Below are 72089 nucleotides of genomic sequence, written 5' to 3' on the forward strand. Positions count from 1 at the left end.
TTAAATAACGTAAAGCGAAACGAGGCGATAGGGTCCAGAGCCGCGAAATGAAAAGTGCACTGAATCAGATGAGCGAGACACAAGGTATTTGTATATATTTTTTTATTTTTTGTAAATTTTTAGTAGCACATACGATTTTTTTATGAACGGGCAACGAATCATCCAAATGGGCTACTAGCGAAATTCATCACATCCAGATACACTCGCCTGCGAACCGGGGATAACCCTCACCTAGGGCCGAAGCCAGTGAACCCGCTCAGTTCAAGAATTGAACTAGCGATCACCGCTTCTCACCTAGTCTCTCATCATCACCAAGTGCCGCAGAAACTAAACGGTGGTAGGCAGGAATCGAACCTGGGCCACTTGGAACACCAAGTCTCTCCTTTACCACATACAAAGATTTAGATATAAAAACTCTACATACGAGATTATATATTGATTTCGTATACAAGTAACATATATATGTACAACCTAAAAATTTATATGTATAACATCATGAACAAAGTGAATGACATAATCAAACCCTAATCAGTAACAAAACAAGATCTACATTGCAATAATTACTATTTTCACAAAATTTAAAAGTATGAAAACCTAAAAAAACCCTAACAAATATAAAAAATACGTAGAAGATCGTCTGGGAGAACCAGACGGTGCCACCAAGAGTTTCGGTTTCGGTTTCGGTTTCGAATTCGGAGGACGACCGGTTTGGGGTTTGAGTTTACGAGAAAGCTCCAGAATGCCGAGTGCCTGCATCCGTTGAAGGTTCTGCTTGATTCGTTCCTCTCGAGATTGCTCATAATCTGCAACTCCACCTTCATTTTCCCCCTTTTGCTGCTCAATTCCGCCATTTTTATCTTTTCGTGTTCGAGTACTCACCATTTTTTGCTTGATGCTTGCAGCAATCAGGCGGTTTTAGAGGATTATATGCTCCTGCTCGGTGGAAATGAATTTGAATGATCCTCGATTTAGGTGCAGAATGTCTAGGGTTGGTGTTGTAATTGGCGGGAAAATGTTCTTTGTTTTATTGGGTCGGGTCGAATCCGACTAGTTGAACCGGATTTGAAAATTAAAAGCGGAACTTTGCCCATCTTGAATCAAAACGGAAAAACATTTCTAATCTTAAAGAGAGTAAAATGATGGATAGTCCCTGTGGTTTGGTGAAATTTCACCTTTAGTCTCCAACTTTTGAAAATTACATCCGTGCTCTTCATGGTTTGTCAAATTGTTACTTGGATAGTCCCTATAGTAGATGGAGGTTAGTTAGTCCAGTTAAGTTGTTGTAAATTGACCAAATTACCCTTCCTATTAAAAACAACTAAAACATTAAAAGAGTGAGACCCACCAACAACTTCATCTTCTCTACTATAAACAACCCCACATTTCTTCTCCATTTTCCAGCATCACCTCTCCATTTTTTGGCCACGTCTTCTACTTCTTCGGTGAGCCAATCACATAAGTCTCCATTTTTTCTTATCACAATCTACAAGCAGCGCCTAAAGGCATCATGCATGTGTGTGATAGCTTAAAAAAGTTAAATTGTGTGTGCGTTCCAAACATTTGGAGACGAGACGATGATAAACGATGGGCAGCAACACTTAAGTCACCGAAAAAAACAAGGTCGCGTCTCCTATGTCGTTACCCTTTGACCGGCGATATCACCACTCATCTTATTACCAACTATTTTATCATTTTACTATCTCTAGGTCACCTCCAACACCTCGATATCAACCATTTAAGCACCTGCAAATCAGATCTAAGACGATTTGTAAACAAATTGAAACCCCTTTGAAAACCACCTGCAAATCGGTCATGTGACCACCACCACCACACCACCGAACAATCGTTTTAGGGTAGATCCAAATAGAAAGGATTGGCTTGTGTAACTACCACTACCACACCGACGATAAATCATTTATGGCCGCCGGATAATGATGGTTGATCCAGAGAGAAAGAGGGTTTTGTGATCCCATCGTCGGAAAATCGATCACTGAACTCTAAGGCCATCAGAAGCTAATCAGATGGTGTGCATTTGTTTGGTTTAAGGAGTTGCTGGTGTGGATGTCGGCTATGTCGGAAAAGAACGAGATGGATTCAGAGAAGAAAGGGTTTTATTTCACAATTGGTCCCACATATATATAAATATTTATTTAATATTTAATTGTTATTATTAATAAAAGGGGTAATTTTGTAATTTCATACCCACTTAACCGCGAAAACTAACGGCCATCCACTCTAGGGACTATCTGAGTAACAACTTGACAAACCACGAGGAACACGAGTGTAATTTCCAAAAGTTGGGGACTAAAGGTGAAATTTCACCAAACCACAGGGACGACTATGCGGACATTTTACTCTTTTAAAGATTACCTTAATTACCTATTTAAGTTTATATGGTTTGGTTTAGGCTACAAACGAACTGAACAGTTCATTAATATTCAGCGTGAAGTTCATTTGTATTTGTTCGTTTAACAAATGAACGAACACGAACAAAAAAATTTGTTTTTTTAGTTTGATCAACGAACAAGAACAGAGGTGGTGTTTGTTTATTTATGTTGGTTAACGTTTGGTAATGTGTTCGGTAGTTCATTAGTGTTTTTAGTTTTTATATTTTATTCCAATATTTCAAAATTTTGACAAAAAAATATTTAATAAGTATTAATGCATTATATATAATGTTCACGGACGCTTGTTTGTGTTCGTTTGTTTGTTTCCATTTGTGAGTGTTTATGATCTTTCGTTTGCTTTTATTTCCTAAATTAACAAACGAACATGAACACTTTAATTTCCTTAATGAACGAACACGGACATAAAATCTCGTTAGATAAGTGTTCATGAACAGTTCGTGAATATATTTCTCTAACAAAGAACAAAAACAACGTCGTGTTCGTGTTCGTTTGCAGTCCTAGTTTGATTATTTTAACTACTTGAATTCATTTCTCAAACTCTTTAAATGTTGAATTTCTATAGTTTCCACCTTTACCAATTAAATCTATACAACTTAATAAAAGCCATAATTAGGGGACACATGTCCCCATCCTAGGGCCTCTAAACCTCTTTTTCCCGCCACGGGATCCAGCAAGCAATTCGGGTCCTCAATATTCGGTCCATATTTAAGAGAAGAAACCGATCAACTTTCCCATTCACCTTTCTTCTCTTATACTCTTTGGGATTTTAGGGTTTTTTTTTCCTTTCTATATTTCGATTCTTCATCACCTCTAATAACGATTCTTCAAACATCTACGGTATGTATGTTATTCCTCTATTACGTAATCTTTGAATCTGTTATTTTTTTGTTCTTATCACTGATTTTAGGGTTTTTTTTCCTTTCTATTGTTCGATTGTTCATCAGCTCTTATACCGATTCTTCGAACATCGACGGTATGTATTTGATTCCTCTATTACGTAATATTTGAATCTGTTATTTTTTTGTTCTTATCACTGAAGAATCAAACACACAGGGTACATGTTCAGAACCATTAATCATTATATTGTAAATGAATATCAATTTCTAATAATATTCTGAGAAGTTTTTCGATTTTCTTAATATATTATAACAACTCCATCAAATTGTTGTTATCTTTTTATTTTGAATTTTGAAATTTTGTAATATGTAATTTGATTCGTTTTTTTTTTTTTTTTTTTTTTTTTTGTAACCGTTGTTTGTAGGTTTTGAATATGACGGAAAGTTCATCAAGGTAATTTATGTTTATCTTCTTCATTATGTTTTGTACTATAACTTTTAATATTTGTGTTTGATATGTAGATCTGTAAAAAAATTTTGAAATTATGTATAATTTTTTTATTGTTATGATTTGTTAAGTATTTTTTCTGTTTAATATGTTTATTAGAATTTTGAAGAGGTATGGTCCCAATTCCCTGCCTACATGGCAGGGACCACACCACTTTTTGTGCACACAAGGCATCCATGTCACCAAGACCTTCTAGAAGCTCCCAGAAGATGTCTAGGCGGTCCACAGCTGGCATCAAAGATGCTTCGTCCAACATAAAGGACAACACGTGTCACCATTGAGAGAAGGCCACATAGGCCTGCGACAATCCAGGGAGCAAGTCTGACGCAACCAGTACGAGGTATCCAGCGTAAGCGAATAGAAGGACGCCACGTGTACCACTACACCCTTCGCGACAAAGCAGACCAAGAGGATATTCCCCTTGGTCGGACAGCTGGCGCACACCCACAGCTGGCACAGCTGCTTCCTCCTTCTTCACCATCCGGCTATAAATAGGACCCTTCATCATTCAGGTTAACGATCTGGTCTCTCTCTAATCACTCTATACACACACTGTTTTATTCATCTCAGAGCAGTACTTATTCTCACGCCGGAGCCTGGTTAAGAGGGAAAACCTCCCTTTCCCCTCTTAACGAGACTAACGGTGTTTACTGTTTTGCAGATCTCGGGCCTTTGATACGAGCAAGAGAAGAGGTTGAACCCCATAAGTGAAACGACCCCCTTGGTTATCCTTTGTGTTAACCATTGTTTCAACATTGGCGCCATCCGCTTTTTTGCAAGACCACTCTCACCTCTTTTTCTCTTTTAGAAAACACTCGTGAAAATGGCAGACCAGAATCATTCACACCCAGCTGACGGAGAAATCTCTTCTTTTGAACTCGTTTCGGACACGGCACACGTCCAACGCGGTCAAAGGAACGAGACCATCCAAGAAGGCCAGCTGAACAACGAGTTTCCGTCCATTTTTGGAAGTGCGTCCAGGGCTGCTAGCCAGACCACAACTGGACCCATTTTCCAAACACCAACAAGAATCATCACTCAAACCACAAACGGGGCTGCTCTCCAACCTCCAACGGGGATGTTACATCAAACCCCACCGCCGATGCAGACTGTAAGCCATGGACCAGGCCCTTCGGCACCATCGGAACAAGCACAACTCAACTATTCTGCACTTTTAGGGCTACCCGAAGGAAAAACTCTGGCTTCCTGGTATGCCGAACAGATGGCGTCTATAAACCTCGTTTATACGCAGCTCAGCGCACAACAAGCCTTGCTCCAAGCGCAGGCTAACCAATCAGCATTCGTAACTCCACAACCAAGGTCTCTAAGTACACACACGGCTCAGCAGACAAACGCGTGGAACTTACGACCAGAAAGAGAACCAGTGCAACAGGTCAGAAGACCCAGCATACAAGACACGCGCGATACCTATGCTGAAACAGAGAGCAACTTCGTCCAAACTTCCAATCAACAACGAAGGCCGATCCAAACCCGTTTGGGCGCACGCAACATGAATACAGAATGGGAAGAGGAGGAAGACGACCCAACGTACAAGGCAGAGTCCACAGTGTTTAGCAGACTTCCTCCAGAGCACGAGGCTTACAAACCAACCAAGCGCGCGGGGTACAACCCCAAAGCAGAACATGACTTCACTTTGAGCTATCGTCCTGAGGACATGGCTGAAAATTCAAAATTTATTCCAGAAATCGCGTGCGCGGCCATCGACAAAACAAAGTTACCGCACAACGTAGGTAAATACAATGGGTTGACGGACCCAGATGATCACCTCCAGGTGTTCAAAGGCGCAGGAGCAACAGGTGGTTGGAACCTACCAACATGGTGTCACTTGTTCGCTCAAACTTTCGTTGGTGCGGCACGCATCTGGTTCGACAATTTACCAGCTGGAAAAATCAAATCATGGGTCGACTTCCGAGAAAAATTCTTAGCACACTTTTCTCAACAGCGAAGACACGCCAGAGACCCAGGTGATTGTCTGAACATATACAGAAAAGACTACGAAAGCGTAGAAGATTTTATTACGAGGTACAACAAAGAATGTTTGGAAATTGGAGACATACCGGAAAAGATGATGCGCGCACACTTCATGCGAGCAGTCAAATGCGACGATCTGGTCAAAAGAATCAAAGGGCGCGACGGAGGACCCAAAGATTGGGAAACCTTCATTGAAGCAGCCAAAACCATTGCGCAAACAGATAGGCAACTGACCGGTGACGATCACCGTCAGCGCGCACACAACCATCACGATCGAAACAACCGAAGGGGTAGAAATCAACCCTGGAGGGCCTCTGGGAACAGAGAAAGAAGCCCCCCACGGGACGACGCACGCCATACGATCAATCAGATAGCCCATCGAAAAGAAGTAAAGCGCGAAAATAGAGAAAAGCAGTGGACTCCACTAACTAAAACACCTTCTGAAGTCTTAGCTACAGAGAACCATCAATTCAAACCACCTTTGCAGATGCGCAACAAAAGGGGTCAGGACCCAAATCTCTTCTGTGAATTCCACAAAGACACGGGTCACTTGACCGATGATTGCTTCAGCTTAAAACAAGAAATCGAAAGAGCTCTAAGAGACGGAAAGCTCGGTCACTTAGTCAAAGGAGGAAAGCGCGATTACCGCCAGATACAACGAAGAGATGAAGGTCCAGACAACAAGAAGCTCAGAAAGCTAGAAACTCATATGGTGCAAGGAGGACCACGGCGATCAAGAAAAAATTACAACAAACGTGCGCAGGATGATTCATGGCGCGAGAAGCAAGTAGTATTCCCAGTTGTCAGGGGAGGTCCAAGAGAAAAGCGGCCAATAGTCATTCCAGGGGTGATCGGCCACTACCAAACATATTACATCTTTATTGATCCCGGAAGCACCGCAGACATCATATATGAACAGTGCTTCAATCAATTCGACCAAGAGGATAAGGCGCGCCTGGAACCAGTTGACTACCCATTAACTGGATTCTGCAATGAGGCCGTCTTTCCCCTAGGACAAATATCTTTCCCAGTATTACTTTCTGATGGGAGAAATTCAAGAACTGAAGAAGTCACATTTATGGTGCTACCGGCACATTCAAGACATGACATCCTCTTAGGACGAGAATCCCAAGGAGATTTCAGCATGATCTGTTCCGCACCACATTCTGCCATAGGCTTTCCAACCGAAACAGGCGTTGCGTTGATATACGCAAGCAAGGAAGTGCTAGCAACAGACGAAATCAGGCCGGCAAAAGCAAGCAAGCCCGCACCGCGCAGAGAGGCAGAAAAATGGGTATTGAATAGCGCATACCCGGAACAAACGGTTACTCTGGGACCCGCAATGTCTGACCTAACGCGTGCGGCGCTAAAGAAATTACTGCATAACAACATGGACGTGTTCGCCTGGACTCCGGCCGATATGGTTGGTGTTCCACGGCATATTGCGGAACACCGGTTAAACGTCTCAGAGGATGCGAAGCCAGTAGTGCATGCCAAACGACACCTGGGGGACATCAAACATGATGCAATGAAGGAACAAGTGTTAGAACTGCTAAACGCAGGAATCATCAGGGAAGTCCGGTACCAAACGTGGGTGGCAAGCCCAGTCATGGTGAAGAAACCGAATGGTAGTTGGCGAATGTGCGTCGACTACAAGGATCTGAACAAAGCATGCCCCCGTGACTGCTATGCGTTGCCAGACATAGACGAGAAAATAGATTCTTTGGCAACGTTTCGGTGGAAATGTTTTCTGGATTGCTACAAGGGATACCACCAGGTCCAGATGGCTGTTCAAGACGAGGATAAAACCGCATTCCGCACGCCAACGGGGCTATACTGCTACACCAAGATGCCGTTCGGCTTAAAGAATGCTGGTGCTACGTATCAACGGTTGATGAACGAAACATTTAGTGACGCCATCGGTAAATACATCGAGGTATACATGGACGATCTGGTAATCATGAGCAGGGAGGAGAGCGCAATGCTGGTAAATATTCAGAAAACCTTCAACACGCTGCGCAGCGTGAGCATCAAACTGAATCCAGCAAAGTGCTCATTTGGAATGGAGGAAGGAAAGTTTCTGGGCTTCATAGTCACCAAAGATGGTTTTAAGGTGAACCCAGAAAAGGTCCAGGCCATAGAGAGGATGCCTTCACCAGCAAGCATCAAAGATATGCAAAAGCTCGCAGGACGATTGGCAGCCCTCAATCGATTCCTAGCAAACCACGCGGCAAAATCCTTACCATTCATCAAGACCTTACGAAACTGCATGAAGAAAACCCAATTCCAATGGACTCCGGAAGCAGAAAGTGCGTTTCGCGAGATGAAAGACTGTCTCATCAAGCTGCCAACTCTAACCGCACCAAACAAAGGAGAACCTTTGGTTTTGTACCTCTCAGCTTCCGACAGGGCCGTCGGTGCCGTATTGCTGGTTGATCGACAAGGTGTCCAAACACCTGTGTATTATGTGTCCAGAACCCTAACCGACCCAGAAACAAGATACGCAATCATGGAAAAGCTTGTCCTTGCACTGATTCACGCGTCGAGAAGGCTACGCCGATATTTCGCCAATCACGTCATCCACGTGTTAACAAATTACAATATTGGGAATATCCTAGCAAGGCCGGAAATATCAGGAAGGTTGGCCAAATGGGCGATAGAGCTAGGGGGACTCAACGTAGTCTTCAGACCACGACCGTCGATAAAAGGCCAAGTTTTGGCAGACTTCATGACGGAAGTCCCCGATGACAAAGACAGAGAGTGTAAGGCGATGGAGAAAGCAGAGAAAAAACAAATCGAAGAACCATGGATGCTGTATACTGACGGCGCGTCCAACGAAGATGGGGCAGGTGCGGGGCTGCGGCTAGTGAGCCCAGACAAAAACGAGTTCACCTACGCCATACGTCTAGACTTCAAGAGCACAAATAACGAGGCAGAGTATGAAGCCTTTTTGGCCGGCTTGCGCTTAGCAATCAAAATGGGAGTCCGACATATTGAGGCACATGTGGACTCCATGCTAGTGGCAGGCCAAATCAACGGTCAATACGAAGCCAAGGGCGACATAATGGCACTCTATCTCAACCAGGCAAAGACGTTGCTGCAAACTTTCTATTCTTACAAGGTGCACCACATAAACCGCAGCGAAAACAAGCCGGCAGACGCCTTAAGCAAGCTTGCGTCAACAAGTTTTCAGCACCTAGCCAAAGACGTACGAATAGAAGTTTTAAGCAACCCGTCTGTGCCACTCCGAGAAGTCAGCGTCATCCAAACAGGAACCACGTCATGGATGACACCCATCATCATGTACTTACAGTCCGGGATACTCCCAGAAAATAAAGCCGAGGCGCGGAAAATCCAGTATAAATCAGAACATTATCAAATGGCGGATGGGATATTGTACCGAAAGTCATATCTCGGCCCTCTGCTGAGATGTGTTGACGCCGACGACGCAAATTATCTGATCCGGGAAGTACATGAGGGCATCTGCGGCATCCACGCCGGGCCACGCATGGTAGTGGCTAAAGTAATGAACGCCGGGTACTACTGGCCCGGAATGCACCTCGATGCCGTGAAAGAACTAAGGAAATGCAGCGGCTGCCAACGGCATGCACCAAAAACCATGCGTCCAAAAAATGAGTTGGTGCCTGTAACAACCGCATGGCCCTTTCAGCAATGGGGCATAGACATGGTGGGCCCCTTCCCAGAAGCTCCGGGGGCAGTCAAGTTTATCATCGTCGCGGTCGATTACTTCACCAAGTGGGTAGAAGCAAAAGCACTTGCGTCAACCACGTCGGCAGTCGTTAAACGATTTATCTGGGAACAAATCATATGCCGTTTCGGCCTGCCACTCCGAATCATCACCGACAATGGTACAAACTTTGCAGCAGATGATCTCGAACGATGGTTCAAGGAACTAAACATCGAACATACCTTCTCGTCGGTCGCACATCCGCAAGGGAATGGTCAAGTTGAAGCGGTCAACAAGAGCATCGTCGATGGCATCAAAGCAAGGCTCGGTGAAAAAAGACGAGGGTGGGTCGACGAGCTACCAAGCATATTATGGGCCCATAGAACAATGCCCAAAACAAGCAATGGAGAAACACCCTTCAGCTTGGTCTATGGGTCCGAAGCTGTGATCCCAGCAGAAATCGGGCTTCCATCTCCAAGAATGCTCTCCATGAATCTGATCAATAACGAAGAAGAAAGGAGGATCGACCTGGACCTCCTAGAAGAACGAAGGGAGATGGCTGCAATCAATGAAGCCAAGTACAAATCAAAGCTTGAAAAGTATTACAACTCCCGAGTCCGGATCTGCACCTTCAACCCAGGCGATTATGTCTTAAGGGACAATGAAGCGTCCAACGCAGAAAAACCAGGGAAACTGGCTCCCAAATGGGAAGGCCCATACATCATTGATGCGGTCCTCGGCAAGGGAGCATACAAGCTACGCACCATGAACGACAAAGAGGTTCCACGAACCTGGAATGCCCAACAGTTACGAAAATGCTACATATAAACATGTAATCGTATAGGGCGAATCGCCGACACATTTACTTAATACAAGAAGTGTTTGGCTACCTTTATTTCATGCAAATATTTTGTCACAACTGCATTTATTACTTCGGGCGTACACGAAAACATCAATGGCTCGACCATAGGAAACGTTGTAGACCTCCAAGGCTCGTCACAACCAAGTGAACAGTCGGGTCAGAAACACAACCAAAGCCTACAAAACGCCAAAAAACATAACTTCGTGCCCACATAAACACGAAAACATCGATAGCAAGGCAACTAAACATTGTAATGCTCCCAAGGCTGCAATCCCAGCCGAGCTCACACAATAACCTGCAACTCGATCACTTCGTATATCACATGCAAGCGCGCATACTTAAACGACAGAATAAAAACGTTGTAGTAACACAACATCACCTGTCAGCGCCATCATTCATTCGTGACACCTAATCAAAGTAATTAAAACATGCACATATTATGACGATTTCAAAATTTGCATAAACATAATCAGAGTAACAAACATTCGTCAAAGTACACAACACTAGAAGTACAAAGTAAGAAATTGTCTTGAAACATCATTACAAGCCCATACAAGGCTGTACGCGGCGCACAGGCCGGAAATCCCAAATTAAGTGCGGCTGGAACCAGCACCACCCGCACCGCTAGCATCATCTTCTCCCAATGCCTTCTTTAACAAAGCAACCCCATCCGCTTTGAGGGCCAACTTACCAGCAGCCTTAACTACGGCAAAATCAAGCATTGCAAACTCTCGACGTTTCTTCGCATACGCATTATCGCAATCAGCCTTATACAACTCAAACTTGTAATCCTTCTCATTGTTTGCAGCAGCACACCTGCCTTCAGCATACCCATTCTTGCGGCCACTATTATAGCCTGCCCCACCCAACTCAAACATGTAGTGGGCAAGCTCAGGAGAATTCAAGATACGATCAGCAAGCTGCATGAAAAACAAGGTCGAATAAGATAGCAGAAATAACTACACAAAAGTAGAAATAAAGGAAGACAGAAATAGAACAGGCAAAGAACATTACCAATGGAACACCGCGAGATAGCAGCCACCTACTATCAGCTGAAGCTTCCTCAGCAAGGAGCTCAGACGCACGGCACTCAGCCGTCTTCTCATCAAGAAGACGCTGAGCAGCCTCACATTCCGAAGCCTTCTCTTGCACAAGAAGCTCCAGCTTATCTATCCGCGCAATATACTCCTTCTCCTTCTTCTCCGCAGCAAGACGCGCTTGATGAGCCTCTTCCGCAAGAGCCGTCTTCTCACCGGACAGCCGCACAATAGCATCACGCTGCGACTGCATCTCCGCGTTCGTACGAGCACATGCCGACTCCCAATCCTTTTGTTTTTGCTCGTTTAACTGTTTCTGCTCTTCAAATTTCCGCTCAGCCTCAGCAAACCCATGTACCGCCTCAGCAACACCACCAGGCACGGTACCTGCACGCGCGAAATGAGATATTAGATCTTCAACATCCTGGTCAGAACTTCCACTAGAAAGGATAACGATTTCCTCTCGACCAGAGTCGACCAAGTCGTCCTCATCATCCTCACCAAGAACTTCATTGGCGTATACACTCAAACTCGCATCGGTAGGATGAAGAAAACGGTCATGTATTTGCTCCAACCACGTTGGATTCCCATCAGCTTGGATAGCTTCAACCATGGCACCCGCTGATTTCGGGTCCAAGGCATTCAGCAAACTATAACCAACTGCAAAGTGGAAACAAAAATAAGGACACATAATAAGCATAAAGGGAAATAATCAAGTGATGAGACATGAAAGAACAATACATTTGCCCTTATGGCTATACGCAGGCTGACCCAGCGAATGTTTAGGAACCCACAACAAACTCATCCCTGCACCAACCAAGGCCATCTCATCCAGTTGAGAAATAGCCGTCGGCTTCGCAGTTATCTTCTTAAACCAGTCTTGATCACCATAGTTGGGAGGAACATCCACCCTGGGAACCCCTTGTTCCACATGCCTATACGACATATCCGTCGGAATCACACTGCGACGGATGTAGAAAAACTTTTGTTTCCAATCATGAATGCCCTTTATCGGCACCGAACACACCTGAGCAACCCCCATCCTAGCCTGGAAAGAGTAGAACCCACTGGAATACGAAACACTATAAAAAGTGTTGAACATTGGAAACGTCGGTTCAACTCGATAAGACCGGCAAACAAACTCGAAGTGAGTAATCCGGGGGAGCCCAATAGCATTTATCTGAGAAATATGAAGACCATAACCTCTCAGAACGTCAGCAACAAACTTAGTAACGGGCAACCTAAAATTGCCTTCCCAGAAAAAAGCAGCGTATAAAGTGATAAAACCAGGGGGGGCATCCAGTGCAGTAGATCCAGACGAAGGATATCGAGCCCCCCACTCTGGTCGAAAGTTATGTCCTCTAACGAGGTTCTGGAATTCATCCTCTTTCCAGTTAATCTGGGCCTGGTCAGGACCAGGAGGCGCTCTACTCTTATGTTTCCTCTTCTTTTGAGTAGGATTCTTATCGGCCATGATAAAAATCAAGAAGAAAACGACTTGAAAAAAGGTGAAAGATAGAGCAAAAGAGGAAGAAAAAGAGAGAATCACACTTAGAAATTTCGAAGATAAGGGGAAGTGAATAACCGCTCTGCTATTTATACTCATCGCATTAAATGCGAGAGATAGTGGAACGTCAGGAGGCAGGAAAAGTAACCAATAGATGGCCGACACGTCAGAGGAAAGAGAAGACGTCGCCTCATTTTTCGGGAAGCATGGGCAACAGGGTCTGCTGATGTGACAGAAAGTCACTGCAAAAGCAACTGTTCATCTCCGAAAAGACAGGGATGTCAGACGGTCACACCAAACGCTTCCCCATAACCACCAAACTTCCAACAGAAGAAAGCACAAAAGGGCCAAAACCCATGCGGCATGCGTCCATTTGGCTCACTTTTTTCAAAGGGCCAAAACCCATGCGGCATGCGTCCATGTGGCTCACTTTTGTCAAAGGGCCAAAACCCATGCGGCATGCGTCCATTTGGCTCACTTTTTTCAAAGGGCCAAAACCCATGCGGCATGCGTCCATTTGGCTCACTTTTTTCAAAGGGCCAAAACCCATGCGGCATGCGTCCATTTGGCTCACTTTTTTCAAAGGGCCAAAACCCATGCGGCATGCGTCCATTTGGCTCACTTTTGTCAAAGGGCCAAAACCCATGCGGCATGCGTCCATTTGGCTCACTTTTTTCAAAGGGCCAAAACCCATGCGGCATGCGTCCATGTGGCTCACTTTTGTCAAAGGGCCAAAACCCATGCGGCATGCGTCCATTTGGCTCACTTTTTTTCAAAGGGCCAAAACCCATGCGGCATGCGTCCATTTGGCTCACTTTTTTCAAAGGGCCAAAACCCATGCGGCATGCGTCCATTTGGCTCACTTTTTTCAAAGGGCCAAAACCCATGCGGCATGCGTCCATTTGGCTCACTTTTTTCAAAGGGCCAAAACCCATGCGGCATGCGTCCATTTAGCTCACTTTTTTCAAAGGCCAAGACCCATGCGGCATGCGTCCACTCGGCCCACTTTATATTCACCAACTCCAACGCGATGCATAGAAACCACAACTCTCATAAGTCCAGAATCCCTCCTAGACGATCAACTCAACTAGAAGGCACACTGGACTGGGGGGACTTGAAGAGGTATGGTCCCAATTCCCTGCCTACATGGCAGGGACCACACCACTTTTTGTGCACACAAGGCATCCATGTCACCAAGACCTTCTAGAAGCTCCCAGAAGATGTCTAGGCGGTCCACAGCTGGCATCAAAGATGCTTCGTCCAACATAAAGGACAACACGTGTCACCATTGAGAGAAGGCCACATAGGCCTGCGACAATCCAGGGAGCAAGTCTGACGCAACCAGTACGAGGTATCCAGCGTAAGCGAATAGAAGGACGCCACGTGTACCACTACACCCTTCGCGACAGAGCAGACCAAGAGGATATTCCCCTTGGTCGGACAGCCGGCGCACACCCACAGCTGGCACAGCTGCTTCCTCCTTCTTCACCATCCGGCTATAAATAGGACCCTTCATCATTCAGGTTAACGATCTGGTCTCTCTCTAATCACTCTATACACACACTGTTTTATTCATCTCAGAGCAGTACTTATTCTCACGCCGGAGCCTGGTTAAGAGGGAAAACCTCCCTTTCCCCTCTTAACGAGACTAACGGTGTTTACTGTTTTGCAGATCTCGGGCCTTTGATACGAGCAAGAGAAGAGGTTGAACCCCATAAGTGAAACGACCCCCTTGGTTATCCTTTGTGTTAACCATTGTTTCAACAAATTTCTTCATGTAAAATTTTAATTCTTTTTAGATGTTTATTTATTGTTATTATTATGTATAAAATCTGTTTTCTTATGTTTGTTGAATCTATTATTGTATATCATTTGTTTTGTTATTTTCATTTAATCTCTCTTTGTAAATGTTGTTTTTTTATTGTTTATGTTATCTGTCTGTTCTACATGATTGTTATTTTTTAAAATTGTTTATGTTTATTTTCAATTTTTTGTTTGTTATCTTAATTTTTAGTATTTATTTATTAGATTTCCTGTTATATATTTTATTTGTTTGCTACAAATTGTTTATCATATTTCCTATAAGTCATGTCTTTAGAATTTTATAAGATGATATGTTTATCATATTTGCTATAAGTCATGTCTTTAGAATTTTATAATCTGTATTCTATTCCTTCTGTTCATTTTATTGTTTGTTAATATCTTACTTTTCTAATCAGTATCAGGGATCCATCTTTCTGTAGGCATTTGAATAGAGCCGATGAATTTCTTATGGTAATTGATAACTTCTAACATCAATCATACATATCTTTTTTGTTTTCATTAAATTCAATTTATTATTATTGTGTTGTTTATATGTTATAATAATAATTATAATTATAATTTATTTTGAATTTTGAATTGTTTACTCTATAAGGCTCTTCCCTCTGACGCGACGGCTAAATTATGGAGTGTCTATAAAGCGCCTACTAATGTTCTGATAGAAACAGAGGACGAGCGAACATTTATTATTTTCATAAGTGAAGCAAAAGGAAATTTTTTTCTTTTCAATGGTTGGTCGGATGTCTTTACACATTTAGGACTTAAAACAGGCTATTTGGTAATGACTCCTTTAGATTCTACAAGATTCAAATTAACGTATTTTGTTAATGGTGTTAGTCCTACTTGTTTCTGGATATCCATGGTACCTACAGCTTCTCATTTTACTGTAAGATTAATTTTTAATTTATGTTTATTTTTCTTATTATATTTATACTTTTTCAGAACTGTTTACAAGTCTAATATTATTTTTTTTTGTTATCATTCCTATAGGTGATACCTGATTGTATCCTTCCAAAGTCGCATGATTATACATTTACTGATTTAATTTCAACTATCCATTTAGGCAATAAAAAGTTTCACATTAGGGTTGAAACTTTTAATGGCAAAGTCTGTTTTACAAATGGTATTGATGTAATTGTTACTCAATATCAATTGGAGGTTGGTTCTTATTTTTTATTTACAAAATGGTTTGGTCATTCTTTCCATTTAAGAATATTTGGTAAAAATGGTCTTGAAATGAATTTTGATGATGTACATGTCGACGATGTAAGTATAAATTTTGTTGATTCTTTATATTTAATACTATATATTTTTTTTAATAAATCTAATAAATTATATATGTAACTTTCAGGCTGATATTCCACCTATTGATTATGTTCAAGATGTGGCTCTGACTGCTGTTGCTGAACAAGCCAATGGACATATTATTCGGTTTGTTCGTATGGCTGCTGACTATTTTGTAAGTTCTAATATGTTTTTAGTAACTACTAAATATTAAATATTATATTATTTTTTTGACATAATACATAAATATTTTAAGATTGGTGTTCTTATTACTTTTATTGTTTAAAACAATACAGCGGCTGCCTGATGATGTTTCGAGGAAGGCTAAACTGGATTTCGGTTTAAAAAGTATCACAATCAGACTTCTGCATCTTAATCCTCATAAGGAGTTTCCTAACGGTACGAGACGTGAAAAGAGAGGCAAAGGTTATCGTTATGCATTAAAGAGGTGGTCGAGATTCATGAACATTGCTGGCATTAAGGTGGGTGACACAGTTTATTTTTGTTTTGATGAAACTAAACAAGTTTTGAGTGTTGAAAGGGTTGTTCCTCCCGTGAGCCGTAGTTAGTACTTATTTGACATTTTTTTTTTTTTTTTTTTGTTTGTTTTCATATGATATATATTAAGTTAGTTATGTTTATTATTTTTAACCAGAAAATTTATGGTTTTCAAGTTTAAGTTACCACAATTTATATTATCTTACATGTGGTCTCAACAACTATTCGACATATTATTTAATATATGATATCAAATATGCCATGTGTAAAAAGATATATATTTTTTAAAGTACTTTGTATTCCCATTATCGCATCGCCAATTATCGCAATATCAAAGTATATTAAAATTTGATTGTGTATGATTAGAATAAAATTACAATGTTAAAAAAGATAGCTCCAAATAAACCATATAGAAAAAAAATTTAAAATATTAAACCATATTACATATAGCAAATTAGGTGATAACTACATTTAACAATCATAGTTAGTAAGTATAAATTAACATATTATGATATATTACCATGTCTGTTTATATTATGCTTAAAAATATAATAATAATAATAATAATAATAATAATAATAATAGTCAATATAAAATTTTTATTGTTTAATTATTTGGTATTGTAGCAATTTTTAAAAACCTAAATCTTGATTATATTATATATATACAAAATAAAAATGTAAAACAGAAAACTGATTCATATATATGTGTTCTTGAAACTGTTCCTTGAAATCTATAAGCTCACCTAAAATAGGTTTATTTATTTTTAGAAATAATATGTAATTGGTTTGAAGTTTGGTTATTATATTTTTTAAATTTTATAACAACCGTAAATGATGTTGATGTTATTAATAATATGTAAAAGCTTAATCTATTTTTGGGAAGAATCTGCAAATTGATATTATCAAATTTTGAATTTCGAACTAAAAGATATACTAAAAATATGTTAATCTATTTTTTGAAAGAATATGCAAATTGATACTATCCATATTCATATGTTTTATTTTTGTTAACTGATTCTTGATTGTTCATTATTGAGTGTTGATAGGAGATTGTTGATTATTTTGATTATATTGATATATTCACATTGATCATGTTGATTATAATTATTGATGTTTTTCTTATATAGCTTTTCATATTGGTCCTATAAGTATTCTTTCAAAACTACATTCATTTCCGCATTGTGTCATTCATATTACTGCATTGTTTTGGTTACATGTTAAGCTTACATCTTACAATTCTTATATATGATAGTACTATATGATAACCTTCTTCGAATAAACACTACTTTTTTAAAATCTGTTTTCCGTCCAAAATGTTTCTGCATTTTGTTTGTTTTAATATTTTGCATTGGTCTTTGGTTTTCCTGATTCATATATTGAAATATGTTTTGCCATGTCATAGATATAATGGAGAACCATAACATCACTATGTTGAGAGCTGTTGATGCATTTCAAGAGCAGTTTTCTGTCAAGGTTAGGGTGATCAGGGTTTGGGAACACCCTAAAAGGAGGAATCCGAGTCAATTATACTCATTTGACATGATTCTAATTGATGAAGAGGTTTATTTAGTTTTTATCAATTTATCAATTTATATATATATATTTAAAATTTCTACTTTATTATACTATAATACTATTTGATTAATATTTATTTTATTATTTTGTTCATACGTTATACAAGGGACAAAGATGGAGGCAACATGCTTGAATAGAGTGTTACCACAATTTCGCCCGTCATTAGTGGAAAAGAAATGTTTGATTATCAGGAATCCAACTATAGGTTTTAATAACTCTACGTACAGGTATGTTGATAATCAAAACAGGCTATGTTTCCAGGGTACAACCCAAGTTATTCCATGTGAAGATATTGGTGGATCACCGTATGGCTTTGATTTCTTGAGTTTTGCGGACATCTTGAATAGTAATGCTATTTCAAACTCTACAGTCGATATGTATATGAAATATTGTTTTCAAAATATGTTATTTTCTTTTTCATTAATTTTTATTTTTGATTTACTAACCACATCTTATTGATCGATATTGTATTGTATTGTTGTAGATGTTATTGGTTATTTGACTAGATCATTTCCAAAAGAGACTGTAACTAAAAAGCAAGTGGAAAGCAATCTGTTAAAGTTACCGTAGAGATTTCTGATCTGGAGTAAGCATCCTAATGATCATCTTAGAATCCAGTATACATATTATTGTTACAACTGATAGGAAACTTATAGTAGTACTTTTTTTTACCATAATTATATAATGAAACTTATGCAACTTTATTTATACCAATTTTTGATGAATTACTCAAACGTTGGACAATATTTCTTACTCTGTGGGATCAATACTGTGATCAAGTTTTGTCGTTTTTTGAGAGTATCAAAGGGAAAAATGTTCATGCAATCATTATATTGCAGTTTGGCAAGGTCAAGTGGTGGAACGGTTTGTTTTCTTTCCTTAGTAATTTCTTTTTTCTATTGTTTCCCTTTAACAGAATTATTGGAGTGTACATTTTATATTTACATTTATTATATTTTTTTTCATTTCTAATTTCCCAATGTTTGTTACTAGGGGTTGCGTATGTTAACAATTCATACACGGTTAGTCGTCTTTTTTCCAATCATGATTGTCCTGAAGTCGATGAGTTTAGAAACAAGTATGAAAAAAAGATTGTACATATTATTTGTTATTTACCTTATCGTTTTTTCACTTTTATTTTTTATCAATATTATGATGAACGTATACCTTATTATAATATAAATTCATTTTTTTTTCTTCAACAGTTTGTTTGCAAATTCTATTAAGGTCAATGAATCCACGAACCTTGGTTCCATGGAAAAATCTGTTGAAGAGGAATTCTTGCAGAGCAAAGATTTTTTCAATATTTCTGATGTATTTTCGCTTACGGCGGTATACTTTTTTGTTAATGAAAAAATTGACACTACAAGTTAACTGTATAGATTTTTATCTTATCATATAAATATGCAGGTTTGCAAGGTCATTGTTCTGGGTAATATAATGGGTGCTTACAAAGATGAAGGATAGTTCTATGAGGGTTGAATAGATGTAACAAGAAGATCAACAAAGTTGTTAATCTGAGTGATGACACACAGGAATCAGATTCAGCTGTAACAAAGGAGGTTCTTACATGTCTGTCTGATCGTTGTGCTTTTAAAACTATAACGTCTTCGCTCAAGTAAGTCAATATACCTTGCGAACCTTTTTTTTTCATGCACGACCTTTATTTTTGTTTTATAATATGAACATTCCCACATTCACTAGGTTTAAGATTCAACTTAGAGTTCAAGACCCTTCTGCCTCTGTTACACTTACTTTGTTTGATCGTGAAGCACTGAAGTTGGTAGGAAAGTCTGTTGAAGATATTCTTACTGCCAACCCTGAATTTGTAAGTTTTCCTTTCGTACTCACATTGGTTGTGTATTATATTTACTTAAAAGTTAATATTTATTGATAGATGATAAATATTTTATTTTTTCAGCGTTCTGATTCATGAAGATTCCTGCTGAAGTAGATGCATTGATTTACCAGACTGCTGCTTTTAAAATAGATGTTACTAGCTATGTCTTGAATTATAACATCCATAAGTATGGTATAATCAAGCTGACTGTGGATCCTAACGTTATATCTGAACTTCAAGACAAGCAATCTTCTTCACAAATAAGTGTATGTTATATAAATTTTCTGACCTTATTGGTTTACGTTTTAAACATTTTACTTTCCTGAAGTTTAGATATCGTTTTTTAATGATTTCTTTTAAAAAAAATATGCAGTCTTCTCAGAATTTCTCTATGAATATTGGTGCTTCAGAATTTGATTCTCAGACATCTGATGGTTTGAAGGTATTCGTGTGAATTTGTGTTCTGTTAGTGTTTGTTTTATTTCATATATGTTCAAGTATGAGTTGCATTTGTAACCTGTTAAATTTGTCTTTTGTTAGGACTCTGGTGCCAAAGGAACCGAAAACACGACTCATGTATCTAACATGGCGAGCACCGTTTCACCTGTTGCTTTGGATGTCACTGATACTCCTGCTTCCATGTTAGCTAAGGATGAAGTGAAGCGAAACTTGGTTCAAGTCTATGATGTTGAAGAAGATTCTCACACATCTGTAACGAAGGTCCATAAGTCTGGCGAGGTTAAGGATGTCAATAGTGCAGAGAAGAGAAACCTCATAATTCCTAAAATTGAGAAATAGTTTTGAAGGTTTCATAACATTAAGTTATTGGTTGTTTCTTAAAAATTGGTTTCTGTTGGTGTCGTCTAAAACAATTCATGGTTTGAATGCGTGGTTTTCATTTATGGTTTTTATTGGTTTCGTCAGGACAATTCATGGTTTGAATTCCGAAACTTTTGATATTTGGTTTTGAATAATAAGCATTATTTTAAAGTAGCTGTTAATTTTAATTCCATTTTAATGTCTTTTGTTTACATTTCACTTAACTCCCAATAATAGTATATTTGTGTTTTGTATGTGTTTTGTATTATAACTATTCATGTAACTTGAACATCTATTATGATAAGATATATCGATTTTTTTCATTGTTAAAAAAATAAACAAAAGTTTGTTAACCATATTTTTTATAGAAATTAATATTGTCCACTATAGTTAATAACATATTGTATTTAAATTAGTTAAGGTGTAATAATTATAGAAAGCATACCTATCCGATATAGAATTTTTTGTCTTTCCATATATATTTTACGTGTCAAATAATAATTTAAAAAAAAACGTTTAATTACCTTAAATACAGATTTCATAAATTTAGGGAATAAAATAAGCCATTATTTGTTAATTGGTATCAATTAAATTTATATCCATAATTAAGGTTATTTCCTTTTCAGTTCTTTATTATACTCCCATATATCTATACTACTTTAATAAGCATATAGGAAGGGCAAGAATGGTCATTTGCCACTTTACAAGTCTTTAAAGCATATTGTACAACCAACTAAAGCACAAATGTTGAATCTCATAAATCAACCAAATTTTGGGCGGCCAAACAAAACACGCGTACATCAAAATTTTGGGCGGGCCAAATTTTGGCAGTTCAAAATTTTCATTCAAAATTCAGACTGTATTCACTTAAATCACGTGTATCTCTTTCTCTCTCCTTCATTCTCTCAAAACCCTAAAATCCATAGCCGCTCCCCTCCCCTCCCCTTTGCACACACAAGCCAGTACAAACACACACGTTTTTGTGGAAATTAGAAGCATGAAGCTTTGGTGTGGTTGCAATCGATGGGAAAAAGATCGAGGTAGGTTTATTTTTTTTCCTGCTGAATGTTTTCTATTGTTTGATGGAAAGGAATCCAACAAGGCATACTTAATCAAGGCTTATGCTTTTACATTTCTTAGGTGTAACCGCTGGATTTCATATAGATCTGGTGGCGATGACTAGATTGATGAGGTTTTGGTTGGAATTCGCGACTGGATGCTTAAGTTTAGGAAAACAAGGGTTTGGTAAGTAGAGATTCCGGCGATATATTGCATAAACATGCTTTCTATAACAACAAGGTAAGAACCAACACCAGTAAAATCATTTATTTTCTTCGATTTCAGGTATAATAGGGTTTTGGTTGCTGTTTTTCAGAAGTAAAAGGCGGAGGTGCTTCTAGGCCTCAACTGGTTAATATTTGATTAGTTTTTTTATGGGTGTCAAAAGCTTAATTGCTGACCATTTAAGTTTATATATATATATATATATTCGGTTTTGATTTCTAAAGGAATGTTTGGTTGGGACAGGGTCATGGGTTTCGAAGTGATCTATTTAAGATGGTTGCAGATATGAAGCCTGCATTTATTATATTTCCAGGTTTATCTATACTATATAAGAAGATGAAGAGAGAGGGGTTGAGATGGTTTCCGTGCTCTGGAACTTCAAAGAAGAAGAAGATGAAGATATGGGGATGGTTTCCATGCTCTGGAACCTCAAAGAAGATGAAGAGGTTTGCTGTGTAATTTGTTCCGAAAGCCTACTCGGTTTTTAGTTTTTTGTTCTTTAAGTTACTCTTTACCATATAGTTTTTGTTCTTATTAATATTAGCTATCACCTATGAGCTTCAGAAGATATGGGGGATGGAAAAAGGAAAAAGTGTTTCATAGAGAGTTGACTACTTGACTTGGTCAAGGTACGACATGTTTCATGGATTGTTTAAATGCTTTTATAGATTACTAGGTTATCACCCGCGAACTTCGCGGGTAGAAAAATTTACTTTATATTAATCGAGTTATGTCATTAAATAAAATAAAATACATGTTTTCAAACGTAATTTTTTTATAATTGTTTTGAATTGAAAGTTGTAGTCAATGGGTTGCGAGTAAGGTCAGAAACTTCGGGCAAGAACCGGAGGCAGAAACTTGCATCTCTGAACGACCCATGAAACAAAAAAAAAAAACTTTTATTTTTATAATAAAATATACACATGAAGTTGTTCGAACCTGCAAAACAAACTCATTTAATTAGATTTAGAAGTGGCAACTCTCTCTCTATCCTCTTTTCTATGTGTTAAATTATTCTTTTTTTCCTTTTCCTTTCAGTTTTTTGTTCAGAATATAATTCAGATTATAACAACCTCTCATTTTTTATACTTAAATGTGAATCTAATTGTTCAAACTTATTTGTCTACAATCAACAAAATCTCATATAACCAGCAATTTCATGCACAATCAAAGGTGTCACAATCAAACACAAACATAATTCAATCTACACATTTCTCAAAACACAATCTCTAACATCACTAACCTGTAGCAATAATTCAAAACCCTAACTAATGTGTTGTGCACTCACTAATATCTGCTACACATGTCTCACTTATTCATCTTCACAACTTCAAACACATCTTATCTAACACCTTATGCCAATCAACAAAATCTCATATATACATAAACCTTGAATATTACTCAAACACATCTTATTTAATGAATCAAAATAAAAACACATAAACCTTGAATATTACTCAATTTATGACTACTATCCCACAAAACAAAACTTTGTCAACAAATTATACTAACTTATGCAATGGTAAACCATAAAAATAACAAATTAATTTAGATGATTAGCCTTGCAGAAAACCCAAATCGGGAAAGTTTACCAGAATTGTTAGCGAAAAAAATCAGACTCAGATTGGGTTACTCAAGCGGATATTAATCACGAAAAAAATCAGACTCAGATTGCCATTACTTCAAAATTTAAATTTAAAATAATGATTGAGTTCAAAATTTAAAATTTAAAATCTGAAAATCAAATCACTAATATCCAATCCCGTAAATCAAGCAAACTTATTAGGAAAGTCTAACCTTTAAAATTTAAATTCAATTTACAGTTTCGAAATTTAAAATCAAACACATTAATGGCAAACTTTCAAATCTAATAAGTTATGTTCAAACTTATTTGTCTACAATCAACAAAATCTCATATAACCAGCAATTTCATACACAATCAAAGGTGTCACAATCAAACACAGACATAATTCAATCTACACATTTCTCATAACACAATCTCTAACATCACTAACCTGTAGCAATAATTCAAAACCCTAACTAATGTGTTGTGCACTCACTAATATCTGCTACACATGTCTCACTTATTCATCTTCACAACTTCAAACACATCTTATCTAATACCTTATGCCAATCAACAAAATCTCATACATCAATCAGCGATACAATGCACAATCAAATACCTCACAATCAATTTCAAACATCAATCAATATACAAAATTTCTCAAGGGACAAATTTTAATATCACTAACCTAATGCGCTACTACTCAATAATGTGTCGGTGCCATGAAAAAACATCATAACCTTAACTAATGTGTTAACTTACCAAGGATCAAGGCTGTATATTTTCCCAATGTTGTTTGTCCGACGCATCGTCACAAATCTAGCAACCGAGTCAATCAAATTATTAGTTAAAACCAAATAAACAAAGTATACTAATATCCAATCCCGTAAATCAAGCAAACTTATTAGGAAAGACTAACTTTTCAAATTTAAATTCAATTTACAGATTCGAAATTTAAAATCAAACACATTAATGGCAAACTTTCAAATTTAAATTTAACATAATAATTGACTTCGAAATTGAAAATTTAAAATCAAACACAATAATGGTTTATTTCAAAATTTAAATTTAGATTAATGATTAACTTCAAAATTTAAAATTTAAAATCTGAAAATCAAATCACTAATATCTAATCCCGTAAATCAATCAAACTTATTAGGAAAGTCTAACCTTACGAATCAAAACCAACCGACATGGTACCAATTTATAGCAATAGCAAGCATATCTCTGTCCAACATAGTTGCAGCCAAAAACTCCGAACCATCCAAAATAAACACCTAATGAATCAAAATAAAAGCACATCCCTAAAATTACAAATAATATAGTCAAAGCATCTCATAAAAAACATCAGGATTTCAAAGCATTCAAAATTTAAAATCAAACACAATAATGGTTTACTTCAAAATTTAAATTTAAAATAATGATTGACTTCAAAATTTAAAATTTAAAATCTGAAAATCAAATCACTAATATCCAATCCCATAAATCAAGCAAACTTATTAGGAAAGTCTAACCTTTCAAATTTAAATTCAATTTACAGATTTGAAATTTAAAATCAAACACACTAATGGAAAACTTTCAAATTTAAATTTAAAATAATGATTGATTTCAAAATTTAAAATTTAAAAATCAAATCACTAAGGAAACATACCAAAAATATAGGATCATATTACTCAATAAACTTTAACAACGAATGAGAGTTGTTTTTAGGATCCATAACTGCAAATGAAGTAACCATTGTTTTAAAAAATATATAATGGTAATATATTTATAGAAACAAAGACTATTTACAGAAACCGAATCATAATTCCGAATACAAAAATAATCTTTAACAACAATAATCTGTTTATAGAAACAAAACAACTTTAAAATTGAAATCAAAGGCATCTTTAAAGAATTAACAACTAACTAAATACAAAATTTATAACTCAATGACTCACGATAAATCATCATCAATAATTTTAAGACATTGACATATGGAAGTTGTTCTCCCCACAATAAGGTTGCAAAATCATATGGTATTTCCTATCAATCGAAACAAAAAAAAAAACATATAAGTTGCAATAACTTATTGTGTGCACAAAACTGAAAACTTAAGAAACATACCAAAAATATAGGATCATAGTCCCCAATCAACTTTAACAACGAAGGAGCGTTGTTTTCATGATCCATAACTGCAATGGAAGTAACCACTGTTTTAAAAAAAATATAACGGTAATCTATTTATAGAAACAAAGTCTATTTACATAAACCGAATCATAATTTCGAATACAAAAATCATCTTTAACAACACTAATCTATTTATAGAAACAAAAACAACTTTAAAAAGAAATTAAAGACATCTTTAAAGAATTAACAATTAACTAAGTACAAAAATCATAACTAAATACAAAAAAATTATAACTCACAAAACAAACCATAAGAACTTCAAAAGATAATCACATAAAATTTCAAATTAACACCTAAAGACAAAAATAAAAAAGAAAGACTATACATATCAAAAAACAAACAACACCAACAAAACTAAACTAACCTGTTTTTGGTCGACGAACAATTCGAAAAATATAGGATCATAGTCCTCAATCGACTTTAATAACGAAGGAGCATTGTTTTCATTATCCATAACTGCAAACGAAGTAACCATTGTTTAAAAAAAAATATAACGGTAATCTATTTATAGAAACAAAGTCTATTTACAGAAACCGAATCATAATTTCGAATACAAAAATCATCTTTAACAACACTAATCTATTTATAGAAACAAAAACAGATTTAAAAAGAAATTAAAGACATCTTTAAAAAATTAAAAACTAATTAAATACAAAAATTATAACTCACAAAACAGTGCAAGATATACCTTTCCTTCAACTTCTCATAGGAACCCATTCAATAGTTCCTTGTAGGGGAAGGAGTCTGAAAGAAGCTCTTCACCTAAAATTACAAAACACAAAAAGTTTGTGAGATGTGCAACTCGAGTACAAAAACAATAGTCAAAGACTCGAAGCATCCCTAAAGTTACAAATAACATAGTCAAAGCATCTCATAAAAAAACATCAAGATTTCAAAGCATACAAAATTTAAAATCAAACACAATAATGGTTTACTTCAAAATTTAAATTTAAAATAATGATTGACTTCAAAATTTAAAATTTAAAATCTGAAAATCAAATCACTAATATCCAATCCCGTAAATCAAGCAAACTTATTAGGAAAGTCTAAACTTTCAAATTTAAATTTAATTTACAGATTCGAAATTTAAAATGAAACACATTAATGGAAAACTTTTAAATTTAAAATTTAAATAGAAACCTTAATTCCAGAAAAATTATCATACTAAAAATAAATCACTAAAATTTGAATTTGAGGTTTCAAAAAAAAAAAAAAAATCGTTAACGAAATTTAAACTGTGACAATCAAAATAAGGATTTTTTTATTAGTACTCAACAAATGATCGTTAAATAATTAATTAAAAGTGTAATACCATATAAGAAAACAAATATTATATATATTTTGATAAAAAAAATAAATTATATACATCAAAATTATTTCTCATTCTATTGTAGTTTTCATTTTACTTAAATATGATTGTTAATTAATAAAGAAACAAATTTATCTAAAATAACTTTGATATGTTATTGCATTATAAATGGAAATATTACTTTAGAAAACTTTGGAAATTACGAATAGACAAAATCGACCAAATAATTTAACATAAATAAATTATCATTGTTTTGTTAATTATTATAAATTTTATAAGTTTCCTAAAATTAATAATAAGTTAATAAAAATATAAGATATACATCTAGAAATAAATCAACATACAAATTCAAACATCTACTTATTTGGTAATTTGACTGTTATGTTTTATCGTGTGTAAGATATATTCAATTGTTGTATTTTTTAATAAAAATATATAAAACTAACATTCGTATTGAAAAAAATACATAAGTAACTATCATAATTCGAACAAAATATCAAATCAGAAATACTCACATCAGAAAAAACTATGGAGGACAGACTCGGTTCAGAAATAAATATCTATAACTGCAAAGGAAGTAAGCAATTTTTTAAAAAAATATAACTGTAACATATTTATAGAAACAATGTCTAATTAAAGAAACAGACTTGTAATTCAAATTTCGAAAATTAACCTTAAAAAACAGTTGTCTATTTATAGGAAAAAAATAAATTTTAAAAAGAAATTAAATGTTTCTTTAAAGCTAAATTGAACAAATGATAACTGAAAAATCAAATAATATGAACTTCAAAACATTGATAATTTAATAAGAATAAAACACACTATATATATAAAAAAAATATGATAAACTAACCTCTGTTACTTGACGAATGGTGGGATTCAGATTGTTATAACGGATGTAAGGAATCACATGAAAAAATACAACAACCAAAATCATTAACTGCGATAAATGTGTAATAGATGATTAAGAAAAACCCGAAAACTTGATTTTATACATAACAAAAATCAACAAAAAACATCTGATGTAGATTTTGGTTTAAGAAAAAAATAAACATGTTCAATCTCTTAGATTAAAGATGTATACTACATAAACAACCGAGTAAAACAACATACCTTCAAGATTTATGGTCTGATCTACAAAATCAGAAAAAAAGAAGTTAATATAGTTAAAAAAATTAAACATGTTCAATCGCTTAGATTAAAGATGAATACTACATAAACAACAGAGTAAAACAACATACCTTCAAGATATATAGGCGGATCTACAAAAAAATCAGGAAAAAAAGGTTATTAGAAGTAGAAAGATTAAACAAAATAAAAACATCATAAAATCTTTGAAAAATCTGAAATGACTATTAAATCTTGAGACTACTTTTCCAGCTTTGCTTTCAAATACAAACCTTCATTGTTCTCACAATCACCCATACGCGGTTTAGTGGAAGACTGAGAAGAACATAAATCCACATCATAAACGGCATCCAAATTACGCTTAAGTTCATTCTCCAGCATCTTCTACCCAACATTGTATTAAGATTCTGATAGTAGTTAAAATATAAATGAAAGCGTATTAAGATTCTGATAGTAGTTAAAATATAAATGAAACCATAATTTAAAATGAACAACAAAATATAAATAAAAATTTAGTTGATAAAATTAGAAAAATTAAAATAATAAATTTTGCTCACTTTTCCTTAAATGTCAGTATCTGATCAAAATTGTCGTTAAATGAAAAGCCGTGTACCATCAAAATTTGTAGATATCCCCCATTTACCTATTATTAAGTAACATAAATATACATCACATTTACTCGAAATATTGAAGCTTAAGATTGAGCCATTTTCAAATTAACATGAGATTGAACACTTACCTTGCATAACCCAACTTTGATCAAAACAAAACCTCAATTGCAAATAGAAAACTGTGACAATCAAAATAAGGATTTTTTTATTAGTACTCAACAAATGATCGTTAAATAATTAATTAAAAGTGTAATACCATATAAGAAAACAAATATTATATATATTTTGATAAAAAAATAAATTATCTACATCAAAATTATTTGTCATTCTATTGTAGTTTCCATTTTACTTAAATATGATTGTTAATTAATAAAGAAACAAATTTATCTAAAATAACTTTGATATGTTATTGCATTATAAATGGAAATATTACTTTACAAAACTTTGGAAATTACGAATAGACAAAATCGACCAAATAATTTAACATAAATAAATTTTCATTGTTTTGTTAATTATTATAAATATTTATAAGTTTTCTAAAATTAATAATAAGTTAATAAAAATATAAGATATACATCTAGAAATAAGTCAACATACAAATTCAAACATCAACTTATTTGGTAATTTGACTGTTATGTTTTATCGTGTGTAAGATATATATTCAATTGTTGTATTTTTTAATAAAAATATATAAAACTAACATTCGTATGAAAAAATACATAAGTAACTATAATAATTCGAACAAAATATCAAATCAGAAATACTCACATCAAAAATACTCATATCAGAAAAAACTATGGAGGACAGACTCTGTTCAGAAATAAATATCTATAACTGCAAAGGAAGTAAGCAATTTTTAAAAAAATATAACCGTAACATATTTATAGAAACAATGTCTAATTAAAGAAACAGACTTATAATTCAAATTTCAAAAATTAACCTTAAAAAACAGTGGTCTATTTATAGGAAAAAAATAAATTTTAAAAAGAAATTAAATGTTTCTTTAAAGCTAAATTGAACAAATGATAACTGAAAAATCAAAGAATATGAACTTCAAAACATTGATAATTTAATTAGAATAAAACACACTATATATATCAAAAAAAATATGATAAACTAACCTCTGTTGCTTGACGAATGGTGGTATTCAGATTGTTATAACGGATGTAAGGATCACATGAAAAAATACAACAACCAAAATCATTAACTGCGATAAATGTGGAATAGATGATTAAGAAAAACCCGGAAACTTGATTTTATACATAACAAAAATCAACAAAAAACATCTGATGTAGATTTTGGTTTAAGAAAAAAATAAACATGTTCAATCTCTTAGATTAAAGATGTATACTACATAAACAACCGAGTAAAACAACATACCTTCAAGATTTATGGTCTGATCTACAAAATCAGAAAAAAAAGAGGTTAATATAGTTAAAAAAAAATAAACATGTTCAATCGCTTAGATTAAAGATGAATACTACATAAACAACAGAGTAAAACAACATACCTTCAAGATATATAGGCGGATCTACAAAAAATCAGGAAAAAAAAGGTTAATAGAAGTAGAAAGAACAAAGATTGAACATACCTTTAAATACAAAGGAATAACATAAATTCAACATCAGATCTTCATTCGGAACATATAATAACGAAGATTTAAGTTCGATTTGGTGTACGGAATAACATAAAATCAACATCCGATCTTCATTCAGAACATATAATAACAAAGATTTAACTTCGATTTGGTGTATTTACCTTTGATCTTGATTCAATGTTGAAAATCCGGTGAGAAGATGACGATTCTAGAAGAAAGAGAAGAGAGAAAAGAGTAAAGTTGTGGTAGGTATGTATGATTGTTATGACAATTCACATAGGTTTTATATGATCCGAATGTATTCCGGAAAAAAAAACCCGACCCAATACATAAAACGGATCCCGCCTCTTTTCTATAGAAATTGTGAATGTAGAAAGCAAAATGGGATTTCCCTCCCAAACTAAATTGCCACATCAGCTTACATGGCCAAAGACAAATGCCACATAGCCCAAATCCATCTCATTTATATATATATATATATAGAATTTTAAATTTGAATCTAGACAAGGCATTTATCTTTTAGATTTTTTGTTGTTTTAATTTAATTTGATTCTTGATTCAACTTACAGTTATCTGTTACCATTTTGGCTCCATTCTGTTGGGTTCTTAAGATTGCTTCTTAACTTTGCTTCTTCAGTTGATATGATATGGTCAATAAAATTCCACTCATACTGGGAATTCTTTCTAAAGAGTAAGCATTTTATAAATGACTTGATTATATTATCTTTAACAAGTTAATTTATTAACCAAACAATGTTCCTTTTTGTGTTTGTTTTTTGAAATTATAGATTAGGACCACAACTGGTTGAAGAATGCTATGACTTGTTATACTTGGCGTCAACAACTCACAATATTTGGGTTCAAATATTTTACAAGTCTGGTGGCATGACTGTTTTAGGACCTCGGATTCCAATCTTAACGGATGGTATATTTCATATAAATTATAACCGAAGTGTTTTATTTTAGTTTCAAGGTTTGAGTAATTGGTAATGTTTATCACTTTTTTTCTCAGAAAATTAGATGCTATATATGACTTTGCAAGAGAAGGCGATACAGAGAACTTGATCAAGTGTGTCGAGGCTGGCATTCCTGTGGATATAAAGGGTTTATTACACTCTTATTCCTTGAAGTCAAATAGTCAACTGTATTTCTCCTTTAATTTTTCTTTTAATTTCTTTTTAATGGCGGTGGTGCCGCCTTAAACTTTTAAATAATATGAGCATAGTGGAGTAATGCTTGCTTATGACTTCATATGCATTTACTTGAATATATTTACAATTCCTTTTTTATATTCTCATTGTTGTCTAAAATCTGCAGATAGTGAGGGTCGGGCCCCTTTGCACTGGGCTGTTGATCGTGGCCATATCGAACTTGAAAAGGCACCGGTTTAGGGTAATATTCCAACTCCTACATGTCAAATGGGGTCAATTCATAAAGTCAGCTAAAAACGAAATGGGTCAAATTGTTTTAAAGTCCCTCAAGTGTTATTTAAAAATTTAAATAGCTAATTCATGTTTTTTCTATACAGTTGGACTATTATTAAAACGATAATGAATTCAGGTTTATCTAAACTATTTATAAAAACACAAAGGTCTTAGACAAAAAAGTGATTTAGGTCAATACCACTATACAATCCATAATAAAAAGTCAACTGTTCAACTTGTTATCTGCCCTGCCAGTTTGTCACTTGCTTGGACTAATATATTTGTTGATGAAGGATAACGAGGGCCAGACACTGTTGCATTATGCTGCTGTTTGCGAGAGAGAACGCATAGCCGAGCTGCGTATGAAGAAAAACGCGTCAACATATATAAAGACGATGACGGAAACTATCCTGCCAATCTTTGTGATTCAAACGAGTAGAGCAACTCGAGATTGGCTCGAAAAAAAAGCTCCAACGAGCCGAGCTTAAACGAGCGCAGCCGCCGCGTATTGTTGGACGGATCAACCTTGTTCGTGTTCGTTTGTTAAGGAAATGTGTGTGTTCATGAACACATACCGGACAAGATTTTCTTATCGTGTTCATTTGTTAAGGAAATGAACATGTTCATGTTCGTGTGTGTTGTTCGTTAATTTTAAGAAACGAACGCAAACGACCATTTATGAACACAAACAAGCGTTCATGAACACAAATGAAAACAAACGAACACGAACGGTTCGGCGAGTGCAACCGCAACGAACGTAACCGCATCGGCGCAACGAGCACAACCCCAGCAAGCTCGGCGCAATGCCACAGACATCACAGTCGCAACCAGCGCAGCTGCAATGCTGCAGCCAGCGCAACCATAACGAACGTAGCCGCATCGGCTCAGCGAGCGCAGCCACAACGAGCACAACCGTTATATTGTATTTAAAGTTTATTCGCAGCGGCTAAGAGAGCGGAGGTAAGTTATTGAGTTGGAAAAATTTAGATATTGGGTCAAAAGGGTTTTGAGTTGGCATCTATTACTACAATAGTTTAGTACTTCATCAGAATTGAACTTGGACAATTCTCAACCTTTTGACTAAAGTGACCCTGTTGTAAGCCTTCTTTTATATTTGTTTATGTCATCAATTCTTGCAGAGTATATAGTGGCTGGTATGGCGCATATAAAATGCTAATTCACTAAAAAAATGACACGCTAAATGTTGTTGCAGAGGTGGTGGCACAGATATAATGACCACAGGTGATCACCTACACGTCACTACTCCCACTCTCCATCGCCATGCCTTGGTAGATCACTGTCCTGCAGGCATGAGTACTTAGGTTCTGAAAGAGTGAAACTGCCACCAGCGAGCCGAGGTCCAGATCAACGCGACAACTTGAGAGGCAAACCTGACATGGATGCTTCGGTTAGCCCCTGGGTCAGCACCTGAGTGATTTAGTTACCAAAAGGGGTATTGTGTTTTTATAATTTCATGTTTTAGCTCTTTTTTGGTGTTGGTAGTGGACAGTTGTTTTGGTACTTTGAACCTATATATCATGGTTGTACAATTACTAATGTATTAAGACTTAAGACTTTAGATCAGGAGCATGTTTGTTTGGAGTTTTGATTCAGATTTCATCTTGAAAATGTGGCAAACACTCCGGTCTTAGTTTCATAATTGATACAACATCCCAGGACCCAGCTTGGTGGAAATATCTTTTTCCATATAAATATTTGTTGCCAACATTTTTAATATTATAGAGAAGGTGAAGCTGGAAATAAGATCCATAGAGATGCATGTTGGGAATTGTAAAGTACATATGATGTTTTATTTTATTAATATGTAATGTTGGATTTTTGATGTAGAACTTTCTAAATAATGTACTATGATGATTTAAAGTATGTAACTATTAAAAATTTATATTGATGCTTCTCCTTGTCATTAAGTTTGACCTTGTTTTAAACTATTAGCATATTTATCATCACATGTTCAATTTTCAGTCCTATTTATTTTAGGAATTGTAATTTAGTTTTCTATTGTTAAAACAAATAAGAGTAACAACATAGGTAACTATGCAAGGTCGGCTTAGGATTGAGCGAGGCGCATCCCCGGTTGAGACTCGATATTTTTGGAGCCTGATCTATTTAGAGTAAAGTAGATGGATTGTCCTTGTGGTTGACCAAAATTTTGGAAATGGTCCCTATCTTTCCATAACTACACGAATAAGAAAACCAACTTAAGTATTAACTTAATATACAATATATCACGAGACGACTGATAAACTAACTGTATTCGAGTATCCTATTGTAAATGCCCCCCCCCCCCCCCCCCCCGCCGCATCGCGCGGGTAAATGACTAGTTGTTATTTATATGGACATCATTTCTTCTCACAACAAAGAAGTCACTGATCGAGTTTCATAAAGTATAATATTATACACACCGCTTTCACGTGATATAAGGTACGTGTTCTATCCTCAGTATACATTTTGTTTATATAACTTTATTTATTTATTTATGTGCAACATTATTTGACAAGTAATTATACTTTGCATTATAGAAAATGTCTCAAATTCGTAAAGGTACATCCGCATCAAGTCCCGATTTTCGTAACATAAATGTGAATTCAACAAATCCTTTGTCTGATATATCTAATGATATGTCCTTAAAGTATTTGTTATCAAGTATTATTTATTCATTTCTTTTTTCATTTCATTTCATTTTTTTCTAATTCATATATCATCTCAGTTGATATATGCAACAATACAGACAAATCTGAAGCTGTTGAAAGAACAAAAGCTAAAAGAATATATTCCAATAGTAAAAGATTCAATACAATCTCATCGCAGAGTCAATCCACACTAAATTATTCAACTCCTAATAATAAAGAATATTTAAGTGCATCCACATCTCCCATGTATAACAGATCATTTTCTACCCGTGGTATAAACATCAATTTTTCTTGCGGTTTATCATTTTCGGAAATTCATAAGACGAATGCTGCTTCAACATATCGTTTGCATGATATTTCGAATGGTATTTTGAAATCTATATTCGTTACTTTATTAGAAATAGTTTATTGATATATATTTTACTAATGGATATGTCATTTTAGTTGATATACGGAATGTAGACAAGGATGAGGCTGCTAAAAGAAGGAAGGCTAGACGGATATATTTGAATAGCAAAAGATTAAATAAAATCTCATCACAGCCTCAATCGACATTAACTTCTTATACTAAAAATAAAGAGAATACTAGTCCGAACACAACTTTTACGTTGAACAGATCATCTTTTAGCGTCCTATTAAGCATCAATGTCTCTTCCAGTTCATCTAAATTCAATTCAGGTAACACTTTATTTTTTTTCGTGTTTATCAAATTATCAAATTAGATTTTTTTCGTCTATCATCAAGTGTCGTTGTTAAAAACATAACAACTTTAAGTCTCTCTAATTTTACTAATCCATGTCATTTCTATACATTAATTTTGGATACATTAATTTTGGTTGATGAAACATTATTTTTATGAAACTTATTTTTAGATATTTAAAGAAATTATATTTTTTTTTCAGTTTCTTTTTATTTATATTATATAAATTTATATCAATTGTTATAATAATTTTATAGGAAACATTGCATCTTCCAGTGGTATTATAACAAACATTACAAGCAACTCAGCATCCACTTTAAGTGTTGACATCATACCTTCGTCATCATCTAGAACTCCACCAAATACTGTTCTCACATAAACGAACCTTCACCATTGGCAAGAATGTCACCAGGAAAGCGTAAATTAGTAAGAAAACGACGAAACTTAACACCTATACCTATTATTGATTTGACAACAGATGATGATAAAGAGGTTCCTGATACCATAGATCAACATTTAAAAGGTGTTTCAAAAGGTAAAGCTGATCCTGTTTTATTTATTACTGCTTCACATATTCCTTTTTATATTTACTTTGAACAACATAGATTTATTATGTTTAATATTAATCTTTTAACTGAAATACAAAAAACAAAACATACAGACTACTTGGATCATGGCGACCAGATCATCGTTTGTCGATCATGTAACACAAAGATATGGAAAGCAGAGGCGGCTAGGGGAGAACATAAGCGAAATAAAGTTAACTATTCCATTTGTTGTTTGTACGGTAAAGTTTTGTTACCTGATTTAAAGCATCCTCTAGAAATTTTGAAAGACCTATATGTTGGCGTCAGTGCGAAGAGCAAATTTTTTTAAAAAAACATTCGGCGTTATAATTCTATGTTCTCATTTACATCTATGGGAGGAAGGATTGACAAAACTATCAACCATGGAAATGCACCTTATGTCTTTCGATTAAGTGGTCAAAATTATCATACTATAGGTAGTCTGTTACCTGATGATGGAAATGAGCCAAAATTCAGCCAGTTGTATATATACGATACAGATAATGAAATATTTAATTGACAAAATGCTGTTGGGTATGTATTTATTTCTTAGTCTTTATAATTACCTATATATATTATTTATTTCATATGCTATGAATGTTAGTAATACAGATATAAACATTATTAATCCATACATTTTGTTAATTTTACAGGGGCTCAAACACTTCTTTTACGATAACTGAGTCAACTTTTGATGTTCAGATCATTGAGGAACTTACACTTATGTTAGACACTAACAACGCTTTGGTTAAAAGTTATAGACAAGCTAGAAACTGTTTAAATGAAAACCCTTACATCGACTTGAAGCTTTCTCTTATTGGTAAAAGATCCAAAGATGGTAGAACATATAACCTTCCTGAAGCTTCTGAAGTTGCTGCATTAGTTATTGGAGATCTGACTCAATCTGTTGAAAATCATGATATAGTAGTGAAAACAAGATCTGGTCAGGTTGAGCACATAAGTGAATTACATCCTTCTTATCTTTCTCTACAATACCCTCTTCTATTTCCATATGGAGATGATATGTACAGAGTTGACATTCTTCAAAGAGGTCTCAATCTAGACACGAAGAGCAAACGTCCAATGTGTACTATGCGTGAGTTCTTTGCATATAGATTACAAGATTGTGTCGATAAGTTTTCTGTTATTCATAATGCAAAACGACTTTTCCAACATTTTGTTGTTGATGCTTACACTATGATGGAGAGTGAAAGGTTGTTTTACATACGGCGACAACAAACGCATTTGAGGTCAGAAACTGTTCAGAATATACAAAATGCAAATAATGCTAGAAAAAAAAGATATGTCAAAAATTGGAACACGTATCTTTATTCCATCTTCGTTCACTGGCGGTTCTCGAATATGATGCAAAATTACTTAGATGCAATGTCATTGTGCAAATGGTTTGGGTATCCAGATTTTTTCATTACTATTACATGTAATCCAATATGGCTGGAAGTTCAAAGGTTTTTAAAAGATACGACGATAAGGCCTGAAGATAGACCGGACATTTTGTGTCGAATTTTCAAGATAAAACTAGATTCCATAACAAAAGACTTGAACGAAGGCAAGTTGCTGGGCAGAGTTAATTCTGGTATGTTTATTTTTTACGTTAACATTTAAAGGCTAAATTTTTTAAATAATGTTACCTTATTTTTTATTAATAGTATTATTATTAATGTAACAACTCTCACTAAAAGTAATACTTAGAATGATAATTATCTATTAAGGAAACCCTAATTGAGACACCCAAGTGATTCTGCATAAACCCTAAAATTTTCAGAACAATCGGAAACAGGATCAGGGCCCCTAAAACTCAGGGGGGGGGGGTTAAACCCTAGTAACGATTATCAATAATTCTTGCTGTCTAAAATTCGTTTGAGAAAACTGTCAACTCAGCATAGCTAGTCCCGAACCTGGCTACCCTATATTTAGACTGCTTCCCTTACAGACCGTAAGGGAAATGGCTTACGGTCCGTAAGCATGTCCCAAAAATTACTATAAATAGCCAACCTTGGGAATTGAAACTGGAAGTTGAAACGACGTAGAAATTCACTGTGAACGTCGAGTTATAGCAAAATCAGTTCCAAAACACACACGATTCACGAAGTGCTGCCGCAATCAGGGTAATAACTCGATCGCTATTACGATACAATGTCCGATCGATTATAACTATCCAACGATTGTCCGAGTGCTGCTCAATTTGAGCTTGTACTTTGATTATTCGTCATGATTTCGACTTGAATATTTGAGTGATGTTCGAATTCGGACTATGCTCTGTTATTCGTCGTGAATCCGTTGAATTATTAAGTATTGAACTTGTAAATCATTGTGAGGGTTTAATCTCGTGAATTGTCGTAACTGCTGTATTAGTTACTAACCCGTTTGTGTGTGCATTATTATTAAATTAGGTTAATCAAGGCTAATCAGTAGGCTTGTACTTTGCTCGCTAAATCTGCAATGTGAGTCATTCTCTTTTTATCAACTGTTTTACAATACTCCAAATTATTTTCCAAAATTATAATTACAGGGATTAAGTCTTTGTAATCACCAAATTACAGCCGGTATGTGGGGTATTGTGCACATTACTAGTGTTATCAGTTTAGGTGAGCATACCTAATTCATGAAACGTCACTTTTAGGTGAACGGACCTATTAGTGATTGACGTCACTTGTGGGTGAACGGACCGAACAGTGATATGACCACAGTCACCGAAACGAGTCGAGTGACAAATACTGTGGGTAGTTGGTTGATATCAGAAACATTGTAATCGCTCTTAATACTGTAAATTATAACTAACTATGATTTTACATAAACAAGAATGATTCACTCAGTATTTCCCCGCTGACAAAACCTTTTTCAAACATGTTTCAGGTGATCTGTTGTGATCCACGAAAAGTGCCGTGAAGCACTACAAGCTCAGAGAAGTGGCTCAGTGTAAATAAATAAATAAACATGTTTTGAGAAATAAAGATCTCCTTGCGAAATCATCTTATTGTAAATTATGGGATTTTATCCCTAAAACTTTATGTAATATATTAAACGGGCATTTTTAGTATTAAAAGATCCTGTATTTAAAGACTTCCGCTGTCGCCTAAATTAAATACCACGGGATTCCTGCCCCGCAGCTCTTGAACCGGGTCAAACCGGGGCCGAGGGCCGTGACAATTAATCTATGTTTATTGTTGATAATATAAGTTAGTTATATATTTGTTTCTAATATATGATATTTTTGTTATTGTCCTTTGTAGTTGTCTATACTGTTGAATTTCAAAAACGCGGTCTTCCTCATGCACACATATGTGTATTCATGCATGCTGACAGCAAGATACGATATCCAATCATTTCTGCCGAAATTCCAGACATAGCCGAGGATCCAGAGTTATATAAACTTGTGGTAGACTACATGATTCATGGTCCGTGTGGTGCTCTCAATATGAATTGTCCTTGCATGGTCGATCGTAAGTGTTCCAAGAAGTTTCCTAAAAAATTTGTTAACGAAACATGTTTGGATAAAAAAGGATTTCCAGTTTATTGTAGAAGGGATTCTGGCCTATCTGTTGTTAAATCACGCGTGAACGTAGACAATAGATATGTTGTTCCATATAGTAAAGTGATGTTAAAAAGATACCAGGCACATATTAATGTTGAATGGTGCAATCAAGGTGGTTCTATCAAATATTTGTTCAAGTACATTAACAAAGGCCCAGATATAACTACTCTTAAAGTTGTTGAAAGTGGAAATCAGGATGAGCAGGAACCTGTAGTCGATGAGATAGAAAAGTATTACGATTGTCGGTATATTTCTGCATGCGAATCTGCTTGGAGGATCTTTTCCTATGATATTCATTATCAATATCCTGCAGTTACTCGATTGCCGTTTCATTTACCTGGTCAGCAAAACGTAGTATATGGTGCATACAATGACATTGACGAGGTTCTTAACAAACCATCTGTTGCTTCTACTATGTTCTTATCTTGGATGAAGTGTAATGAAAGATTACCTGAGGCACGTGAGCTTACTTATGTTGAGTTTCCTTCAAAGTTTGTTTTTAAATTAAATACTGGCAGTTGAAAGGAAACGACATCCTTCAATCGGTAGGATTCATTCGGTGTTTCCTTCAGCTGGTGAAGCATAATACCTAAGAATATTATTGAACAAAGTAAAGGGATCAAAATCTTTTGAAGATATTCGTACTGTAAATGTTACTTTGTATCCAACTTTCAGGGACGCATGTCATGCGCTAGGGCTTTTGGATGATGACAACGAGTACATTGAAGCTATTAAAGAAGGTAATGTGTATGGAAGCGCTACTTATCTACGGACGTTATTTGGAATAATGCTGATGTCTGGTAGTTTGTCTAGACCAGATTTTGTATGGGAGAAGACATAGACGTATTTATCGGATGACATTTTATACAGACAAGAAAAACATTTACATGTTGATGGTATGTCTTTTTTTAATGATTGCATGTTATCTATTTATTCAATTAATATAGTTATTAATTTAATTATTTTCTGTTTATAAATTTATTATCTGAATGAAATAAAAAAAACTTCATTTATCCAAAAAATATCTTGACTATTTACCCTTCAAATTCATTTATATCATATTTACTAAAGTATATTTTAATACTCAAATGTACGACTTATTGTATTATTATATACATCTTTTATTTTTTTATTTTTTATTTTTGCAGATTTACATTACTCTGACGAAGAAATAAAGAATTTGGCATTGTTAGAGATTGAGAAATTCTTACTTCGTAATAACTCATCGCTGAGGAACTATTCAAATATGCCTTACCCTGATGATGAGTCTATTTCTTCCTCTAACAATCGATTGATCAACGAGGAGTTATCTTATGACCAAAATACTATGGAAGACGAGTTGAATAGTATGTTAGTACTTTTAACAGATGAGCAACGTAATGTTTTTGATCAGATTATGGAATCTGTTATAACGAACAAAGGCAGTGTGTTTTTTCTTTACGGATATGGTGGCACCGGTAAGACCTTTCTTTGGAAGACATTGTCGGTAGCAATTCGGAGTAAGTCTGAAATTGTTTTAAATGTTGCTTCAAGTGGTATATAGGTCGAACAACACATTCTCGGTTTTCCATCCCTCTGAATCTAAATGAGGATTCTCTTTTCCGCATGAAGCCTGGATCTGAAGTTGCGTATTGATGTGCTGAAAATGGGTTAATTAAAACTAACTAAATTACCCTAATTCTAGACTCTCTAAGTTTTAAATTTATAAAACTAAGACTCTCTAAATCCTAAACCACACAACCGGCAAGTGTACCGATCGGTGTAGTATAGCCTAAGGAAGTCCGAGTATCGAACCCAAGAGCAGTGGCGGAGCCACACTTTAAACAACGGTGTCGTCCGACACCATTGAATTTTGTGTAGCAAATACAACGTATAGTAGGAAAAATTTGAGCGACACCATTGTTTTTTACGAGCGACACCATTATCTTTTTACAAACGACACCATTGTTTTGTTTTCTTCTAAAAGAATTACATAATAAACAAATTTATATTTAAAAATTAAGCCCAATTACTTGAATTTAATTAGTATACTTTAAATCATTAAAGGTCCATCCTTAATTTTTATTTTTTTCTAATCCAGAAAGCATTATAGCCCCATGTCTAATTGGTTTTGTTTCAATTGTTTAACCTAACAGGATGTTTGATGATCATTTGAATGATGCGTGCACTTGTTTGTTATAATGAAAAAGAGGGTTTTTTTATTTATTTTTTTTATTTTTTTATTTTTTTTTTTTGCAAGTTGCAATTGAAAACATTATGAATCGTTTTCAAAACATGAAAATGCGTACAGAACAACTATTAAATGCATTTTTTATATATGTCAAATGACTTTGTAATTTTATTATATGTTTTTATTTGATAACATTGTACTTTTATTGTGATATTTGCTTTTATTATGTGATTTGACTATACTAGATCCGAACCGATCTAAAAAGTTCGACTCCAGGTTACTATAAACCGGGGTATCCATAAAAAAAGACACCATAAGAAAAATTTTCTGGCTCCGCCACTGCCCAAGAGACTCTACTGATTACGCTAATGACTCTATCTAGACCTAGACTGACACGGACTTAACTAATTGTTTATTTGGATGGGGGGGGGGGTTTCTAAAAGTCCTAAATAAAATATTAAAATAATATTAAATAACTAGACGAACTAAACACGAACTCACACGAAGGCTGAACTCAAGGATGATGAAGGAACTACCTAGACAGGAATCCTGATTGCTTTTAGTTATGATTATAATTGGAAGTTGTCTGCTATGGAACCGGGATCTTGAAATTCTCACCCCTCGGGAAATCTAAGGACCCCTAATCCTTCTCAAGAGCACGCTAAGATCCCCTAAAGGTTGTTAAACTACCGGTTATTAGACTCCTTTACAAGACATCTAATGGGTTTATAAAAGTATCCTACAAGGCTCACTCCCTTACGAGACCTAAACCTAGGATAGGCTTGTTTTCTCAGCTAGACTTGCTAGACAGCAGCCAAAAGGTTAACTTCCTAAGAAGGACCCACCTTGCGGTTTAATCACTTAGACCTAGCAATAATCTCGCACCTTACAGCTATTGACGATTAGTAGAACACTTGATTTTATAAGATTACCAATTATTACTTCTAAGGCTACTTATGCAATTTTCACCCTAAAGGATTAAAGATTTATTATGTGATATAGACACTCACCAAAACCTAAAATCCTAACATGACTCTATTATGTGATAAAGACCGTCACCAAGATTCATGCGAAGCAATAATCAATATTCAAATACTATCAAGCACGCAAACACATCTAACTGATAGAACAAACAAGCCGTTTACAATTTATAAATAAACCATAGCTTCCAAAAATCCATAAAATAATCAAAACATATAGCAATCAATCATCCATGTCTAGGTAGTAACAAGAAGTCTAGCCAATAATCATTACGAACAAAGTCTCAAAAATAATCAAACAAAGTCTAAAGCAAGAACTCATCGAATAAGAACAAAGAAACTAAAAAATAAGAGAAACTAAGTAGCAAAACCCGTTAATCCCTTGCTCTCCAAGTTCCCCGCTCGATGCCGATGATTCCCACAAAACGAGCTTTAAATTTCGTCCCTGATTATCTTAGTTCCTTCTGTGATCGTGCGTCCCCTCCCAATCGCCTTTTTATCTTCTTCGTGCGTCCAACTGGTGATTTTCAACTGATGTTACGTAGAGCTCCCCGTGCGTCTGATCGATTTATATCTTCTATTCTCCTGCATTAGGGTTAAGGTATAATGCATAACACATGTCCCAAGGCCCGTAACATCTGCTCAAATTCGCTGGGCTGAAACCCTTTAGCGGCCCCCACTTTATTTCTTTTCTTTCAAAGCTTGCGGCCCAACATAAATAATATCTTATAATTTCTTCTTTTGTGATGAAATATGTACTATTTAGATCCAAGGAATCACAGAATGTTGTGATGTTGACTTTTTTTATTTATTTCTAATAACAATAATAATATTAATAACATCAATGGCCTAGCTTTCGTCTAATGGGTATCTTAGCAGCCCAAACTTCATGCGGCAATTTTAATTCAGTCACTGGCGCCACCCTCTGCCTAACTGGTTGGTCATTTCCATATTACTCGTTTTCCTTTCATTTGCACCAGAACCTGCCAAAAACACAAGATAATATAATATAATACTAAAACTAAATAAAACAAATAAAAACTATACAATAACTATACAATTTACACGGGACAAATATGTGTATTTTACCCCACATCAAATATCCCCACACTTAACCTTTTTTCGTCTCCGAAAAAGAATTATGCAAAACGGAATCATAGACGGAATAATCATTCAGGACAAAGCTTATGTTACTTATTAAAACCGAAACTAGTGTTAGCCGCGATTGCAAGTATACTTGTCCTCTTAAACCCAACCCGGTTCCAAGCCCTTATCATGCAATTTAGTTCAAGTTTGGTCAATCTACCTAGGGTCTCACGCTAAGAATTGCAAGTCCACCTAATCCCCCCTCAAGCTTATAGGACAAAAGGAACAACCACTGAGTTATTTCCTAACCGCTTTATACCAAGATCAAGAGAGTTTAGAATCAAATCTATTCTTATTTTTTTTCACTTTTTTTTTCATTCTTTTTTTTTTCATTTTTTTTCTTTCGAGCATAGACGTTGCTTTCCCTAACCCAGAGGCATTCCGGTTGTAGAGTCGCTATCCCCAACTCGAATTACTTAGGCTTCGGTACTTTTTATTTATTTTGCAAGGTCGATTTCACACACCCTAGCGGTAATCCGACTGTAGAGTCGCTATCCCCAACCAAGATTACATAGGCATGGCTACTTTCATTTAGTTTCTAGCTCGTTTATTTTTTCGTTTTTTTATTTTTCAACGAGATATGACAAAAAAACTCTAACGATCTTAGCTTATAACGGCATCCCTTATACTATTATTGGCGGTTTCAATTTCCCCACTTTCCCTAGATGAGAACCCACTAGTAGACCGACGATTAGTTAATTTTAAAATCAAAGGAACCTAGAACCGAATCGAGCCTACCCGCACATCCCAAACTAGACACAAGCTCAATTATTTTATCTCATATTATTATTATTTGAACCCGAACAAAAACCCGACTTTCCTATCATTTTCCGTTTTATTTTTGCAAACTTCTTATTTCAAAAGACATTTTTTTTGGATTTTTGAAAATTTTTTTATTTTTTTTTTATTTTTATATTTTTATGACTCAAGACACTACTAACTAGACACTAAACGATAGTTCCCATCCCCACACTTAAACTTTACATTGCCCTCAATGTAAGATGGAAACAGACTCAAAAAAACTAAAATAAATAAGAAATAAAAAGACTAAGGGCAAATCGGAAAGGACTTAGCTGGTTAATTATCGCAAAAGCTCCAAATCTCTCGTCCAATCTAGCTCGATCGTATAGCATTTCGGTCGCGATCGGCTTTGACTCTAACTAGCATGCTTGGTAAAATGCCTTATATTTGCTGAACAACTCCGAAATCACCCGAATGGAGATTGAGTACGGGTGGTACATATTCAAAACTGTATAAACAAAAACAAGCAAAAACCAAAGCAGTACCGACTCTAAAAAAACGACTCAAAAACTACTAACTAAGACTCAATATACAAAACTATGACCCCATACAAACTCTACAAAACCTCCCCACACTTGAATTTAATCAGGAGGTTTTTCTTTGATCTGGACCCGGTCTAGCCCGTTTAATTCCACCCGTTCCTCATAAACATTTAAGAATTTTGTAGTGGAATTATAAAAGAATTTTGAATATTTAACCGGGTTAAAACACCAAAATTTGAATTTACCTGGCAGTAGCCACCGAATCACGATCCCAGGTGTTCTTCTCATTGCCTCCTCCCGTGGTTTTAAATTTTTACTCGCATTCGCTATCAGTACCACGGGCCAGATGTGGTGTTCTTCCTCTTCCACCACCACTTCTTTTTTTATGTCCGTCATTGGGTTTCCTGCAAGTAAAGCTTCTAAGTATGCAAGGTCCCCCTCCGGATCAAACGTACCTACTTCTTCATCTACATGTAAACCCTTTAACTCATCCGCAAATTCTCTCTCCCAAAACAACTCATCCTCACTTTCCTCATCCTCTTCATCTGACAAATCCCATATTGGTTCAGTGGGATAAGATTCATCATCAGAGATATCTAGGTCAATAGGATTACCTGCCATTAAGAGAGTAGAAAGAGCAGAACAAGGTAGAGAGGAAAAAAAAAAGAAAACTAACTAAAAAAAATTACACAACTATACAACTAGCACAGATTTGTCAGTTAGGTCTAATCAAAGCTAATAAACGCAATCGCCAAGAGTCCCCGGCAATGGCGCCAAAAACTTGATGTGCTGAAAATGGGTTAATTAAAACTAACTAAATTACCCTAATTCTAGACTCTCTAAGTTTTAAATTTATAAAACTAAGACTCTCTAAATCCTAAACCACACAACCGGCAAGTGTACCGATCGGTGTAGTATAGCCTAAGGAAGTCCGAGTATCGAACCCAAGAGACTCTACTGATTACGCTAATGACTCTATCTAGACCTAGACTGACACGGACTTAACTAATTGTTTATTTGGATGGGGGGGGGGTTTCTAAAAGTCCTAAATAAAATATTAAAATAATATTAAATAACTAGACGAACTAAACACGAACTCACACGAAGGCTGAACTCAAGGATGATGAAGGAACTACCTAGACAGGAATCCTGATTGCTTTTAGTTATGATTATAATTGGAAGTTGTCTGCTATGGAACCGGGATCTTGAAATTCTCACCCCTCGGGAAATCTAAGGACCCCTAATCCTTCTCAAGAGCACGCTAAGATCCCCTAAAGGTTGTTAAACTACCGGTTATTAGACTCCTTTACAAGACATCTAATGGGTTTATAAAAGTATCCTACAAGGCTCACTCCCTTACGAGACCTAAACCTAGGATAGGCTTGTTTTCTCAGCTAGACTTGCTAGACAGCAGCCAAAAGGTTAACTTCCTAAGAAGGACCCACCTTGCGGTTTAATCACTTAGACCTAGCAATAATCTCGCACCTTACAGCTATTGACGATTAGTAGAACACTTGATTTTATAAGATTACCAATTATTACTTCTAAGGCTACTTATGCAATTTTCACCCTAAAGGATTAAAGATTTATTATGTGATATAGACACTCACCAAAACCTAAAATCCTAACATGACTCTATTATGTGATAAAGACCGTCACCAAGATTCATGCGAAGCAATAATCAATATTCAAATACTATCAAGCACGCAAACACATCTAACTGATAGAACAAACAAGCCGTTTACAATTTATAAATAAACCATAGCTTCCAAAAATCCATAAAATAATCAAAACATATAGCAATCAATCATCCATGTCTAGGTAGTAACAAGAAGTCTAGCCAATAATCATTACGAACAAAGTCTCAAAAATAATCAAACAAAGTCTAAAGCAAGAACTCATCGAATAAGAACAAAGAAACTAAAAAATAAGAGAAACTAAGTAGCAAAACCCGTTAATCCCTTGCTCTCCAAGTTCCCCGCTCGATGCCGATGATTCCCACAAAACGAGCTTTAAATTTCGTCCCTGATTATCTTAGTTCCTTCTGTGATCGTGCGTCCCCTCCCAATCGCCTTTTTATCTTCTTCGTGCGTCCAACTGGTGATTTTCAACTGATGTTACGTAGAGCTCCCCGTGCGTCTGATCGATTTATATCTTCTATTCTCCTGCATTAGGGTTAAGGTATAATGCATAACACATGTCCCAAGGCCCGTAACATCTGCTCAAATTCGCTGGGCTGAAACCCTTTAGCGGCCCCCACTTTATTTCTTTTCTTTCAAAGCTTGCGGCCCAACATAAATAATATCTTATAATTTCTTCTTTTGTGATGAAATATGTACTATTTAGATCCAAGGAATCACAGAATGTTGTGATGTTGACTTTTTTTATTTATTTCTAATAACAATAATAATATTAATAACATCAATGGCCTAGCTTTCGTCTAATGGGTATCTTAGCAGCCCAAACTTCATGCGGCAATTTTAATTCAGTCACTGGCGCCACCCTCTGCCTAACTGGTTGGTCATTTCCATATTACTCGTTTTCCTTTCATTTGCACCAGAACCTGCCAAAAACACAAGATAATATAATATAATACTAAAACTAAATAAAACAAATAAAAACTATACAATAACTATACAATTTACACGGGACAAATATGTGTATTTTACCCCACATCACGTATCTTTTAAAAAAAACACAACTTATGATATGGGATGAGGCTCCAATTGTGACAATCCGAACTTTACAGGTTAGTGTCATTTATCTTGGCGACTCTAAAACTCTCATTTATTTGATTTAGACACGTTAAATGTTGTGTGTTGACCTAAACGTAAGTGACAACTGATTTCATCGTGGGCCACAAGTAACTTGAGTCATATTTTTCTTAGTTACATGTCATCCTAGGCCCAACTCCACCGATTAATTGCATCCTGTCGCTTAACCAATGGGGTTAGTGGACTTTATCCACACACATACATCAAGTTCAGGATTGGGCCGAGTGGAGCCCAGGTGTGAAACTGTTTTGATAAATAACATGTGAAATCCTATCCTCATGTCATGTTGTGCGACAGCCTAAGTGGCTGGGCCTGAGCCGCCTGAGCCCATCTCGGTTGTGACAGGACCGCCCCAAACAACTCAACTATATGAATACGTGTTATGGGGTGCAATTAGGTTAAAAACTTAAATCAAGAAAGAAACCCTACGATTCCATACGTACGTGCGGTAGACGAAGACGACTCCCTTCCCTGCTCGAAGTTTTTTCAACCTTTGTGCTCATAACTTTGGTTAGTATAGTGAATCTTTGTTATAAATATGCTGGTTATTTACAATAATGACATGAAGTATGAGTATATGTTATAATATATGTGATAACATGTTGATTGATCCTTATGAACTATGACGCTGTGTAGTAGTGATCCGATCGTGTAATCTTGACATGATGATAAAGGTCGATGTTTACGTGAGTAGGGTCGTTAATTGTGTTGTTATGTGTATTTTCATCCTGTATGTGTGTTCGTATCAGTAACCAATGCTCAGGGGGTTAAAGAGTATGATAAATGGGGTAAACTGAAGTAGAAGTTTTAGGATTAATCATGATAGATCTGTTGCATAGGATTTAGGGTATAAATTGTTGGATATATATATATATATATATATATATATATATATATATATATATGAAGTTACTGTTATTGGCAAATAAGCAAATGGGCTCGCATGATCAATCAGCTAAACACTTAATTAGTTTGGGCTGACATTGGGCTGGGTATATTATGCATATCTAGTGGGTTAATGATGTGTTAATATCATAGAATTTGGTATGGGATAAAGGTAATCACAAATTCACAATGTGTGCGTCTGGTGTAGGTGCGGATTGTTTAGATAGACTAACTTATGTTAACATCATGCATGGACTGAATATGCTGTATTAATGTTACAAATTGATCTAGCTATTGCATGATGTGATGTATGTTGTTCATTTTTTTAAAACAGTGAGCCCTCCTATGTTTGCACGTGATGTTTTCTTTTTATGTGATGATGATGTTGGAATCTAATAATCAGAAAACTCAAGTCTCCAAGCCTCCATGTGCGTCCAAGAGTCAACCCACTTGTTCTCCAGCCAATATCGGCTGGAATATTGTATGTAATGTGCATCATAATTTAACTGAATCTCGATTTGAACAAGTATGGATAATGGCAAAATAGAAACTGTAGCATACACGTTGTTTTGGGTTATTAGGGGAAACTGTTGTCATATAACTCGATTGGGTATTTTTTTTTGTGAGTAACTAGGCCGTCTGGAATCGTTTACGTATTGGGCCGTACACTTGAGTTAGGTTGCATACCTCATTGGGCCTGAATTGCGTGGGCCGCACACCTATAAGGATTAGGTACTGGACCGTTAATTGTTAATGGGGGCATGGAATTATAATGTAAACTCGCATGCCTACTAAATGATTACGCGATGATAATCGGCCGATTATGTTGCATGAGTTGTGTTATGGATGTAACTAGGACTCGGATACATGTTATGACTTGCTTAACAATGTGTGCAAAAATTCATAAGTGCAACTTGTGTAGTATGTGATAACATACGTGGTACAATGCGAATACGAAACTGATATTTTTATTGATAAACCATGTTAGGCCGTGCTTGATCAATTGATAACAAAGTAACTAATCTTACCGAGCAACCCCAGGTGAGTTCATTGCATTTTCTCAAGCATGCGTCCCGGTGGTTCGGGACAACTGGTAAACATTTGGAAGGGAAACATTGGGTAAATAACTTAATCGGTTTTGGTTATTGCCTGGAGGGCAATGGGGGTGATTAGTTGATAGCGCTATTAGGTGGGAAACCTCACACCGGGCCGTAAGGACGGGCGTGAACTAATTATCTGGGCATGGCTATGGTTGTTAGAGGCACACTCCTCGGATACATATGGGCACTCTCCCTAGGGTATCTAACGAAGGCAACATAGCAAACGGTCGTTAAGGGGTACCCACTCCCCGGATACACATGGGCACACTCCCTAGGGTATCTAACATGAGCAACATCGTAACACAACATTGAATCGCATTAACATAAATCTGGTAACACAACACGTTAACGAAACCTTGAACTCACCAGCGTAGTCTGACACACTTGTTTGCATGCTTGTAGGTCGTTAACATTTGGAACATGGACTTGCTATCTGGGAGTGCTGGAGTGGTCATGGATCGAGACGCTTGGATTCACTTATAAACGATGCATTGATTTTGATTATTATTATGAAACGATTACATGCTTCCGCTACACAACTTTTGAGAATTGATATCATGTAGACATCGTATTTGGTAATTAATGTCATGACTTATCTAAATATTTATCATTGGTTCAATGTGATTGGTGGCTCGAACTCTGATGCGTAACACGCCTCGCGGGGTTTCCGCAGGTGGAATTTGGGGGTGTTACACCAATGATTCATAAACATGCCTTTGAAGCATTGGATAGAACCTTAAAAGATATATTGATGTCTGATGGTTCAAATAGCGAAGCTTTACCGTTTGGAGGAAAAGTAATTGTATTTGGTGGTGACTTTAGACAAATTCTTCCTGTTGTTCCTAATGGCTCTAGACAAGATATCGTGAACGCTTCACTGAGTTCATCATATATATGGAATAAATGCAAGTTACTAACGCTAACAAAAAACATGAGGCTCACTATTGGCATGAATCATGGTGATATTAACAAGACAAAAGAGTTTGCTAAATGGCTTTTGGATATTGGCAAGGGAAAACTTGGTGGTCGCAACGACGGGGAAGCTGTTATTGATGTACCTCAAGAACTGTTGATTACTGATTCCACTAACCCTATCGGTAGTCTGATCAACTTTGTGTATCCTTCGATACTTGAATCGTTCAATGATCCAAATTATTTTCAAGAAAGAGCGATAATTGCTCCTAAGAACGACGTTGTTCACGAGATAAATGATACCTTATTAGCAATGTTTCCTGGTGATCATAAAGAGTATCTAAGTTCAGATTCTATATGCCAATCTGAGAATGTAACTGACCATATTCGACACAATGTTTACCCCCCCTGATGTTCTAAATGGTCTAAAAGTTTCAGGAATGCCGAATATTCGATATTCGACACAATGTTTACCCCCCCCCCCCCCGAGGTTCTAAATGGTCTAAAAGTTTCCGGAATGCCGAATCATAAGTTGGTATTAAAAGTTGGTGTTCCCATCATGCTTTTACATAACCTTGATCAGAAAAACGGTCTGTGCAATGGTACAAGATTACAAGTCGTTACACTTGGTGATCGGATTATTGAAGCAAAAGTTATTTCTGGTAATAATATTGGTACTAGAACTTTTATTCTAAGGATTAATCTTTCGCCCTCTGACAAACGAATACCTTTCAAGCTTCAAAGAAGGCAATTCCCGATAGCTGTGTGTTTTGCAATGACGATAAACAAAAGCCAGGGACAGTCATTATCGAAGGTTGGTTTGTTTTTAAAGCAGCCTGTTTTCACTCAAAGACAACTATATGTTGCAGTTACAAGAGTCAAAAGCATGGATGGTTTAAGGATGTTAATATTAGACAATGATGGGAACATTATTAATAAAACTACAAATGTAGTGTACAAAGAGATATTCTCAAATTTATAGTTTCACTATTTTAATATTACTTTCCAACTGTATTTTTATTCCTTGCTTTTTCCGATATTCATCCTTACTTTTTACTTCCGCTTATTTGGTTACATTACATTTGTAGTACATCTTTACTTGCAACTTATATAAACAATCTGAATCACATATAAACAACCACAACTTAGTTTCTAAATATATCTATTTAAACATTGATAATCAACAACTGTTTATACACGATACCAACTGTTAATTACATTCAAAAATATGGTACGTGGTTGGATGATATAATACTAATTCTCTTTAACCTTAAACTACCTAGGAACAAAATAAAACATGATAACCATAGATTGCATGTCCAAAAAAGAGGAAACATAAAATCAGTAGCACAAAATAGTCATGATTTCGTCTACACAAACACCTTCATCATTAGATTACCTGTTAACCTGCATTAACCCCATCCACGTGTGATAAGATCAGGAGATTTCCTGAACTTACAAATGTGAAATGCATTGTGTCACCCAAACCAAGGCCATTCTCCTTCATGAACATCGCCCAACCTTCGATTGCATACCTTACACCATCTCCATTCTTCTGGCGCCTAAGATTCATATCGATGGTTTTTCCATTAATGTTCGTCACTTTTAACTCATGCACTTTATTTCTGAATCCGGCAAATCTTACAACATTAGCAGGCATTCTCTGCATGAATGCCGTAATTAACAAGTAATTCAGCCTTATGCATGTTATAGTATTTCTGTTTATTATTAACTAGGTTAAAAAAACATACCATGCGGTTTTCTCCCTTCATTGTGAATTCATATTTACCACTTTTCTCAACAGCATTTGTCCTTGCAACAACTTTTCGTTCAACATCCAATATCTTCAATTCATGACCATATCTCTTTCTTTTTTTGTTTACCTTATTTTTTAAGACATACATTATATTTAGACTAATCTCTTAATTTATAACAAATATTGATCACTAAATGTTTATAAGTTATGCTATACGTACCAACCGGTTGTGAGTTCTTTGTCCAACTGTTGAGACGTTTGGCGTTTCGACTTCTGTTCCGCATATCAGCTCCTTATTGTCGTCCGCATGACAATATGCCTCAACCTGTTTTCCTTTCTTCTTAAGCTGTTAAGACAACCACTAACGTTAGATAACAATAACCAACAATTATTAACAAAATATGTCTACATATATTAATGAAACTAATTATCTATTATTATGTTTGAAATAATTACATCATCTTTTGTTGGTTGGTTTGTCTCTTCTCTTATCGAAATCTTTGTTTCTACCTTCGACTTTTCTTTTCCAGCAATGTTTTTATTCACCTCCTCTTTGTTACTACCTTCATGAATCTGTGTATGATAGTTAATAAAATGACAAAATCGGATTGTAATGTATTTTAATCTACATAAATGTAAAGTTAGTACCTCAGAAATCAACTGATCTATCGAGTCATCATCATCACAAAATGTCTGTTATACAATAAGATACGTAAATAAGTCGTATTTATCAGTAAACCGTTATAGTTTAGTTGAAAATACTTACAAACTGAACGTTTTTGTAGTATGTGTCTTTAGGTATTTCCAGCAGAGAGTCATCTTCACTTTCTTCTTTGTTGGTCAACACAACCTCAACTCCTCGACGATAAATTTTTAACTCAAATGTGTTGCTGTCTGTCTTCATCAACAACAGTATATCATCATCTTCTATCTCAAGATCATGAAATAGTTTCGGACAACCTTTCGTAAAAACATAATTATCATTGATTTTGTTCGTCTCAACTTTCCAAATCTGACCTGCTGCATATATGTTATAACAATCGTTGACTGGCGTGTAAGAGTAACATTTTGTGACATAAGCTTCTAGAATCACCTGAAAAGTTATGTAGCATTTTATTGTAAAATATATATATGTATACCATTTATTTTACAACTATAATAAAAAACAAATTGATTCATACATATTAGTATACTTACTATTATCTTTAAAATGTCGTAACGATTTACTGTTAAAAAAGATTCACCACACATGTTCTCGACGAAACAATCCATTTGAATATTTTTATCTTCGATTATCCTTAAGCGCAATAACATATGCTTTGTCAACTGAAGATCCCTTACCACATTACTCCATCCGTCAGTGATAATAGATTCCCCGCTTACACTTCTCAAAGAAACTGGCCAACTTCTTCGATTTTCATGATGTATCATTAATTTAGTTATTTGCCAATAATCACCATATACACTCTTAACAAAGTCAATTGGCAGCACCGGTGGTTAAATTTATGTTTTAGATCGTATATAACACAAGTGAAGGGTTCAAATGAGAAGAAATTTTTTGTAAGAATAAAAAAGAAGAAATTTTAACCAATAAGAATGCTTCATTTTACTTCATTTAATTTTTGTATTTAATATTAGTGTAAGGGCATATTGGTAAACATAGATAGATCATTAATTGGTAGTCTTCCTCATAAATATCTAACTACATTAAATTTGTAACTTATAAAAAAATATATATATTTTTTCAAAGAAGAAAAAAATTAAATTATAGTGTAGGATAAATTACGAGGTGTGTAGGATGGTTTACGAGCTATGTAGGATAAATTTCAATATTTGTAGGATAAATTTTAAAACGTGTAGGGTGAATTTTGAGACTACATGGTATGGTGATGGACCATCCTTGGAGGATGATCCGCCACGTAGGCGCCACATCATAGTCCTCCCAAGGATGGATCATCCTCCAAAACTAGGGGGCATGGGAGGATGGTCCTAGTCATCATCCTCCACCACTTTTATATTTTTTTTTTTAAATCTCCATCTTTTTTTAAACATTTAACAAATAAAGTAATAAAATATTTTAATTAATATTATAAAACATTACATAAACATAAAAAAAAAATTAAACTTAAAAAAAATAAACTAAAAAAAACATAAACTTAAAAACCTAAAGTTAAAAAAAAAAACGTAAAAATATCCTAACATACTAAAATAAGCTACTAGTCGTCGTCTTCCATGTGGTGGGCGGGTTCGTTTTCAGCGTTGTTCCAAATATGCTCCACCAAGTCCGCTTGTAGGTTGTGATGTGTGTACTCGTTACGTAGAGCGAAGGCGTTCAAATCTTGTTCTTGCTCACTAACTGGAACAGAATTTCCAGTAGACGCGTTTTCGTCGTAATCACATATCGGCTGGGTACACGGGTTCGTCGGCAAAATAATCGGCTACTAGTTTATCGTGGCCGGCTATAAATTTAGAACAAAACAAAAATGAAATTAATTAAAACATACATTTTAAAATCTATATAAAAAAAACATACATTTTAAAATCTATATAAAAAAAACATACATTTTAAAACATACAAAAAAATTAAAATACCTTCTTGGTCTCGATTATATTTTGCTCGTCTGGTTAGCGGTTGGGACGACCCTTCAGCGGCCGACATGAACACTTGAGCCGCGTTCATAATCATGTTGTGCATAATAACATCCTCTTCCGAAGATGATGAATACCACTCGGACGAAGACGATGAAGACATTGATGAAATTGAGGAAATTGAAGAAACGGGTGAAGCCATGATATTTTTTTAGCGAGAAATGGTGTGGAAGCGGGTAAAAAATGATGCAAAATATGAAGACTTTTTATAAAAAGAGATGAGTGGTTTATAAAATGTGAGAGAGATGGGGTGGTATTGGGTGAAAAGTGGTGAAAAAAGGGGTTAAGGGTGTGAGTATTTATAAAAATGGTATTGAAATGGGTGTTTATTTGAAAAGTAGCCGTTAGTTTTTTTTTTTTTTATTAATATTCAAACGGTCATATGGGGGGCCCACATCTTTTTGCTTCGTCGAGAACGTCCGAAAAGGGACGGAGAGGACGGCGACGTATGGGGGCGGCACGGTGTTTGGACCGTCGCCGACCCGCGACGGGCCGGGGCCGACCCCCATACCGTATAGCCTGATGTGTGTAGGCAAAAATTTTAGTGTGGAGGATGATAGTCTTTATGACTAATTAATTAATCAAAGATAATAATAAATGAGATGAGAGAAAAACTATTTAATGTTTTACAATTATACCATTTGTTCTTTTTCTTCTCAATTTAATTTTATTCTCAAATGAACCCCCCCCCCCTATAACACAATTTATATATACTTTTTTTGTAACATTTGTAGCATACCACTTTTAACGAGGATTGCTCATCTAACATAGCTACGCATGACGAACTCATTTTTATATACCTGTAACATAGCAACAACTGTTATAAACATTTAGTATTCAACTTGAATGCATACATATATGTTTATAGCAATAACAAAATTACGTCTTAAGCAATACTAGATACACACTATTTTATAAATATGCCTTTATAGCAATAATCCTAATTCATAATCTACATAAAATCTGTCTATGTAGACTTTAAACAATAACAAAGGAACTGTTAGCAGATCAATGTATTTGATTACAAGTAAATAAATACTCAATTTAGTTGATCAATTTATAACAACATACCTCTTTTTTTAGTGTTGAATCTTTTTGTCTACATATATTCTCATAGATAAGGAAAAATAAAAGTATATGACATCAATGTAATCCTATTTCAATATAAGTCAACAAAAAATATTCTCAATCTTAAATTTTATGTGATACTGATAACCTATTCAATCATCCAAATAACAATGTTAACCAAGAAATTCTATTTTTTCACAAGTAGATTCACAAAATATATCAACCAAATAACATTATTAACCGAAATTCTATACTTTCAAACACATGCAATACAATCTAATCCCTCTTAGATACACATAACATACACAGCATTCAATTTTACAAAAACCTAAAACCTGATTTCACGTCTAAATTTTCAATAATAGCCGGAAACAAACACCTTATGAGTCAACAAAAAATATGCTCAATCTTAAGTTTTCTGTGATACTTATAAGCTATTCAATCATCCAAATCACAATCTTAACCAAGAAATTCTATTTTTCACAAGAAGATCCACAAAATATATCAACCAAATCACATAATTAACCGAAATTCTATACTTTTAAACACATGCAATAGAATCTAATCCCTCTTAGATACACCTAACATAAATAACATTCAATTTCATGAAAGCCTAAAACCCTATTTCACGTCTAATTTGTTAATAATCGCCGGAAACAAGTCGGTAAAGTAACTCAAAGGGAAGATTGTGGTTCAACTGATCGGAAAATAACTGTGTAAATCAAACCGTAGAATGCCGTTGAAGTGATCGGATATTAAGTCGGTAAAGTAACTTTACAATTTGTTCAACCGTCGATTGTATGTTTCTTGAGCTTTTGAATGAAGATGATAAGAGTGTTGAAGGAAGTTAAGTTGATAGGTTATGATTGTATTAGATTTGATAATATTTAAATATATATTAATCATTTTATTTGCTATGCTATATCCGTTTATTTCAATATATTACATTATCTATTTTTTTTTTCCATTATTTATTTCAATATTTTACATAAATAGATATAGGCTTTTTTGTTTACCTTTTTGTTAAATGTTTACTTTAAATCAAGTATTTTTCAATATATTTACAAGTATAGTAATGAATAAAAATGAATATACTCTAATGAAAGTATTACAATTTGTTATATTTTCAGTACATTCATTAGGAAAATTTTTGAGTATGCATTATCTATAACTAAACTAATTATATTATATATTCTAATGAAAGTATTACAATTTGTTATATCTATTTCAATGATTTTTGTTATTTACTATAAAGATTTTTCAAATCGGTTAAATTTTTACTACACATTTATATAAATTTTTATTTTTTTGCCCAATATCCAGTTGAATAATAATTTTCATAAATAGTTATAACAACTTTTGATTCTATTGTTTTTAAGAATAATTTATCAATTTTCTCTTATAAATACATACTATAAATTTTTTTCTTTCATTGTATGTGTTGCAAGTACTATTCGATTGTTAGTCTTCTTTCTGAATTTTCGTGTTTAGGTTAACATGTATCGTCATGGTCCGTATTTTATCATAACTATACTTGATCCGCTATCCCTTCAACAGGTACATACTTTTCCGTATTATTTTTTTAAACTAATGATTCGTATTGTTTTATCTTTTATTCGAAAGAAATTTGCCTTTTATTTTTTTGGTTTTCAGGCTATACCTATATATATGAGTAGATTTATATGGATGAATAAGTTAGAATCTTCAACTGTTAGTCTTAAATTTGATGAAAACGCATTCATGGTCTGTTGTTATCAAATTAATAGAAGATGTATTCTACTTTACGGATGGATGGTGTGAGGCTTTAAACTACTTTGGCCATGAATCTTTCTTCATGATTTTCAACTATCTTGGTGATCGTACCTTCAAGTTCAAGCTCTTTTCTCGTGATCCAAATAAAGAGTATGGAAAATCTTTTTGTAAAATTATTCAAAATCCTTTACAAAATCCAACGGTACGTAATTTTATTATAGATTTTAATTTTATATTTTTTTGTTATTACGATTTATTAAAAAAACATAATACGCATAAATTTGTAATAATTATTTTTTTACAGGTTCTACCAGATACTTTTATTTCAGAACATTATGATTACCGTTTACCAGATAACATGGTTATACTTAACGTATTCGAGAATCATCAATGGGAAGTCCGTATTAGAAAGATTGGTCCAAATTATTGTTTTGCTGATGGTTGGTTTAAATTTATTGAAGATCTAAGGTTAAATCCTGGGGATATTCTGTGTTTTCAAATAAAGGACGTGAAACATTTTAATATTACCATATTCAATAAATATGGTCGTCAAGTTTTGTTAAACAACACTCCTTTGATTGAGCAAGAATATGAACATATTAGCAATGTGGAAGGTTATCGACAAGTTAGTGACGATCCTAACTATCTTTTTTTGCAATGACAGTAACTCATCAATTGGTATTATACTATCCTGTTTTATGTTTATTTATTTTTTTATTTTGAGTGTTTTTCATTTCATAACATTTACATATTTTTAACGTTCTTACACAAATGTAGATCCTTCCCAAGTTAATTACTGACTTAAGTGGTTTAAATGAGTTTTCTGAACTAAAGTTCAAAGTTGTTAAAGGAAATACTTGGGTTAAAAATCTTTGTACACACAATATTGATGGTCAAAGAAGGTTTGTCAATCAATTTATTATCTTAGTTATTATTTATCTTTTACCCTATTTCTATATGTATTACTAACAAATTTATTCATATTTTATCTACCATAAGTACGGTGTTGTTGGATGGCATGATATATTTGAAGCTGAACATTTTCCTTAGGTGACGATTGTTTTTTCAACTGGTCTAAAACAAATTCGAAGTTATTGGTTACGAAACTCCAGCAAGCAGAAGTGTTACAGTAATAGAGTTTCAGTTTATATTGAAAATCGAAAAACATATCTTACATTTACTTTTCGATCCCCCTTTATTTACGTTTGTAGTACAATGCGTTTGTTTTTTTTAGTATTTTAAATTCAGATTGCCATTATAATTTTATCCGCACAGTCCATTTATGATAACTAACATAAATCTATTCTATCAGAAGTATAAACATATCATTTATCAACACCGCGAAATTCGCGGGTATTAGCACTAGTAACTAGAATATATAGTTAAATAGAAGAGTATTTGCGCCTTTGACACATAATGTAGAACTCTTTAATGCATGAGATGCAGAAAAAAAAATGAAATTAAAAAATGAGTAAAATGCCTGGATAGTCCCTGTGGTTTGTTAAAATTTCACCTCTAATTCTTAATTTTTTAAAATTACACTCTTGCTCCCTGTGGTTTGACCAGTTGTTACTCGGATAATCCCTGAAGTGGATGAAGGTTAGTTTTATCAGTTAAGTGAATGTAAAATGACTAAATTACCCTTACTATTAATACAAAAATCAAAACATTAAAAGAAATATAAAATTTTTAATAAGTTAAATTCAAAAGGGCCCACCAAACTCCCTCACCCAGACTGCCCTTCTCCAACCTTGTTTGTGAGACCCACCGAAAACCACCATTATCTTCAACCTCTTTCACCTTTGACCTCACTTCTCCGGTCACCACCTCAGGCCACTGTTGTTCTCAAGTTAAATCGGAATCCTTGAATTATGCATTGAATCAAAATAATTTGTTCTTAATAAATACAACAAAATGACGAAAAATCGATGCCTTTATTCCCAAAATCACAAAAAATGACAAAAACCCCACCCCTTCCATTTCAAAATCGTTGTCTTATGCATTGAATCAAAAGAAACTGGCCCACTGCCTCCATTTTTAAAATCACAAAAACCTTACTTTCATTACATAAACAAACCGGATCGAGCATCTCGGAACATCGTCACCAATACGTAATCTTATTGACGCTGCGGACCGGATCGAGCTGCGTAACAGACCAGATCGAGCATATCGAAACATCGTCACCAATACATAATCTTATTGATGGTGCAGACCGGATCGAGCTGCGTCAGTCCGATGGGGAAGCTCACCTTATCGTCGTAGTTATTGCTGGAAAACCTAACCCAAGAGAAGTTGAAGTTGCAAGTGGACATATGGTGAAGAGATTGGATTGGTTAAGGTAAAGTCATCTTGTATCTTCTATTTTTCTCAGATCTAGGCTCATTGTGTACAAACTAGATGAAGTAGAATGGTGTGCGGCGACTTAGGGCATGTTTGGCTTAACTTATTGCTGACTTTTCCAAAAGTCCTTTTGACAAAAATAAGTCAGATAATCCTGACTTTTGCCTTCAAAAAAGGACTTTTGCCTTTAAAATGGACAGCCAAACACTTCTAAAAGCACTTTTGCCCCTTCAAAAGTCCTTTTTTCTTCAAAATAAGGAACCCCAAACACCCACTTAATCTGGTTTGGTTAGGAAGAAGAAGGGGGTGGTGGTGGGTGGGTGGATTGATCAGGAAGAAGAAGTGTATGGATGGGCGGGTTTAGGCCAATTGGCACTCTTACCCCCCCTAACGAAATAATTGCAATTTTACCCCCCAACGTTTGGTGTTATGTCGCAAGTTTACCCCCCGACGTCAAATTTGTTAACTGGTCTGTTAGCTTTAATTTGAAATGACTATTTTACCCTTTTATTTTACCCCCAACATTCCTGTTATGTTGCATAATTACCCCCCACAGGTAAATTACTAAAATGCCCTTTCTTAATACCCCCTCTTTGTGTTAAGAAGCAATATTACCCCCTGCAACTTCCAAAACCCTTCCCGCCACCACCCATATTCGATTATTATAAACCCCTGCTCAGTGGCGGAGCCACACTTTAAACAACGGTGTCGTCCGACACCATTGAATTTTGTGTAGCAAATACAACGTATAGTAGGAAAAATTTGAGCGACACCATTGTTTTTTACGAGCGACACCATTATCTTTTTACAAACGACACCATTGTTTTGTTTTCTTCTAAAAGAATTACATAATAAACAAATTTATATTTAAAAATTAAGCCCAATTACTTGAATTTAATTAGTATACTTTAAATCATTAAAGGTCCATCCTTAATTTTTATTTTTTTCTAATCCAGAAAGCATTATAGCCCCATGTCTAATTGGTTTTGTTTCAATTGTTTAACCTAACAGGATGTTTGATGATCATTTGAATGATGCGTGCACTTGTTTGTTATAATGAAAAAGAGGGTTTTTTTATTTATTTTTTTTATTTTTATTTTTATTTTTTTTTGCAAGTTGCAATTGAAAACATTATGAATCGTTTTCAAAACATGAAAATGCGTACAGAACAACTATTAAATGCATTTTTTATATATGTCAAATGACTTTGTAATTTTATTATATGTTTTTATTTGATAACATTGTACTTTTATTGTGATATTTGCTTTTATTATGTGATTTGACTATACTAGATCCGAACCGATCTAAAAAGTTCGACTCCAGGTTACTATAAACCGGGGTATCCATAAAAAAAGACACCATAAGAAAAATTTTCTGGCTCCGCCACTGCCCCTGCTCTTAATAATCAACCCATTGATAACTTGTGATGCATCATCATGGCACATAAAAGAAGCTATGTTTTAAGACTTGCAGAACCAATAAAAAACACATCAACGCCATTAATAAACTCACATATTGATTCAATTCAAATTGATTTAAAAGTTGTAACAGAAGCTTGATATAACCATTTAACAGCCTCCTTCACATTAGGCGGTTCAGCTACATTTGTTGAAATAAAACATGTAAAATTTAAGGTCTAAGAATCCTAGAAATTCATGTTATGTTTTGGTGATCTCATTTGCAGCAACTGCATATATAATCAAGAATCTATCAGAAGCAACTGTTATATTATCAAAGAATGATTTGTCATTTTAACATCAAATAAAGGAACAAACCAAACTGTAATGCAAATGCACATGAATCTAATTGCAACAGCCAACAAAACATCAAACATAACTGCACATGTAACCTGTATGATCTTGTAACTGTCATCTAACCTGTATGATCAAACATAACCTGTACATCAAACATAACCTGCTGCACATCAAACATAACTGTATGATCATGTAACTGACATCAAACATAACCTGCTGCACATCAAACATAACTGTATGATCATGTAACTGGCATCAAACATAACCTGCTGCACATCAAACATAACTGCACATCTAACCTGTAATGCAAGTGTGGACTGCACATAACTGCACATAACCTGTTGCACATTTAAAAATCAGAAACATTAGAAGATCAGAAGCATTCATAACATGTTTGACTGATCAAGCATACCTGCTAACTCACAATCAAGCATACCTGTTCCATGGTCAAAATAAGTTTACAATTATACCCCTCAGTCCAAACATTAGCTGTTGCACTTAGTGGAGGTCCAAACACTAGGCACGTTATAACATTTATGCAAATGCACATTATAACTAGATCAGTATTAACAGGGCCGTTCCTACGTTTTTGGAGACCCTAAGCGAACTTCGAAGTGGAGGCCTTTTTTGCAAAATTACCCTTTCAGTATATTTAGTAACAAACCGTCCTCCTTTACCCGGGCTTCTTGTTAAAGTTTCTTGTTTATGTTTTTTTCTTTTTTTTGCCCTTTTGAATGACCGGATTCAAGTTCGAATTCGATTTGATATTGGTAAAATATAAATCTATTTAAGAGATTGATAATGATCCCTAATTCCCTAAACAACAAATTAAAATAGACAAACAACCAAGCCTAGTGCCTAAATAACAAGATCAGTTCAACAAATAAGCACTACTTCCCTATATAACAACTTGATTAAGAAAAATAGCAAATTATGAAAGAAGAATGAGGATATCAGATATCTAACCTGTGCCACACCCACACTACCACAAATCGAAGAACTCAAGAACCCTCACTGCCACAAATCGGAGAACTGAATAAGCCCTAATTCCCGAATCAATCAACGTTTGCCACAAATCGAAGAACTGAATAAGCCCTAATTCCCGGATCAATCAACGTCTGCCACAAATTAATGTTTGAGGAACTGAGGGTTTGGTTTGTTTGTAATCAAAGAACTGATTTAATGTTTATCAAAACTGAATTGGTTAGGATCACCTGACAACAATTGCGATTTCGGAATCATAATCCTTCCATCTTCGGATTACTTAATCGCCGCTGCATCACTGTCGCTGCCAGTGCCCGCAGATTTCGAGGTTTCTCGTTTACACATTAGCCGCCTTACATTCTTTCAACTGCACGTCTGATTGTGTTTACGAGGAGGTCCAAAAATTAGTTTTGTATTTGGATTTTGGATAGTTTGGGCTATAGTTGGGCCTTCATTCCCTTTAAGTTATGGGTTATTTAGTATAAAACTGAAAAATGGGCCTAGCATAGAAGAAACCTATATCAAATTTAGAGGCCTTTCAATTTGGGTGGCCCTAGGCTTGTGCCTAGGGTCTGAAGCCCATTGGGCCGGATCTGAGTATCAATACATTAATATATACAATTAGATCAGTATCAAAACATTAATATATACAATTAGCATACATATTAAACCAAAAGATCCTAATATATTGGGCCGGATCTGAGTATCAATACATTAATATATACAATTAGATCAGTATCATTGCATTTTGTGGTTCGCTCATTCTCTGCTGGCCCAAATGTAGCCGGTGGTGTGGTCGACGGTGGGTGTGGTTGTCGGTGGGTGATGAAGAAGAAGGAGTGGGGGAGTGATGAATCTTAGGGGGTAAGATCGAGAGTGGAACTAATATTAAGGGGTAATACTAATATATAAGGTACTATTAAGGTGAAATTACATATTTACCCTTTGACGCTCACATTGTTTTGTTGACCGTTAAGTAAATTTGATGCCAGGGGGTAAACTTGCGACATAACACCGAACATTGGGGGGTAAAATTGCAATTATTTCGTTAGGGGGGGGGGGGGTAAGAGTGCCAATTGGCCTAAACCCCAGGGGGTAAAATTGCAGTTTACTCTAATTAAAATATGGGTCTCACCTTTTTATATATTCAACTACTTTTTATTTTGATTTTAAATTAAGGGTACTTTAGTCATTTTACACTCACTTAACTGAGAAAACTAACATTCATTCACTTCAAGGACCATCCGAGTAACAAGTAATCAAACCACAGGGAGCAATAGTGTAATTTTAGAAAGTTAGGGACTAAGGGTGAAATTTTAGCAAACCGCAGGGACTATCTGGACATTTTAATCTTACAAAATTAAACACTCTCTTTCAGTTTTCCCACCTCCCTACCCCCACCGCACCACCACCACTAGCATCTTTAACCCCCTGAATTCAGTTTTCGAATTTAAACATATCAAACAACAACAGTGTATATATCATTAGACCTCAAAATCGTCTCACTAAAAGGATAAAGTCAATATCGTCGACTAAATGAACGTCTATATTGTGGTATGCCTAAACACTGCCGTGAATCAAGATCATAACAAAACCAAACCAAACTCATGTTACTGAAAAAAAAACACAGATCTGAACCAAACAAAACCCCTTCCCCTGGAATTGTAACCTTGTTGGTCTGTTTCCCACCATCATCATCAGACCAGACTAAACCAACCAATGTTGCCGGAAAAACGATATTGAAACCAGATCTAAACCAAATCAGTGGCCAATAAACCAGATAAGTGTTATCAATGATTACGACACTATGGTTGAAGCTTAAACAAAGGGATGTCGGGGATGGAGGTAATGATTTTGGGAGACAAAGGGGTGGTGTTCAGTGAGGGTCGAGGTGGTGGTAGATGGCTAGAGATGGAACTGGTGGTTGGGCGCAGATGTGATCAGTTCTGGATTCCTTGATGGCGGCATTGGTGGTGGTGGCGTGGCGTTCAAGTAGTTATCAGCCGATGGTTGTTTGTTAAGGTTATTTGTGTAGGACAACCGTTCACAAAATAAATAAAATAACAATTTTTTTAATAAACATTCTGATTGCAATACATAAAGAGGAACAGAACTAAACTGAAAGAAATTACAATACAAGAAATGTAAATTAAACTAAGAACAGGTTACAAGAAAACAACGGAGTCCTAGGCAAGTGAAGATCACGCTTCCCTTAAAAGAGATTTCGGGCCACCCAGGTGAACCCGTCTGTTTCCCAGGATATAACAGCCTAAGCAGATTGTACTGCCGGGATTAGCCTAGCACCTGAAAAAAAATACCTGAAACAAGAGTGCGTAGAGATTCAAAATTAGGGAAATCGTTTGAAGCTCTGTGTGTGGTATGAACCATACGATTTTCAGTGTATCTAAAACAAAGCACTTTCTATTTATACTGATTAGAATTCGAATAAGATAACTGAATATTGAATGCACCCTTCAATAAAAATCAGTTATAGAATTCAATAGCACAATGAATTCTGAAACCTATAAAATAAATTTAGAATTCAATGGCATAATTAATTATGTAACTTAATCATTTGACTGGTGCGAAGTGCAAAGTGCGCCATCAAAGCGCCACATTTCGCCCATCGCCCTCGTCCCGGTCCCGTGCCCGGGCGCGTGCACGTGTCGGGTGCTTCGCACCCTCCTAGCTACCACTGGGTGTGAGTTGTCACACAAGAATACATTCATGTAGAAAGTTCTAATTATAAATCCACAAAAGATTTATCTCTCTACCTATGTGGGACAAGCTCAATTTCCCACATGTTTATGGTTTCAACACACAAACTTAATGCACAAGATCTCTCATTCGTCTTGGCTTAATTATTAAATATTCATTATATTAACTCATAATATAATATTATTTATAAAATTTCCAACAATTTGCTATGGGCTCACGCCCTTTCACACCACATCACTGACACGTCATAAAGTAATTGTCACATCACCGACACATCACAACCTCACTCTCCTTCACTTTCTTTCACTAACACCTACTATGGTTTCACTCCCTTTTACGCTCTATTAAAATATTAAAAAGTTTTTTTTTTTTTAAAAAGGAAGAAGAAAACACCTTATTGGTTGCCAAGCATTGGACCCACCACCATAGCCATCTTACATGCCGTGACTCCACCCACACCACTCTCACCCAGCCCCCTATCACGCCTGTCCATGGGTGTACCCTCACCCCCATTCACGCCGCCCAGTGTCATGTGACAAGGGGCGCCAATCGGTAGTGGACCGCCCAAGAGAAATAGATAGAGAGAGATATTGATATAGATACAAAGAGAAATGGTTGTTTGTTATCTTCTTTCTTTCTTTTTATATAATAAACGAATTTTGTATAGTAATTTTAATTTATTTATTTATTATCATTAAATATACAAGGAAATCTTAGTCATTTCGTGAACATTAGTTAAGAAAAATAACTGAATTATTCAATTGTATTCAAAATGGTAAAATTGAAAACCACATGGACTCAATGGGTTAAAAATGAAGGAATTGAATTCATGTAGTTAAGATGACCAAACCACCACGTGACTCAAATAGTATATTACTCTCTTAAAAATAGCAATATAATTGGCACAACTTTATACTTGAAACAAAAACCAATTTAGAGTCTCATTAACTTAGGGTTGTAGAAGTTTTTAAATCATATAGATGAACACAATTAAAGTAACAAACTCATAAAACATTAACAAATACATCTGTAGATAGAATTCGTCATCCTAACAAATCAAATGCGAATATCTTTTTGGCTTACTGGCACAACGTGCTTATCCTCACAAAAATGATGCGGGTTTCACTACCATATGAGAGGCATTAAAGGAGGAAGGGGCACCCAAGGGTATTATCCTAGCCTCATCCAATCATGTGCTACCATGTCAATTCTACACCCCTGTAAACTACCCTAGGGGGTGACGGTGGTGTTGCCCAGCGACAAACTACCAGGGCTTACCCGAATGGCGCCCCATCCCCCTAAGTGTGTTTGTTCGCCATTAACAAAAAAAAAAAAAAAAACAAATCAATAACCACAACTTATCACACAAAAAAAAACCATTTCAACTCTCGGTCGATCCTTTTATAAGATTTTCTGTAACAACTTTTTAGTATAACTTATTCTTGTAATATTTTGTTCCACTGTAACATAACATGTAATTATGTAAATCAATTCCAAAACGTTCATACTATCATAAAACACATGAATATTATTTATTGAAATAGCTACCTTGTTATTAAATTATAGTCAAGCCATAATTCCTTAGGTATATTTAAAACCAAATGATTTCACAAGTAGCAAACCCATGCTCTGACCTATGCTTCAGCACAGGCCAATTTAAAAGAACCATCACTTTGGATCCGGCTAAAATTAGCCTTTGGGCAGAAACGTTTTAGCTAATAAATAAAAGAGTTAAACGCCATTTTAGTCTCTGTGGTTTGGATTATTTTGCTAGTTTAGTCCAAAGGTTTCATTTTCGTTTGTGCGTCCAAAAAGGCTTCACCGTTGCCATTTTAGTCCACTGGGTTAACTTCATCTATTTTTTCTGTTAACGAGAATGACAATTCGGTCATTTTATATGTAATTATGTTAACTAGAAAGGCAATTCGGCCATATAAAATGACCAAATTGCCTTTCTCGTTAACAAAAATAACGGATGAAGTTAACCTAGTGGACTAAAATGGCAACGGTGAAACCTTTTTGAACCCATATGTGAAAAATGAAACCTTTAGACTAAACTGGCAAAATGACTCAAACCACATGGACAAAAATGACAATTTAACTCTAAATAAAATTATTACTTTTAAAGGAAGAATAACAACCACCTCTTGTTTTTAAGTGTCAATATAGCGACAATGAAGGAATGTCTCCAGAAATAAAAACATATATTGTTGTTTCAGTGGTGCATAGAGAGGATTTCTTGGTAAATATGATTTAATTTTCATAGCCATAATACCCTCCATAATTCTTCTTGTATGGAATTCCTATAAGCATCCTTTGGCCAAACCATGCCCCTAACCTTCAACCATGAAAGCCATATGCTGCCTTCTTTTCCTATCTGTTTTCTCCATAATCTCGTTACGTTCGCTATCTCTTTCGCTAAACAAAGCCTACACAGCTGCGATTACACGCCGCCACCTAGGCCAAGCAAAGTTAACCGATGGTTTCGAAATCAACATTGATGCTCGTTTAAACTTCCCTAATCCAAGGCTTAAAAAGGCATATTATGCCCTCCAAGAATGGAAAAAGGTCATACTTTCGGACCCTGAGAAAATGATCAAAAATTGGGAAGGCATAGATGTGTGCTCATACAATGGTGTCTTTTGTGCAAAGGCACCCGATGATCCAAATTCGATGACGGTCGCTGGAATTGATCTAAACCATGGCGATATCGCGGGCCATCTCGTGCCACATCTTGGGCTATTGACTGATCTTAGCATATTTCATATAAACTCTAATAGATTTTGCGGGATCATACCCGATAGCTTCACAAAACTTACAATCCTTCACGAATTAGACGTAAGTAACAACCGATTTGTGGGCCCATTTCCCAATGTTGTCTTGAAAATGCCTAAACTAAAGTACCTAGACATTAGGTACAACAATTTTGAGGGAGAGTTACCCCCTCAACTATTTGATAAAGATCTTGACGCTATTTTCTTGAACAATAACCGGTTTTCATCGGTTATACCCGAAAACATTGGGAACTCAAAGGCTTCGGTGATCGTGTTAGCGAACAATGACTTCAAAGGATGCATTCCCAAGAGCATTGGTCAAATGACGAAGTTAGACGAGGTTATTTTCGCGGACAATGAACTTTCGGGTTGTCTACCAGACGAATTGGGGTTGCTTGAGAATATAACAATTTTGGATGTGAGTGAAAACAATTTTGTAGGGACCATTCCTGAAGGTTTTGGAAAGTTGAAGGGTGTTGAAATGATTGATATTAGAAAAAATGAGTTGACCGGCACGGTACTTGAAGGTATTTGTACGTTACCGAAATTGTTGAATTTTACATTTTCGGATAATTATTTTAACCAGTTGGAACCGAAATGTGAAAAACCGGTTAGACCGGAGCTGGTTATGGACTACCGGGAGAATTGTTTACCAAAAAAACCGGATCAAAAAAGTGAGAAGAAATGTGAACCGGTTGTGAACCGGGAAATAGATTGTGAATCTGTGGGGTGTAAATCACAAGTAGATAGTGATGAAGAGTCTAAAAAGAAAAAACCGCCGAAAAAACCGACACCGGTTCCTAAACCTAAACCACCACCGGTTCCAACACCAGCCAAACCTAAACCACCACCGGTTCCAGCACCAGCCAAACCTAAACCACCACCGGTTCCAACACCAGCCAAACCTAAACCACCACCGGTTCAATCACCTCCGCCACCAGTATTCTCTCCACCGCCACCTACACAATCGCCACCGCCGCCGCCTGTCCCGTCTCCGCCTCCATTTGATGACATCGTTCTTCCCCCTGAGGTTGGCTATAGTTACCCGTCACCGCCACCACCGATATTTCCAGGATACTAAATGTTTAGACCGTTAGGATTTTGGGAAAATCTTCAAAACATGCATGTTGACTACAAAATTTGCTTATATAGTGTTGACTTTTACATTTGTTCAAATAAACGATTCAAAACAAGCAATCATAGGAGGACAAATAAGCAGAGACGACTCCTTCACAACTACGCTCTGATAATTGACAACATCCCACGCTTTGATAATCTGATTCCTCCACAGCCCACATCCGATAATCTGATAATCGAGCAAATTTTGTGGTGTAACATCCTTTTTTGATGATTATTATCCCTAGAATTTTTGTGCATGTTACCAAAATTAAATGTTAGTGTAAATTTAAGAACGTGTATAAACTAACTTTTTGTACTAGGCTAGCTCTATAGGTGCATTGTAAAGTTTAATTTAGCACTTGAGAAATTATGTAATTTTTTATTTTTCTAGTTTGTGTTCACTGATTAGTTTTTTAATATTCTGGAGTTGTGTAATTGCATGTTGTAAGAATTATTATTTGGATGATAGTGGATTTGGCAGCTTTATTTAATTAAAAAAGACTTAGACCAATATGTTTTTTTTTTCCTTCGTATTTTATTGAGCACTACTTGTTTGATATACATGTACAATTAAATTATTTACAAATTACGTGTGATGTTGTGAATGGTTGTTCTAAAATGTGTTGTCATGTATCACAATTTCATTGGTTCACGTTTTTTTTTTTTTTGGATAATCGGATGGCGGAAATTACATATATGAACCTCTTCTACAGCGCTGCAGTGGTTTCCAAGATTCCGACAATCTAAACATGATATAAATACTTGTACTTTTCATCCGTTACACTCTTTCTCTCTTTAATAAATCAATATTTTCTCTTCATTGAATCAACAAACCACTACTTACAACTACATTATATTATATTATAGGGTAAATTACGCTTTTCGTCCTTTATGTTTGTACCGGATTGCAACGGATAGCCTTTAACTTCAATAATTACAGTCACCATCCTTTATTTGCAAAACATGTTACACTCTACGTCCTTTAGCACTAACCATATTAAAATTTTCAGTTAAGTTATTCACTTAAGGGTATTCTGGTCAATTCATGCTTTTATTTCAATGTTTAATAAATAAAAGTATAAAAATTACATTTACACTTCAACTTTCCCAATTTCATAACCCTAAAACCCTAACCACCACTATCCTACCATCGTAGCCAACATGTTAACTTGTATTTAACATTCACATCTTATGTTCCTGAGACCTACTTACATTAGGTATAACCCGAAGTGAGAGTCTTGCATACAGAAAATCTATTGAACCCCCATTCAACTTGAATCTCATCACAGGAACATGAGCATCAGGTACATGATGCAATTTTGTTACATCAGGCATCTCCAAAAGCATTCTTTTAAGTTCACCGAAGAAATTCTCCTTTAAAAAAGCAGACCATCAGTGAGTTGACTCAACATCAAGGTCGGTAAAAGTCCTCATATCCCCTCGTCTTCCACTCGTCGTCATCTTCCACGATGTAAAAGCCCTAATTTTGGGTAAGGTTGTGTTTTCTTTTTTAAGCCCTAATTTTGAAATTGGAGTTTGTGATAACGGTGATGGTTGATGGTGGTTGTTGTAAAGATGGTGGTGGTGCACGTGATTGTCGTAGGGATCAGGTGGTGGTGGTGATGGTAGAGATGGAGATGGTAGTGGTTTAGGACCTTGGTATGCAGGTTATGTTTACATATACATATATTATAGATATACATATATTAACAAATGAATTGTTTTAATTGTTTTTAGTTAATTTATTATAATGTATTTTTAATGCGTAAAATGACCAAATTTCCCTCATGTGCATAAAGTTAACTAAAAAATTTAACTGGGTTAGTGTTAAATGACCTAGGGTGTAACGGGTTTTGCAAATAGAGGATTGTGACTATAATTATTGAAGTTAAAGGCTATCCGTTGCAATCCGATACAAACATAAAGGACGAAAAGTGTAATTTACCCTATATTATATATTGGTTTCTCCGAATGGTGTTTCTTTATGGAACACGCTCGTATGAAATTTTTTTATAAACTAGGATATATCCTCATTGCAATGCGAAACATAATTTACATTGTATTACATTGATTGTTAATATTAAAGTTAAAAAATTTACAATCAATAACTTAACATAGAAAAATATATATGAATATTATTATTTTTTAGCTATGCCGTTAGATTGCATGGAAAGTGCATAAAGCACGTTTATTTCAGTCCAAAGCTCGACTTGTTTCTCGTGTATCTTGAAGACAGGCTCCGTTAGCTCATCGAGCTTTTGGCTAATCATACGATCTGACTGCACCACCTCGTCTAACACACGCTTAACCATTCGAAAACATCCATTTCTTCGTTGGAAGTAGACATTGCAAACCTATAAGTTAACCAAAAATCTTAAACAACTTTTAACAACCAAAATAATCAATAGAAATTTAATTTAATGGCATTACAAAGAAGCTCGTATATAGATGCTCGATTTGTCATCACCCCGGAAATTTGGAGAAAACTTGAATAAAAAAACACCACAACCAAAAATATATAAAAACAAAACATTTTAAATTATTTGATCTTAACATTTATACGCAAAACCAACTTGTAAATATGATTTCCGTGGCTCAGAAGCCTATTCTTTGAAGCAAACTCAGTATAACAAACCCAAACATTAACATCATTGCCAATTTACACGGCTTGCAACAATCGTATGATCAACAA

General features: G+C 35.2%; 5 protein-coding genes and 2 long non-coding RNA genes across 7 annotated transcripts in view; 6 read left to right on the plus strand and 1 right to left on the minus strand.

Moving 5' to 3' along the window:
• Nucleotides 1–1094, minus strand: part of LOC110927845 (cell division cycle-associated protein 7) — a 2598-nt gene extending 1504 nt beyond the window's left edge. Inside the window, exon 1 of the mRNA XM_022171210.2 lies at nt 626–1094. Coding sequence (XP_022026902.1) covers nt 626–882 — 257 coding nt within the window. The 5' untranslated portion in view covers nt 883–1094. The remainder of the gene's footprint in view (nt 1–625) is intronic.
• A 20575-nt stretch (nt 1095–21669) lies between these two features.
• On the plus strand, nt 21670–22256 carry LOC118490626. Its single transcript, XR_004889618.1, has 4 exons — nt 21670–21717; nt 21818–21922; nt 22022–22087; nt 22205–22256. It is a non-coding gene; the product is annotated as an uncharacterized LOC118490626 (long non-coding RNA).
• Nucleotides 22257–31358: 9102 nt separating this feature from the next.
• On the plus strand, nt 31359–32193 carry LOC110927847. Its single transcript, XR_002585952.1, has 3 exons — nt 31359–31443; nt 31657–31731; nt 32057–32193. It is a non-coding gene; the product is annotated as an uncharacterized LOC110927847 (long non-coding RNA).
• Nucleotides 32194–34306: 2113 nt separating this feature from the next.
• Nucleotides 34307–40868, plus strand: LOC110931806. The gene is made up of 7 exons (XM_022175182.1): nt 34307–34427; nt 34513–34660; nt 36334–37274; nt 38932–39724; nt 39909–39973; nt 40382–40690; nt 40777–40868. Exons 1-7 carry the CDS (start codon nt 34307–34309, stop codon nt 40866–40868), a joined length of 2469 nt encoding a protein of 822 aa, XP_022030874.1.
• Nucleotides 40869–50268: 9400 nt separating this feature from the next.
• Nucleotides 50269–50895, plus strand: LOC110931807. The gene has a single exon (XM_022175183.1). It carries the CDS (start codon nt 50269–50271, stop codon nt 50893–50895), a length of 627 nt encoding a protein of 208 aa, XP_022030875.1.
• Nucleotides 50896–51000: 105 nt separating this feature from the next.
• Nucleotides 51001–51465, plus strand: LOC110931809 (ATP-dependent DNA helicase PIF1-like). The gene has a single exon (XM_022175184.1). The coding sequence runs from the start codon at nt 51001–51003 to the stop codon at nt 51463–51465; it is 465 nt and encodes a 154-aa protein (XP_022030876.1).
• A 16385-nt stretch (nt 51466–67850) lies between these two features.
• On the plus strand, nt 67851–69359 carry LOC110929374 (pollen-specific leucine-rich repeat extensin-like protein 4). Its single transcript, XM_022172527.2, has one exon. It carries the CDS (start codon nt 67851–67853, stop codon nt 69357–69359), a length of 1509 nt encoding a protein of 502 aa, XP_022028219.1.
• Nucleotides 69360–72089: the final 2730 nt, after the last annotated feature.

This window comes from Helianthus annuus, chromosome 3 (assembly GCF_002127325.2).
Source record: "Helianthus annuus cultivar XRQ/B chromosome 3, HanXRQr2.0-SUNRISE, whole genome shotgun sequence".
In the NCBI taxonomy this organism is placed as follows: domain Eukaryota; kingdom Viridiplantae; phylum Streptophyta; class Magnoliopsida; order Asterales; family Asteraceae; genus Helianthus; species Helianthus annuus.

Excerpts from the sequence above, each read along its gene's own strand:
- LOC110931806 (XM_022175182.1), top strand. The coding sequence starts at position 34,307 with ATGTCTCAAATTCGTAAAGGTACATCCGCATCAAGTCCCGATTTTCGT. Across the intron at positions 34,428-34,512 it reads CTTAAAGTATTTGTTATCAA|ACAAATCTGAAGCTGTTGAA; the intron begins GTATTATTTATT and ends GCAACAATACAG. Across the intron at positions 39,725-39,908 it reads TATGTTGAGTTTCCTTCAAA|GGACGCATGTCATGCGCTAG; the intron begins GTTTGTTTTTAA and ends TCCAACTTTCAG.
- LOC110929374 (XM_022172527.2), top strand. The coding sequence starts at position 67,851 with ATGAAAGCCATATGCTGCCTTCTTTTCCTATCTGTTTTCTCCATAATC.
- LOC110931807 (XM_022175183.1), top strand. The coding sequence starts at position 50,269 with ATGATTCATAAACATGCCTTTGAAGCATTGGATAGAACCTTAAAAGAT.
- LOC110931809 (XM_022175184.1), top strand. The coding sequence starts at position 51,001 with ATGCCGAATCATAAGTTGGTATTAAAAGTTGGTGTTCCCATCATGCTT.